General features: G+C 44.5%; 1 protein-coding gene across 1 annotated transcript; it reads left to right on the top strand.

Annotated features, from left to right (window-relative positions):
• Positions 1-23,496: 23,496 nt before the first annotated feature.
• On the top strand, positions 23,497-50,911 carry LOC308467628 (putative helicase senataxin; the record flags this gene model as incomplete). The annotated part of the gene is made up of 6 exons (XM_080989364.1): positions 23,497-23,672; positions 30,057-30,261; positions 33,216-33,325; positions 48,596-48,815; positions 49,693-49,812; positions 50,880-50,911. Exons 2-6 carry the CDS (start codon positions 30,108-30,110, stop codon positions 50,909-50,911), a joined length of 636 nt encoding a protein of 211 aa, XP_080845490.1. The 5' UTR covers positions 23,497-23,672; positions 30,057-30,107.
• Positions 50,912-72,089: the final 21,178 nt, after the last annotated feature.

Below are 72,089 nucleotides of genomic sequence, written 5' to 3'. Positions count from 1 at the left end.
TGTGGACGAAGAGGTTAAATCTGTTATGATTAGTTGGGCTAGAGATTTCAGATATAATATTGAATTTGAGAAATGGACTAAATTATGGAAGGATGGGTTAAAGTTTACAGCTTGTACAACGATTAAGGAAAATGTTATGAAGATGTTATATAGATGGTATATAACACCAGTAAAACTGGGTAAAATGTATAAAGTGTGTAATAAATGTTGGAAGTGTAAGGAGACAGAAGGAACATTTTACCATATGTGGTGGGAATGTAAGAAGGTAAAAAGCTTCTGGGAGATGATCTATAATGAGGTAAAGAAAATGCTGAAATATACTTTTGTTAAAAATCAGAAGCTCTCTTGTTGGGAATACTGGATAATGAAATTAGTAAAAAAGATGTGAAATTAGTTTTGTATGCAGTAACAGCAGCCAGAATTTTGCTGGCACAGAAATGGAAACAGGAAGAGATGCCCACGAAAGAAGAATGGAGGATGAAATTGATGGAATACGCAGAAATGGACAGATTGACGGGGAGAATTAGGAACCAACCTGACCAGAGATTCTCCAAGGACTGGAAGAAATTTACAGAGTATATCAAAAATTTCTGTGATGAGCAAATAACGTTTGTTGGCTTTCAAGAAGCTCTGTGAAATTACTGTTAGAAATATTGTTTAAAAAATATGATGTGATTAAGAGTATTTGAGTGCAATATAATATTGGGAAATGTGAGACGAGGATAAAAAATAAACGGAAAATTATCAGACAAGCTGAGGGAAGTTCTGGAAAAAAGGGTTTAAGTTAAAAATGGATGTATAATTTTGTAAAAATGTTTTTTTAAATGGAAAATCTAATAAAAAATATTTATTAAAAAAAAAATATTGAACAAAGTTACCTTATGTTCGGTTCCTTTGAAGGAAAAGTGATTCGGTTCCTTTGGAGGAAAAGAAGTTTGCGTGTGAGTGAATCCATGTAGGAAGAGTGTGGGGGGGGGGGTGAATAGCAAGTGTGTGTATTGAGAAACTGGGACCTTAATTCATAAAGCAAATAACACCAAGCAAGAGGCCCCACTGCCTGTATGCGTTCGTTTGTGGTTTGTGCCTTTCTTTGTGGTTTCAAATATGGAAGTTATCAGGCACTTCTTATCAGGGCTGCGTGTATGCTGTCATAGCCCCATCTGCTCTATATAGGATTGAATTGAATAGATATGGGGGGGGGGGGACTTGGTGTTAAAGAGTTGAATTGCACTCTGTCTCCTTCTGTGTGTGATATACAGATGCAGAAATGAGTTTATATTTAGTCAGCATGAGTTGCTTATTCCTCCTGTTTAATAGGAATACCCTTTCTGACTGTCGTCATCAGATGTTTTCTTATAAGAAATTTCAGCCATACAGCAGGAAGCATTTAACCTATTGTTGTGCCCTAATTTTAACTGAACCACTGTCCCAAGTCAATTAAGTACGTGAATATGTATATCAAAATTAAATTATTGGCAGATAAATAATAATAGGGGGAAACAGTTTATTTAAAAGGTCAATCAACTTCCAAATGCAGCCCAACAGAACCCCCTTTCACAGTGAATATTCTGCAGAAAGAATTTAAAACAGGAGCATATCTTAAGAGGCAAAGGTAGGATAATCACGGTAATATACTACCTTCCGAGAGGATCTCATTCTTTTGTGATTTGATCTCTGCTAGCAATTTGTGTGTATATGCTGCAATCACATTTAGCCCTGGAGGAGAGCCAGCATCTGGTACATGTTTTTTTTATGTGTTTTTAAGCTTTCTGTTTGTGTGAATGATTTCAGAGGCCAGATCATCACCTGTGTTACCTTGTTAACGTACTTCATCTTTGTGTCAGTGTCACACACAAAAAAGGGGGGGGGGAGAAAGAGAGAGAGAGAGGATGAGAGGGGGGGGAATGATGTTGGGATTGAAGAATTTAGAAAGGACTTAAGAAAAGGAGGTGAAGTGGACAAAAGGACAGTACAAAAGGGTGTTTCTTTTTTTAAAAAAATGATATTTATTAAAGTTTCAGATAAAAAGAGACACATCAATAAAAAAGAATTTAAACGTAAAAAGAAAAATACACAATACAAAATACAAAAAAAAAAAAAACAACAGTTAAAAACAATTCCATCTTTTCATCACTACTTTTGAATTTACTTATTTTCTGGACCTCCTCATACCTCCCTCTTTTGTATTCCAATTCAGTTTATTTGTCCAGCAATTCCTTTCCCTCTTTTTTAATCCCAATCCTTAATCTTAATATAATATAACATTAAATTTTTATCTATTAATAGCCAATTTTCCATTCTTTTAACCTTTTTATTCCTAATCCTTAATCTTAATCTATATATAACTTTAAAGCCTGTGCAGGTAGAAACCACTTAATTTCAATCCATCATCACTCTAACATTATTTAATTTTGCAATGTTTTTGTAGGTAATCTTTAAATTTCTTCCAGTCTTCTTCCACCATCTCTTCTCCCTGGTCACGGATTCTACCAGTCATTTCCGCCAGTTCCATATAGTCCATCAGTTTCATCTGCCATTCCTCCAGTGTGGGGAGCTCTTGTGTCTTCCAATACTTTGCGACGAGTATTTTTGCTGCTGTTGTTGCGTACATAAAGAAAGTTCTATCCTTTTTTAACACCGTTTGGCCGACTATGCCCAGGAGAAAGGCCTCTGGTTTCTTCAAGAAGGTATATTTAAATACCTTTTTTAATTCATTATATATCATTTCCCAGAAAGCCTTAATCTTTGGGCACGTCCACCAAAGGTGAAAAAATGTACCTTCAGTTTCTTTACATTTCCAACATTTATTATTGGGCAAATGATAGATTTTTGCAAGCTTGACTGGGGTTATGTACCACCTGTATATCATTTTCATAATATTCTCTCTTAGGGCATTACATGCCGTAAATTTCATACCTGTGGTCCATAACTGTTCCCAGTCAGCGAACATAATGTTGTGTCCAACGTCTTGTGCCCATTTAATCATAGCAGATTTCACCGTTTCATCCTGAGTGTTCCATTTCAGCAGCAAGTTATACATTCTTGACAAATTCTTAGTTTTGGGTTCTAACAGTTCAGTTTCTAATTTTGATTTTTCCACCTGGAAGCCAATTTTCTTGTCCAATTTAAATGCCTCCATTATCTGAAAATAATGAAGCCAGTCTCGCACTTTGTTTTTTAATTTTTCAAAACTCTGCAATTTCAGTCTATCTCCATCTTGTTCCAAAATTTCCCAATATTTCGGCCATTTGACCTCCATATTGAGCTTTTTCAAGGCTTTCGCTTCCATTGGTGACAGCCACCTTGGAGTTTTGTTTTCTAATAAATCCTTGTATCTTATCCAAACATTAAACAGTGCTTTCCTGACAATGTGGTTTTTAAATGCTTTATGTGCTTTGACCTTATCATACCACAGATATGCATGCCATCCAAATACATTGTTAAAACCTTCTAGGTCCAAAATGTCAGTGTTTTCAAGAAGCAGCCATTCTTTCAACCAGCAAAAAGCTGCTGATCCATAATAAAGTCTGAGGTCTGGCAGGGCAAATCCACCTCTTTCCTTTGCATCCGTTAGTATTTTAAATTTTATTCTGGGCTTCTTGCCCTGCCAGACAAATCTAGAAATATCTTTCTGCCACCTCTTGAAACAATCCATTTTGTCCACAATTTGCAAAGTTTGAAACAAAAACAACATTCTAGGCAATACATTCATTTTTATCGCAGCAATACGGCCCAGCAGTGAAAGCTTCAAATTTGACCAAATTTCTAAATCTTTTTTCACTTCAGCCCAACATTTTTCATAGTTATCTTTAAATAAATTCCCATTTTTTGCTGTCATGTTGATCCCCAGGTATTTAACTTTCTTAACTACTGTTAAACCTGTCACATTCTGAAACCTCTCTCTCTCCATTGGTGTTAGATTTTTCTCTAAAACCTTAGTTTTTAACTTGTTCAATTTAAATCCTGCAACTTGACCAAATTCTTGAATCAGTTCTAAAACCCTTTTAGTACTAGATTCTGGCTCCTGTAGCGTCAATACTAAATCATCTGCAAATGCTCTCAATTTGTACTGTTTAGCTCTGACCTGTATACCTTTAACCAACTGGTCCCTTCTAATCATGTTCAATAAAACCTCTAGGACCGAAATAAAAAGAAGTGGGGAAATTGGGCAACCTTGTCGTGTCCCTTTTTCTATTTTAAGTTCTTCCGTCACCACATTATTTACAATTAATTTAGCTTTTTGTTCTGAATAAATTGCACTTATACCATTCTCAAAGCCTTGGCCTACCCCCATGCCCTGTAGATTCTTCTTCATAAAGTTCCAAGAAATATTGTCAAAAGCTTTCTCCGCATCCACAAATATCAAAACTGCTTTAGTGTTTATATTCACTTCTCGTTTTTCCAGAATATCAATTATATTCCTCAAATTGTCAGACAAATGTCTTCCTGGGAGAAAGCCCGCTTGATCTTTATGAATCTCTTCCATCAACACTTTTTTAAATCTCTTAGCCAAAATGTCAGCAAAAATTTTGTAATCCACATTGAGTAATGATATAGGGCGGTAGTTCTTAAGCTGTGTCTTTTCAGTCTCTGTTTTCGGTACAAGTGTAATATATGCTTCTTTCCACGACCCTGGTGCTCTTTTCCCCTCCATTATTTCATTGCAGACCTCTTTCAAAGGTTGTATTAACCATTCTTTCAAAGATCTGTAATATCTAGAAGTCAATCCATCTGGAGACTTACCCAATTGCATATTTTGGATGGCACCTTCTATCGCCTGTTCAGTTATTTTATAGTTCAACATTAGTTTGTTTTCTTGAGATATTTTTTGTAGTCCATTTGTTTTCAAAAATTGATCTAGATCAGTTTCTTTCAGTGGCCCTTGTGTATATAGTTGTTTAAAGTACCTCTGGAAACAATTTCTAATCTCTGCTGGGTTCTGTATATTCCTTCCTTCCACTTCTAAGTTCGTGACTGTATTTAATTTTTGTCTTTTTTTCATTTGCCATGCCAACAATTTACCACATTTATTAGCCGACTCAAATGTCTTTTGTCTCATTTGTTTAATTTTCCATTCTATTTCCTGATTCATCATTTTCATATATTGTACTTGATGTAACTTTAATTCTCTCAAAATCTCTTGAGATTTTGGATTTGTTCTCAGTCTTTTTTCACTTTCTTTTATTTTCTCCAATATCTTGTCCTTCTTCTCATTTTGAATTCTCTTCTTTGCTGCGTTCTGTTGTATCAGGAACCCTCTCATAACCGCTTTACTTGCGTTCCAGATTACTCTTTTTTCCACATTGGTGCTCAAATTTATCTCAAAATAATCTCTCAAGGTTTTTTGGGCCTTCTTAAGCACTTCTTCATCTCTAAATAAGGTGTCATTCATCTTCCATCTAAAGGAGCCAGTTGGTGTTAGTTTCATTTCCATCTTGACAGCATTATGGTCGGAGCAAGTTTTCGGGCAGATTTCCACCTTTCTTGTCTTTGGTGCCATTCCTCTAGTTATCCATATTTGGTCAATTCTTGTTCATGTCATTTTGGCTTCAGAAAAGAAGGTTCCCTCTTTAGCCATGGGGTTTCTTATTCTCCAGATATCAACTAAGTCCAAGTTGTCTGTCAACTCAAAAAAGGTTTTCGGTAGTCTACCATCCTTAGTGACTACCTGTCTTTGTGCCTTGTCCATATGTGTAGATACCACTCCATTCATGTCTCCCATCAAAATCATGTTGTAATCCAAATAGTCCATCAAAGTCTCATGCAACTTCTTAAAAAATTCAGATTTCCCTTCATTTGGTGCGTAAATTCCTACTATCAAAAATTTTTCTCCTTGTGTTTGAATTTCAATTGCGACAAATCTTCCTTGGTCATCTTTAAAAATAAATTTCGGTGATAGTCTGTCCTTTGCATAAATCACAACCCCTCTTTTTTTAACTTTGTCCGATGAAATAAACTCCTGACCAAGTCTTTTATTTATCAACAATTTCCTGTGTAATCTTGTTATATGTGTTTCTTGTAGACAAATCAAATCCAATTGTTCCTTTTTTAATAAATGAAACACAGATTTCCTTTTCTGAGGGGAATTGAGGCCATGACAATTCCAGCTTAGTAGTTGCAGGGCCATGATGTAATTATTTTAGTTCTCCTCCAACAGCACCTAGTGCCTGTTCCTGTTCCATCGGTGGTATCACGTTTTTCAGGCGGTCTTTTAGTTCCAGAGATAGTCCTGGTATGTCTAATGTTTCTCTTGCAATTGCTCTTAACTCTCCTGTGACTTTCTTTTGTAGGTCTTCTCCGTGGTCTCTCCAGAATTTGTCTTTGTCGTCTTCCGATCTTATTTTCCTCTTCTTTCCTTTGTAACTAAAGGATAGGCCTTGAGGAAATTCCCACCTAAAGTTAATTCTATTACTTCTCAACAAGGTAACCAGGTCTTTGTAGTTAGATCTGAGATCCAGAAGGTGTTTTGGAATGTCCTTAAATATCTCCACTTTTGACTGTTGTATTTCCAGTGTCTTCTGGAAATGCAAACCCAAGATCTTGTCCCTCTCTTCTTTTGTTCGGAGAGTGATCAAACAATCTCTCACCTTCTTTCCTCCTCCTTTCCCAAGTCTAAAAGCATTCACTATTTTAAAGCTGTCTTTTGCCAAGTCTGGATTCCAAAAATCTAAGAATTCCTGTGTAAGAAAATCAACTAAATTGTCTTTCTCCACTTCAGGTACGGCTCTGACCCTTAAGTTCACTTGTTTCTCCTTCAACTCGATCATAGACAAGGTTAACTTATGGTCTTCAAGTTGTTTATGTAGCGGTGGTATCTTCTCTTGAACCTCTGCAACAGTAGCTGTAGCAATTTCTTTAGCCTCTTCGGCAATCTGACGTGTTGAGGCCGATTCCTGTAATAGTTTCTGAATAGTCTCTGTATTAGTGTTTACTTTCTGTCCCAAATTATTAATACTTACTGTATTTTGATTAATACTTGCTGTATTTTGATCAATCTTATCTGATGCCTCTGCTACTTGTTTACTTATTCTATCCAAAGATTCATTAATTTTAGCCAGAACCTGAGCAAAGGCATCGTCACTTGCCATACCTTTAGTTTTAGGTTGTGCCGATGAGGTTGCTATTGGAACCCCAGAGGGGCCAGATGTCGAGGCTCTCCTTTGCAATCCACCGTCTGTTTGAAATAGTCTGCCAGACCTTGTTGCTTGTAACAAGTCTAACTTCTCTTTTCCATCTGCCATACCCTTCTAGATAAAACTCAAGGTCAGTCACACGGTTAGATTCAATGTTGTTTTGAAGTGGAAAGTTCCAGGAAGGCAGTGTGAGAAATTCCTCAGGCCAGCTGCAATTGTAACTAGTTGTAACAAGTTCCAAATTCCACTAGGGGGACACTGTAACAGTCATAAAGTTCTTAAATAATTTACTTCTTTCTTAAGTCCCCCAATTCACCAGAAAGATAACAATCTATCTTAAACAGTTACTTTGAGACCAGGAGGTACCTGTCAGCAATATTGTATCCAAATTGTATTTCAAATGCAGGACTAGCTGTCAAAATATGTTCAAAGACAGTACATTTTCTCCAACTTTTTACTGTCACTGGGAACCCGTTCCAGGGGGTTTGAGCGGTGGTTTTTATCTCCTCTTTCTCACTTCTTCTTAAAAGAATAACATTCAAAGCTTCTCCCCCTCTTCCCTCAAATTGAGGGGGGGGGAAATCCTGGTTAGATGATTGGATTGTAATCCTTTTATGCGTCTTTTAAAGCTTCCGCTTTCAAGTTCAATGCTTTGTTCTGTCTACAAGAGCGGGAGGCAGACTTCCCTTTTATACCTCTCCGCTTCGGCCAAATTCTTTCAAATTTTGTACAGTTCCTTAATTACGTAGTAATCCTACTCACGGATCGTTGTTTTCAAAGCCAAATTTTCAAGGAAGAAAGGCAGCACTCTCCAGCAACAGCTACGCGGCTTCACTCCACAGAAGAAGCAGATGACTCACAGCACAGCGCCACTTCCCCCGTTCCGTTCCGGAGCCCGTTGCCGGGTTCCTTCATGGATTGGGGGGGCGCAAACAGTGCCCGCCGAGTCCCAGGTTCACAGGCTTCACCCGCCTGTGATTTCAGGGGTCCCCGCTGTGCCGAAGCGGTATCCGACCCTATTTCTGTGGAGCGGGTTCCCTCCGAGTTAGAGGGAATCCGCCATTACCGATGGCGCCACCTCCGGAAGTCCCCAAAAGGGTGTTTCAGCATATAAGATCATATAGCGATAAAGTGGGCGTAGTGCCTTTGGTCCTGAGGGCAGCAGAGTACAGGGATGGGAATTGGCTGAAGAAACAGAAGGCATTAATGGGGTAATGGGGCCCTTTGGATGTCCAGCAGTCCTTTGTTAGGCTCAAATTGTCGTTTTTGTGTGTGTGTTGAATATATGCTATATGGTGATTTGTGGACCTAGTAGGTATCTAAAGCCATTTGCACATGGCGAAATATGTTTTTATCAAGGTAATTTTATCAAGGTAATTGTTAGACCCTGATGATGACCAACCCATAGCCTATTTGTCTGAAAAATTAACCACTACGGAACAAGGTTTGCCTCCCTGCATGCGAACAGTAGTGGCGGCTGCCACTCTGACTAAAAGAGAACTGACAGGTTCACCTTTGGACAAGAAACCACGTGTGTCACTCCTCATGCTGTACCAGCATTGGTGAACATGAAAGGAACTTATTTTTCTGTCCCAAGCAGAGATGATGAAGTGCCTAGCAGCTGACTTATACTGCTCATACACCTGCAGTTGCAGCTTGGAGTTACTGAGGCTCTTAACCCGGTTACGCTACCACCTATGGGAGAGGATGGGCTTCCAACACCTGACTGCATATATTCCAGCAGGCCTGATTTGAAGGATGAAGCAAACCCCAGGCAGTATCAGATTGGACTGCTACGATTGATCTACACCAACCCCTTCGACTCACCACATCGGCTCGGCGCCCACCAGATGACCCCTGGAAGCTGGCATCTCTATGCACGGCAAGAGAAAAATCCAGCGTGGACTAAAAGAGGATATTTTCTTTTCTTTCCCTTTGAATATGTAGCTTTGTATATAGCTTTGTGGGAGGTACCCCAGGTATTAGAAGAAGAAGGTATTAGGAAATAGATATATCCCTGTGCCCAAATGATGCAGGTAGGGCTGTGGGGGGACATGGTATTAGCTGGGATGGTAGTCTTCTGATTTCTGGCTATCGCCGCGCCCACACCACTTAAGGTAACCCAGCAGCTAATGAGAGAATGGGGTGCCCGCAACACGCAGAAATGGAAGCCTATTCTGCAAAACCGAACCAATTGCACGGTCTGCACCCGGAACCTCTCGCACTTTGTGACCTACAGATGCTTTAGGAGGAGTACCCCTCCTCCCTGTGCCTTGGAATGAGTCCTCAGTTACGGCCCCGATTTTGGGTTCTGCCGGATTTTGGGCTGCGTTAAATTTGACAGAAGGAGCCTGTGGCTTTAACATCTCTGACCATGGTGTAGCTATTCGACACCTGGCAACAGAAATAGAGAAAGTAGCCCATGTTCCTGTCCCAACTGTTGGAATTGATTTATTGGTTTGGCGTGACCCCCGCTAATTGATTTACGATCCACAATTAGCTCTTTATGCCCGGCGCGCTTCCTCCGAGCTGCGCCACTCAGCTCCGTCTTCAGTAGCTCTCCAGTCACGCCTCAGCAGAGTTGAACACAGCGGTGAAACTGTCACTTAGCTTCCACTTAGCTTCCGACAAACACACAGAGACCAGGTTTGTCTAATATCAGTTCTTTATTCCGACTTTCCCCAGGAATCTCCTGGGCTCACAGCAGCCATGACAAACTGCCACCTTCTCTCACAGAGAACCAGAGAGGAACAGAACGTAACTCCTCCCAGCCTCCTCCCAGCTTCGAAAACTGACGTCAGAATGCTGAGGCATCATGGGAACAACTTAACCTGTTAAGTTCCAAACCCAACACCCCCTCTTGCCGAACCATTCTGACAAGACCTTGTTGAGTTCAACACCTTTCCCTTTGCCTTGTGCCCCTTCCCGGCATCTTTCCCAGGCACCTGTTGAACCCCTTCAACACTCCCAGAATCACACTGTGCGACACTTTTCCACGCACTTGTGACCTGATACCCTACTGACCCATTTTGGGCCAGCAGTTGTGTCTTCTCCGTCAGACTCTTCCCCCTCTGACTTGACACCCTGTTTGTGAGCTTTCTCCATTACGCTAACCGGAGATGAAGCCTCACACCTGGACACTCCTTTCACAACCTTTGGAGATGCCCAGACCTGCCCTGAACCCTGATCTTGGACCTGGTCCCCATCACCGGGTTCTGAACCCTGATCTTGGACCTGGTCCCCATCACCGGGATCAGCCTCTGGCTCCCTTTCCTCCTCAGAATCAGACAGACATTCTGAGAGAAAAACAGAACCATCCCTGAGTCTTGAACCACCCATCCTGTTCACAGAACTCAGCCTGCTTACTGACCAGCAGCTTGGTTTGATCACCCTCTGGGTATGCAAACTTCCACCCATTGGTTGCAGGATCATATCCACAGAAGATCATGTCCTGAACCTTTGGACCACCTGCCTCAAAGAGCTCAAAGGGCTCTTTGGCTACCCTCCCAAACCCGGGAAAACCATGTACCTGTGCACCCTTGCATGCCCTGCACCCTAGGGACCTCCCACATTTCCGGAGTTTGTACCCTTTTGTGCACCTGTGCAGCTTTTGCACATGACTGGGAACCTTAGCACACTGCGCCTGTGCTTTTCCAGCATTCCCACCACCCTCCAGAGGTGACTCCAGAACAAAGAGATTGTTCTGCCCCCTTTTCACGTTGGCCACTTGTTTCCCCCCAACGTAGACCTCTAGCTCCTCCTGTAAAGGAGAAAAAAACATGTTAGCCACAGCAGAAACAGACTTTCTCATTCCGTCTGCTAACATCACAGTTATGTCCTGTTGAAAACAGCCCTGCAGTTCCGCATTTTGCCAGCAGGCTCGCTTAGCAGGTGCTGACCAACAGCAGTATTCAAAACCCAGCGTGTCACCGTGTCCTGGCTGGAGTTGTTCTTCACAGTTGCCATAGAAGCAGTGATAAGAAAACAACCCTCCCCAGCGTCTGAACCACGTCTTTCCCTTGCGTTCCCACGCTGGCCTCCTCTCCGAGACTGATTCCCATGAGAACTCAGCTGGTTGACCTTGGGACCTTCCTGCCCAGCTGTCTCCGCTCTCCATGGGCAGCAACGACGAACTCCAGTGGAAAAACACTGCCCGGGGCTCCTCCCAGCTGGCCTCCTTCTCCTTCTTCCGGAAAAGCACTCCTTGCCAGCTCCGCCCCCTCTGGCCTGGCTCCCACTGCGGCTTTCTGGGAACCTGCTTTGTTGACATTCCACTCCAGCACGCACAGTGGACAAGCCTTTACACTTGCCTTTGGAATCCTTCGCCCCCCCGATCTGCTCACTAGCACTCCTTGAGGCTAAAACATCAGGAACAGGGGCACCAGCCATCTTTAGGCTTTTCTCAATACTTCTCCAGGGCTCTGGCCTCCTGCTGAAGCTTCACAGCACATCCCAGGCAGCCCTTGCTGACTTTACGCCCTTGCCCAACTTCTTAGAGTGAGCTGTTGAAACGCAATGTCCTCCAAGACCTGGCTGCCGGCCATTGTCTTCCGTTCTCCCAAGGGGCCCCAAGCTGTACTCACAGATTACAAGCTCCTCCGGCACCCATCCGTGGGGACACGATTTTCCAGCTGCTCTCAGCTCCCAGCACTCAGCTCTCAGCACAGGCAAACACTTTGCGTCTTTCAGCTGCTCTGAGCTCCGCAGCTCTCCTTTGCCTCTTAACACCAGGCAAAAACTCCTGCCAGCGACTTCAAACGCATTCCGGCAGCCTCCAGTGACAGTTTTTACGATCGGTGATTAAGCTCCCATAACCTGTCGGAATTGATTTATTGGTTTGGCGTGACCCCCGCTAATTGATTTACGATCCACAATTAGCTCTTTATGCCCGGCGCGCTTCCTCCGAGCTGCGCCACTCAGCTCCGTCTTCAGTAGCTCTCCAGTCACGCCTCAGCAGAGTTGAACACAGCGGTGAAACTGTCACTTAGCTTCCACTTAGCTTCCGACAAACACACAGAGACCAGGTTTGTCTAATATCAGTTCTTTATTCCGACTTTCCCCAGGAATCTCCTGGGCTCACAGCAGCCATGACAAACTGCCACCTTCTCTCACAGAGAACCAGAGAGGAACAGAACGTAACTCCTCCCAGCCTCCTCCCAGCTTCGAAAACTGACGTCAGAATGCTGAGGCATCATGGGAACAACTTAACCTGTTAAGTTCCAAACCCGGAACCTCTCGCACTTTGTGACCTACAGATGCTTTAGGAGGAGTACCCCTCCTCCCTGTGCCTTGGAATGAGTCCTCAGTTACGGCCCCGATTTTGGGTTCTGCCGGATTTTGGGCTGCGTTAAATTTGACAGAAGGAGCCTGTGGCTTTAACATCTCTGACCATGGTGTAGCTATTCGACACCTGGCAACAGAAATAGAGAAAGTAGCCCATGTTCCTGTCCCAACCTGGAACGGATGGGACATGTCTTGGTTGACTGAGTGGCTTCCGAACCTTGGGTGGCTTAGAGGACTTGTAATGATGTTAATGGACTAATCTTGCTTCTTTTCTGCTCCAATATACCCTGCTTAATGCAATGCTTGTTTAAAATGATGTCATGAATGATTCGGCCCCAGATTACAGCACTGACATGAGAATACCGGCCAGTACCTCGGGACGAGTCGTAAGGCTGTCCAAAAGAAGAGGAGGGAATGAAGGAATGGGTTTCCCAAAAACTGACTGTGCAGGCAGTTTTAAACTGCACCAAAATCCCTATTTTTCCTTAGCTAAAATGCATAAAGTTGAGCCGTTGAGCAAATCCATAACAAGAACAAAGCTCTCTCCCTTATCAGTCCGTGGCGGCAATGAGTGACCTTGCCAAGTTCCAGTACAGCAGGGATGATGCGTGTGTGCCTTACCTTGAGCGCTGACCACAAAGACGCACAGACCCACATCTGGGAATAACGCCAGAGTGTGTTCTCGGAAATGGTGACCCCTGCGTCCCAGATAAGAGTAGGAAGAGGAAGATCCTTTAATGGTCAGAAGTACAGGAAGGAAGATCCTTTTATGGTTGAGAGTACCAGAGCAGGAACATATGTGATGTCAACCTGCGTACGTAGGCCGAAGTGGTTGGGCTCCTAGGGGAGGAGTGAGAGGGTGCCTGGAGGATATATATACTGCATGAAACCTGTCATTTCTTTGGACTTGCTGTGGACTTGATCACGCAAGTGCCTTCTGCTATCCGGAGAGCAGAATAAACTCTTTCTTTGAACCAACTCGGTGTCATTTGACTTCCTTCCTCCTGTCCCGGAGCAACGCAGACCCAGTCGGTGAACTCCAATAAGGCTACAGTGGACGTGTCCTAAAGTGAAAGACTTCTAGGGAAAGATTTATAATGAGTTGAAAAAAATGTTGAAAAATACATTTATTAAGAAACCAGAAGCCTTTCTACTTGGAATACTAGGATTGGGATTGCCCCAAAAAGATGCTAGACTGTTTTTGTATGCCACTACAGCGGCAAGACTTTTATTAGCCAAAAACTGGAAATCGCAAGAAATACCAACTGTAGAAGAATGGCAGATGAAGATGTTGGACTTTTTGGAGCTGGCTGACCTGAGTGGAAGAATCTGCGACCAGAAAGAAGAGGAGATACAAGAGGATTGGAAGAAATTTAAAGAATATTTAGCTAAATATTGTGATATAAGATAAATAGAAAATTCTTGGAAGTAATAAATGTCGGAATCTGCGTTCGACCGAGCTGATAAAGCTCATCTTCCGGAATCGCCCTCTGACGTGATTAACGTCCTGAGCCTTTGATGGGGCATCAGGCACATTCCCATTCAGCAGAGAATCAAAGCAGCACGCGGAAGTGATGAGATTTATGGCTACATCGCTATGCTTTATTTCTTACTACGCAGACAGAAAACACATCCTCTCTCTGTGAGAACAGAGAGCAACTGGAAAACAAAGGAACAGGAAACCAGTAACTTCACATCCGTCTCCTGTCTTCCGTGAGACTTCCAACAGCCTGGAATGTCTCTGGAATGTAAATTCTTAAATGGTGTTTCATTTGAACATGTTTGTCTCTATTTCTGTGCTGGAAATAGAATTCAGAAGCACACATGTTTCATAAAATTCCAAAATCATGATAGCATAGGAAAGACCTGATTGTGGAGACTACTGCTACCACATGCGTGGATCAAGCCAATGCCTATTTAAAAAAATTTAGATACTGCTTAAATAAAAACAGTACCAGCAAATAAAAACAGTACCAGCAACCAGTACTCTAAGCTGTTTACATCAAACATCATAAAATTTTCATTTAAAAAATGCAGATAAAACTAAACGTTAAAAACAACCTGACATAAAATTTAAAACATATATATTTTATTTATTTGATGCCTATCCAATTCCCTGCTCTGAGTTAAATTGAGAACCACCAGACTAAACTAAATGAATGTTTTGAAACCTGTCTATTTGTATTCTCAGCGTTTATCCCTGTCTTACTGGGCCAATGACTGCTACCCTATGTTTTACACATACAGTGGGCCTGCCCCTTATGAGGGGGTTCAGTTCTGGGGATTCATGGGCAAACGCAAGATCATGCAAAGTCAGGAACCCCCCAGAACTGCCCCCCTGTGTGGTATTGGAGTGCTACTAACTGGGGTCTGGGAAGCTTGTGTTTGTAACTTGAGGTGTTTGTAACCCGAGGTACCATGGTATATATTCCCCACACACTCCCAGTGTAAAGTTGTGAACGTGCAAATAAATCGAGCGCAAGTTGTGGGCTTACTGTATGTGTTTTATGTTTATATTGTAATGGCCATTGGCTGCAATCAATAAAAATTAGAATCACAGAATTGTAGAGCTGGATGGGGCCCCTGAGGGTCATCTAAGTCCAACCCCCTGCAATGCAGGAATTCTGCCCTCAGACATCCCTGGATGGGCTTAAACCACCAGCCTTCCGGTTAACAGCCTTTGAAAAATTAAAAAAATCCAGTTGTTGCAGTTTCACAATTCAGCCATGCAGGGTAACAATTCTATAGGCTGACCCTGGAACTGCCCATCACCTGTCCTTGAGCAGATACTGTCAATATATAGTTGACTCATACATGCATTCATTCCACACACCTATTCACAGAGGTTAATGACAGGAATACATCTTCATACATTACAATACTTATGTGCCCTTGTACTGGAGGAAAACGATACTTTAGGACTGCAAACCTTACAGAGAGACAACCTGGATGCAAAACCAGGCCAGGATCGTAAGGGGTCCAGGGTGGCTTGTGGTGGCAGCCCCTCTACTTTGAAATTCCTGTCACATTGAGACCTGGCCCAATCTCAAGGCGAGGTGTATTCTGGAAGCAGTGTGAAAATTCTTCATTTAAACTGGGTTTTGGTGGACAGGATTAGAGTCAGTGGGTTTTAACGAATATACATACACTGAAATAGAAATAACAAACAAACAATTGTTACCAATCCCAGGTTATTGGGTTGGGAAACAATTATTGATGACGATGTTACCTGGTTCTTTTTCTTTATTTTTAAAGCTATATTCACAGTCTGCTCCCAAGCTCTTGGGATGGGAAGGGAAACAATAATTAATAAATTATGTTATTACAAAAAAAATGAAAAATAAAGGCGTTCACAAAGATTCTATGATGTACTGTTGGGTTTCCTCCTCAAACAAAACACCCGCCCACAATAATGGTTATATTTAAATGCATCATTTTTTCTATATACAGTGGTACCTCGGGTTAAGTACTTAATTCATTCTGGAGGTCCGTTCTTAACCTGAAACTGTTCTTAACCTGAAGCACCACTTTACCTAATGGGGCCTCCTGCTGTCACTGCGCCACCGGAGCCCAATTTCTGTTCTTATCCTGAAGCAAAGTTATTAACCTGAAGCACTATTTCTGGGTTAGCAGAGTGTGTAACCTGAAGCGTATGTAACCCGAGGTACCACTGTAACCCGATGCTTAGTCCTCTGTTGTTGAGAAAGATGTAAGAAGCTTATTCTCATTCGTGTAAAGCATGTCTGGACTTGTGTTTTTTTTAAAAAATAATTTTTTATTAATTTCCCAACAAAATTATACAATTATACAATTTTATCCAAATTTTAACAAATTAAATCTTTTTTGGACTTCCTTCAGCTTCTCTGGTAATCATCCATAGTTATTCTTCAGTACGCATTCCCTTCATTGTATTGCCATTTGGCATCCCTCCCCCTTCTATTTCTTTTTGACAATACATCTTAACTTTTGCAGTGCTTCTTGAAACCCCACTAGCGTTGTTTGCACATCACACACATTTTTCAGATACTCTACAAACTTTCCCCAGTCTTCGATGAACTTTTGTTCTCGCAGATCTCTAATTTTCCCAGTTAGTTTGTCCAGTTCCGCATAGTCTGTCAATTTCATTCTCCATTCTTGTATCGTCAGTATTTCCTCTTGTTTCCATTTCTGGGCCAATAAAGTTCTTGCTGCTGTAACTGCATACTGAAATAGTTTACAATCCTTTCTTCTTATTTCTTTTCCTCTAATCCCTAAAAGAAAAGCTTCTGGTTTCTTTACAAAGGTATATTTTAACATCTTTTTCAATTCATTATATATCGCTTCCCAGAAACTCTTCACTTTCTTACATTCCCACTACATATGATAAAACGCTCCTTCTTTTTCTTTACATTTCCAACACTTATTACATGTCTTATACATTTTTGCTAATTTTACCGGTGTGATGTACCATCTATAAAACATTTTCATAACATTTTCCTTCAACGTCATGCATGCAGTGAATTTTAAATTTTCTTTCCACAACTTTTCGCAGTCATCAAATTGAATATTATACCCAATATTATATTATACCCAAAGTCTTTGGCCCATTGTATCATTACTGATTTGACCTCTTCATCTATCGTATACCATTCCAATAATATCTTATACATTTTTGACAGAATTTTGCATTCATTATTTATAATGTCTGTTTGAAACTTTGATTCTTTTTCTCCATAACTGTCAGGGAACTGACATCGGAGCGGGAGGCGAAGGGGAGGCTCCTAGATGATGCTGGAGAAGGACCCAGCAGCAGGGGGAGAAGCAGCTCAGTGGAGGGGGAAGCATTTAAGCGCAACACCAGGAATAAAGGGGGGCAGATGGGGGAATCGGAGAGAGGGCTCCAGGACTCCTGTGTATCATGAAAGTATGAATTTGACTATTAACAATGTCTATTTGGTTCCTGATTTGAAGTTCAATCTGCTGAGTGTTTCGCAGATCACAAAGAAAGGACTGGTCTTGTCCTATGATAGAGAAAGCTGCAAAATCTTCAAAGATGGAGAGCTGTATCTTTCTGCCAGAGAGAAAGATTGACTGTATTTGTTGACTTTTGATCAAAGTGATTGCATAAATTGTAATGCATCTGAGTCTAACATGATTTCTCTTGCAGGTGTGAAGAAAAACGTCCAGAAGACGACGAAAGTAACCAAAGCTTTTCAGCGAGTGTATGCTGATGTGATTGGTCCTCTAGCACCATCTAGAGGCAGTGCAAGATATTATCTTGTGTGTGTAGATTATTTCTCTCATTATGTGTGGATATACATATTGCACAAACTACAAGAAGCCTTAGAAAGGTTTAAAGAGTTTTGTGACAAGGTTAAGAATGTTCATGATGCTAACATTGATTGTCTTTTCACAGATGAAAAGCCAGTTTTTCTTTTACAGGATTTTCAGGATTTCCTGGATAAGCGAGGCATAAGGCACAAGACTGCTGTTTCTGCAGGAGCATGGAACAAGAGTGTCTGTGTGCAAGTGAACAAAGAATTGCAAAATGGGATGAAGGCGCAATTGCTGAGTTCACATTTGCCACATGAGTATTGGGCTGAATCTTTATTGTATTTTTGTTACACTTGGTTGAGAAAGGTTTCAAAAGGTTTGGGAAGTTCTCCTTTTGAAAAGCTATTTCATAGAAAACCTTCTGTTGCCTATTTTAAGGTTTTTGGGTCTCATGTGAAATCTGATGCTCCAGGTGGAGTAAAGAATGCTAGAGGCATTTTTGTGGGTAATGAAAAGGTTCTCCACAGAGTAATTTTGTCCGAATCTGGTCAGGTGATTCTCACAAAATTTCTAGAGAGTGCTCCTGAACAGGAGAGAGTAATTGTTCACACATTTCCCACTGAGGACAATTCAGATGATGATGATGATTTTACTGATTACAGTGGTACTGAGAGTAACAGTGATAGCTCGAAGAGCTCAGTTGACCTTCACAGGTGAAGGATGAACCACTGTTTACTATCGGAACTGGTTCTCCAAAGAATCCTGAGACTAAACCAGTGAGCAGAGAGGATCAGCACCTTATACGCAGGTCTGAGAGAGTTACAAAGGGCGTACCACCCAAGAGGTATTCAAAAGAGTTTGCTAACTCAGCTGTAGCATGTGTTACTATTGTTGACAACTCAAGACAGGTTAAAGGTGTGTCTAAGTCAGAGACAAAGACACAACAGGGAGTTGCTAAGCGTAAGACTACATTCCCTAGCCAAGGAAATGAAGATGAACTCATTCCTTGGAAGTCAGACAACCAGAGAGGTACACTGGGGAAACCAGTGGCGGGTAGTTCCAAGGGTGGAACTGAAACAACAGGGGATTGTTATATGTATAATAACTGTTTGTTTTCTTCTCTGGATCAAGCTTTGCTCGCAGCGCACATTGATTCACATGGGGGAGTATGTTACGATATAGAAGCAATGCAGCTGCGAGCTGCTAGCTTGAAAACATCACATGATGTTGGGACTGTCCGTGGGAAACAGAGGGACAGTTAATTCACAGTGCGAAGCACCGGAATTAGCTCAGAGTGTAATATGAGCTGTACAGGAAGTACAGGAGGTGTTTGTCTCTCGACTGCTGGAGTTTGAAGAGAGCAGTCATGTTTTTTGTAACACTGCAAAGACAGAAATAAAGGCATGTAAATACTTTTTTGTCTATCTCTTTCCCCTGCCGGGGGGGGGGGAACAAAGAGGGGGTGTGTTCTTCTCACGCTGAGAAGGATCGCCTATCGCGACCTCTGCCTGGATCTTGCTGAGGAATGCAGACAGGGAGGTCAACAGGAGATCAAGCCAGGTGCCTGGAGAGTTGCCAGTTACTACTTATATAGGCTTGAATCCCGACAGTTTTATGGTCTAACTGCGCCTTTAAATTGTTTTATTGGCTTTTACCTCTAATTAGGAAGGTCTGCTGCTTCTGCTGACGGATCGTAGCTTCAGCAGGAGGTTGCGTTGTTGCCTGGAGCGTTCTCAAGCCTCTTCCCCTTTCCTCCCGTGTGCTAAACAGCAGCCGGGGGTGCTCGGGGGGGGGGAGAATTCTTGCTCTGCAGGAACCCTTGGGTCCCCACACGCCTGTGGGGTTCTTTGGGGGGGGTGCGCTGAGCTCTGGCGCTGCCCTCAAAGCCTCTCCGCCGGCTCCGTGTCACAGACGACACTCAGCACACTGACATTTTCCTCTGCAGCAGCCGGAACTGAAGTCTGTTTTCATATAATTTAGTTTATTGGATTTTTTACTTTGGTTTATTTTTGTTTAGTTAGAAATTATAAGAAAAGAGTATGTACAAATACAAGTTTAAATCAATATTTAATGGTATAACTATTTAAGGCTGTACATATACCTAAGATCGTGTATGGATATAAATTAATTAAAAAAAGAGAGAGATCGGCCCTTGGGGAGGATTGCGGCACCAGCAAACTATTAAAATACAATAGTCTTTCAGATATTAAAAGCTTCCCTAAACAGGGCTGCCTTCAGATGTCTTCTAAAAGTCTGGTAGTTGTTTTTCTCTTTGACATCTGATGGGAGGGCATTCCACAGGGCGGGCACCACTACCGAGAAGGCCCTCTGCCTGGTTCCCTGTAACTTGGCTTCTTGCAGTGAGGGAACCACCAGAAGGCCCTCTGGGCTGGACCTCAGTGTCTGGGCTGAACAATGGCTTTGACAGGGGCGCCAGTCATATCAGCCGAAAAATCCCCCAGACCTGTTTGGAATCCCACTGGATCCATCAGCCTTTGAGGGCAGACCTTTCTAATAGATCCCCCTCTGCGGAGGGGGAAAGGTGCTGACATCCTAAATCTCAACAGGAAGTGATCTGACCACGACAAGGGACTGATGTCAATGTCCGCCACCTTCAAATCACCCTCTTCCTGTCCAGTCCAGAAAACAAGGTCCAGAGTGTTGGCCTGCCTTGTGTGTTGGGCCGGTGACATGTTGGAACAGCCCCATGGTTGTTATGGCAGCCATGAAGTCCTGAGCCGCCCCAGAGCCAGCTGTCTCAACATGGATGTTGAAGTCTCCCAGAACCAGTAGTCTGGGAGTCCCCAACACTGCCTCCAAGACCAACTCTGTCATCTCAGGCAGGGAGACTGCTGGGCAGTGAGGCGGGTGGTAAACTAGCAGAATCCCTAATCTGTCCTGATTGCCCAACGCCAGGAACAAACACTCTAGGTCCCCCCCCCCCACTGGACAGAGAGCCTGGAGATAGAGAATCTCTATGTTGTTGTTTAGTCGTTTAGTCGTGTCCGACTCTTCGTGACCCCATGGACCAGAGCACACCAGGCACTCCTGTCTTCCACTGCCTCCCACAGTTTGGTCAGACTCATGTTTGTAGCTTCGAGAACACTGTCCAACCATCTTGTCCTCTGTCATCCCCTTCTCCTTGTGCCCTCCATCTTTCCCAACATCAGGGTCTTTTCCAGGGAGTCTTCTCTTCTCATGAGGTGGCCAAAGTGTTGGAGCCTCAGCTTCAGGATCTGTCCTTCCAGTGAGCACTCAGGGCTGATTTCCTTCAGAATGAAGAATAGGTTTGATCTTCTTGCAGTCCATGGGACTCTCAAGAGTCTCCTCCAGCACCATAATTCAAAAGCATCAATTCTGTGGTGATCAGCCTTCTTTATGGTCCAGCTCTCACTTCCATACATCACTACTGGGAAAACCATGGCTTTAACTATACGGACCTTTGTTGGCAAGGTGATGTCTCTGCTTTTTAAGATGCTGTCTAGGTTTGCCATCGCCTTTCTCCCAAGGAGCAGGCGTCTTTTAATTTTGTGGCTGCTGTCACCATCTGCAGTGATCATGGAGCCCAAGAAAGTGAAATCTCTCACTGCCTCCATTTCTTCCCCTTCTATTTGCCAGGAGGTGATGGGCCCAGTCGCCATGATCTTCGTTTTTTTGATGTTGAGCTTCAGACCATATTTTGTGCTCTCCTCTTTCACCCTCATTAAAAGGTTCTTTAATTCCTCCTCACTTTCTGCCATCAAGGTTGTGTCATCTGCATATCTGAGGTTGCTGGGAAAAAAAACAATTTAAAAGGCTATCGAAACAGTTTAAAAACAGTTTTGTTTTTTTAAAAAAAGAGGTCCTCTCTGCTGAGCAGCAGTCCTCATGGGCCTGTCAGGCCCCGCTCTAGGCCAGGTGGAGAGAGGCAGGAATGGGACCCTCAGGGACTCAGCAGAGGAGTCCTCTGGTTGAAACCCAGATATCGCCCAGTCCTACTATTGCATATCTCTGTCCAGGTGCTAAGTACTTTTATGCTGCTTTACAAATGTGTCCACCACCTAGTTGATTTGTGCAGTATATTTGCCTGTAAAATAAATATAAAGAAAGTAGTGGGGGTTATTGGGAATGTTTGATGTTTTATTGTGTTCTTTATCTGCAGGAAGCTGCCTAGAGTGGCTGGGGAAACCGAGTCAGATGGGCAGAGTACAAATAATAAAATTATGATTACTATTATTTGGTTACAAAGAACAGGAAGTAAGTGACACAGGATGGCGTCACTAGAAAGTTATCTGTGATTAAGCCAAGAGTAAATGCAAACATGGGAAAAGTGAAAGTGAAAATTTCGCTAGCCTTTATCTGCTTTAATGTGTATTTGAGGTAAATATTTATATTTTATTAGAGAGAAATTTTGAATTGTCTTAAAACAAGCCTATCCAAGAAGCAGAGAACAGTTTGCGTATTAAGGATCCATAGCTAAAGCTGAAGTTTGCGCATCCCATTTCTTGTGATCTTGTGGAATTTATTTATCACTTCAAATTTCTAAACTGCTTCTCCTTTCCAAAAGGAAACTGGGGAGCTAACAACCATCAAACTGCTACATGTAAAAAACTGGAAGACATCAACTGAACCACAGGAAGCTATAGCTTTTAATGCATTCACTCTAAAACTTCCCTAAACTGCATTTCAAAGGCCTTGAGAAATAATAATAAAAAGTGTTAACAATCTTCCTGGGTGCAACTATAGTATGAGACTGCCCAATTTCCCCTGGGAACATAGGAGGGTTGTGCATATATTCTCTTCAAGCATTGGCAGATTCCTTGTTCATTTTCTCGGTAGTGGTACCTGCCCTGTGGAACTCCCTCCCACAAGATGTTAACAAAAAAAAACAACTACCAGACTTTTAGAAGATCTGAAGGCAGCCCTCTTTAGGGAAGCTTTTGATGTTTAACAGACCACTGTATTTTAATACTTTGTTGGAAGCCGCCCAGAGTGGCTGGGGAAACCCAGCCAGATGGGCGGGGTATAAATAATAAATTATTATTATTATTATTATTATTATTATTATTATTATTATTGCAACCACTTTGGATTACAACCATTTTGGATTACAACCACGTCAAACCCGGAACCTGTTTTGGTTTACAACCAGACCTCCAGAACGGATTATGGTTGTAAACCAAGGTACCACTGTATTGGTAGTTCTTGTATGTACAAGTATGGGTTTGTGTATGGGAGCTTCTCCCTGAGATAACTTGGGAAGGGCTGTAGCTCAGTGGTGGACCATCTGCTTTGAATTTAAACAGTCCCAGAGTCAGTTCTCACTATCTCCAGGTAGGGCTGGGTGTTGTCCTCTGTAGGAAACCCTGGAGAGCTGGTGCCAGTCAGTGCAGACAATATTGTGTTAGATGGAACACAACGATCCAACAGGAGGCAATGATGGCCACCAAATCAGATGGCTTTAAAAGAGGTTTGGGCAAATTCAAGGAGCATAATGCCGTCAATGACTACTACCTATGACAGCTATGCTCTGCCTCCATGGTTGGAGGCAATAATACTTCTGAATGCCAGTTTCTGGAAACAGCAGGAGGGGAGAGTGCAGTTGTGCTTGGGTGTTGCTTGCCAGTCTCCCACAGGCATCTGGTTGGCAACTGAGAACACGGTGCTGGACTAGATGGGTGATTGGCCTGATATGTCAGGCTCATCTGTGTTCTTTTGTGTGGCTCGATATAAAGCAGCTTTCTATGTTGTTGAACTTTACTCAGAACATTTCTGTGTTCGTGTTTTCAAATAATTACAAATAATTATTTCTCTTTCTCTTTTTTTATTTTTGTGTTTATCTGCAGAATGGGTGCATGTCGTTGGTGCACCTCTGATGATTCAGTCGTCAACCTGCTAAAAAGTTATGCTTCCTCTACATTGCCTGCAAATGAATTTGCTTCAGCCAATAATGACCTCTGTTACTGCATAGAGTGTGTGGATGAGTACCATAAAGCAAAGGATGAGTTGCCATCCTTCCATGAGGTAATTTGCTTTGATTGATAGCCCACTATATCCTGGCTGTGTTGGGGCTGGCTGATGACAGAGACAGTCATAGCAGATTTGGGCAGGCAGAAGGCCAGTAGTTATTTGATAGCTTCAGGGGTGGGTAGCTTGATTCAGCTGGTGGTAGAGGTTGGTGGGGTTGCTCACCTGAAGTCGCAGTGATGTCATCAGGTGACTCATTCCCCCCTCCCCTATGTGATGTGCAGCACTTTGAAGCCGCAACAACAACAAAATATTGGGGGTGCCAAACAAATCTCTTCCTTACCTTCCTCCCGCCTGCTGAAATCTGCTTTGGGCTGTAAAGTGGGTGGTAGCCACCCTGGTGTATGATCCTAAGAACTGGCTTAAAACAAGATCTCCAATTAAAAAAAGACAGCCCACATGACTGCCCCCTGGAGAGCTGATGGTCAAGCAGAGCAGGCAATACGTGGATAAATGGGCCAGTGATACAAAGCTGGTTTATATGTAAGAAATAGGATCTGTAAAGGTGCCCTTAGGAATGTAAGCACTGCGCAGTTCCAGCTCACTTAGAATAATAATAATAATTTATTATTTATACCCCGCCCATCTGGCTGGGTTTCCCCAGCCACTTGGGGCAGCTCCCAATCGGATATTAAAAACACAATACAGCATTAAACATTAAAAACTTCCCTAAACAGGGCTGCCTTCAGATGTCTTTTCCTTGACCTCTGATGGGAGGGCGTTCCACAGGGCAGGCACCTCTACTGAGAAGGCCCTCTGCCTGGTTCCCTGTAACCTCACTTCTTGCAGTGAGGGAACCGCCAGAAGGCCCTTGGCGTTGGATCTCAGTGTCCAGGCTGAACGATGGGGTTGGAGACGCTCCTTCTGGACACAGAATTGACCTGCGCCTCCATGGACAGCTGTGAGTCCAAAATGACTCCCAGGCTGCACACCTGGTCCTTCAGGGGCACAGTTAACCCATTCAGGACCAGGGAGTCCCCCCCCGCCCGCCCCCCCAACAGTACTTCTGTCTTGTCAGGATTCAACCTCAATCTGTTAGCCGCCATCCATCCTCCAACCGCCTCCAGACACTCTCACAGGACCTTCACCGCCTTCACTGGTTCTGATTTAAGAGAGAGGTAAAGCTGGGTATCATCTGCATCCTGCATACACCCAGCCCAACCCCCCTGATGATCTCCCAGCGGCTTCATATAGATATAAAAAAGCACGGGGGAGAGGACGGAACCCTGAGGCACCCCACAAGTGAGAGCCCAAGGGTCTGAACATTCATGTTCATCTCCACTTTCTGGACACAGCCCAGGAGAAAGGAGCAGAACCACTGTATGACAGTGCCCCCAGCTCCCAGCCCCTCTAGACAGTCCAGAAGGATGTTATGGTCGATGGTAACAAAGGCGGCTGAGAGATCCAGCAGAACTAGGAAACAGCTCTCACCTTTGTCCCTAGCCCGCCGGAGATCATCGACCAGTGCGATCAAGGCAGTTTCAGTCCCCTGATGAGGCCTGAATCCCGATTGGAAGGGATCCAAATGGTTCGCATCCTCCAGGCGTGCTTGGAGTTGTTCAGCAACCACTTGCTCAATCACCTTGCCCAAGAATGGAAGATTTGAGACTGGGCGATAGTTGGCCATATTGACTGGGCCTAGAGATGTTTTTTTAAGAAGCAGTTTAATGACCGCCTCTTTCAGTGGGTCTGGGAAGGCTCCCTCACAGAGAGAAGCATTCACCACCCCGCAGAGCCCATCGCCCAGCCCTTCCCGGCTCGGTTTTATTAGCCAGGATGGGCAAGGATCAAGGAGTCAGGTGGTTGGTTTCACTCGTCCAAGCAGCCTGTCCACATTCTCGGAGGTAACAGATTGGAATTGATCCCATATAACATGACTAGACAGGACTCCAGCACTCTCCCGCCCTGGCCTTCTCCCACGGTGGAGTCTACCTCCTTCCGAATCTGAGCGACTTCATCTGCAAAAAACTTTGCAAAAGCATTGCAGGAGACCTTGGGGTCCCTACCAGGCCCCGGTGACGAAGGTGGTTTCAATAGATTGCCAACCACCTGAAAGAGTCTCCTGCTGCTGTTTTCTGCAGATGCAGTAGAGGTAGTGAAGAAGGTCCTTTTCGCCGTCGCCACTTTGCAGGCTTGACGTTGAGCTCTAACCTGTGTCCGATCCGATTCAGAATGAGTTTTCCGCCACCGGCGCTCTAGCCATCTCAATGATTGTTTCACTGCCCTCAGATCCGGGGAAAACCACAGGGCTGTCTGGGCTCCATGCAATCGGAGAGGGCGCTTTGGAGCCAGGCAGTCAATAGCCCTGGTTAACTCCGGATTCCAACGGGAATCAGCTGAAAGGCCATCAAAAAAAGTTGAAAAGAAATTGCTGGACAAACAATTTGGATTGGAATACAAAAGAGGGAGTTATGAGGAAGTCCAGAAAATAAGTAAACTAAAAAAACGGAAATGGAAAAGAGATATTGTTTTTAATTGTTATGCTTTTTGTTTTTTACTGTTGAATTGTGTTTTTTTTTGTGTGTGTGTGTTTTTGTAATCATTTTTTTTTTCTTTTTCTTGAGATATGTATTGTGTATGTTTTTCTTCTTCTTTCTTCGTTGTTTAAAACTTAAATAAAAATTATTTAAAAAAAAATAAAAATAGAAGTGACACCAAAGAAGGATGTTCTTCTCATTATAGGGGATTGGAATGCTAAAGTAGGGAATCAAGAGATAAAAGGAACAACTGGCAAGTTTGGCCTTGGAGATCAAAACGAAGCAGGGCAAAGGCTAATAGAGTTCTGTCAAGAGAACAAGCTGGTCATCACAAACACGCTTTTCCAACAACACAATAGACGACTCTACACATGGACATCACCAGATGGGCAGCATCAAAACCAGATTGATTATATTCTCTGCAGCCAAAGATGGAGAAGCTCTATACAGTCAGCAAAAACAAGACCTGGAGCTGACTGTGGCTCAGATCATCAGCTTCTTATAGCAAAATTCAAGCTTAAACTGAAGAAAGTAGGAAAAAACACTGGGCCGGTAAGATACAATCTAAGTCAAATCCCTTATGAATACACAGTGGAAGTGAGGAACAGGTTTAAAGATTTAGATTTGGTGGACAGAGTGCCTGAAGAACTATGGATGGAGGCTCGTAACATTATACAGGAGGCCGCAAGGAAAACCATCCCAATGAAAAGGAAATGCAAGAAAGCAAAGTGGCTGTCCAACAAGGCCTTACAAATAGAGGGAGAGAGAAGGCAAGCAAAATGCGAGGGAGATAGTGAAAGATACAGGAAATTGAATGCAGATTTCCAAAAAATAGCAAGGAGAGACAAGAGGGCCTTCTTAAACGAGCAATGCAAAGAAATAGAGGAAAGCAATAGAATGGGAAGAAGCAGAGATCTGTTCAAGAAAATTGGAGATATGAAAGGAACATTTCGTACAAAGATTACCATAATAAAAGACAAAAGTGGAAAGGACCTAACAGAAGCAGAAGACATCAAGAAGAGGTGGCAAGAATACACAGAGGAATTATACCAGAAAGATGTGGATGTCTCGTACACCCCAGGTAGTGTGGTTGCTGACCTTGAGCCAGACAGCCTATGGCAAGTTCTTAAAGAACTGGGAGTGCCTCATCTGTCTCCTGAGAAATCTCTATGTGGGACAAGAAGCTACAGTTAGAACTGGATATGGAACAACTGATTGGTTCAAAATTGGGAAAGGAGTACGACAAGGCTGTACATGGTCTCCCTGCTTATTTAACTTATATGCAGAATTCATCATGCGAAAGGCTGGGCTGGATGAGATTGCCGGAAGAAATATCAACAACCTCAGATGTCAGGTTACATACGCTTCAGGTTACTGACTCCGCTAACCCAGAAATAGTGCTTCAGGTTAAGAACTTTGCTTCAGGATGAGAACAGAAATTGTGCTTCGGCAGTGCGGCGGCAGCAGGAGGCCCCATTAGCTAAAGTGGTGCTTCAGGTTAAGACCAGTTTCAGGTTAAGAACGGACCTCTGGAACGAATTAAGTACTTAACCCGAGGTACCACTGTACAAGGCTAAGATGCTTCCTTTCTCCCAACAGCTTCACGGGCCCAGAGTGTTCCTGATAAGCATCACCAGTCTCCTCCTCAAAATACCCAAACAGAGAGACAGTCTTTAGACAGTCAGGGATTTGAGGTTAGAGTAGGAAAAGGTTTTTGGTTGCTGCACTTCTGCATTGTTACTTGATTTAACTTTTGGCCCAGTATTTAGTTCTAGTTTTTTGGTATACTGCTGCATTATTTCCTCTTTCTAGTCCCAGCTTTTGCCTTCTCTTTGAGAGAAGATAGAATTTAATGATTTCAAACACCCATCCCTTCATTATTTTGTTGCTCAGTCTAACTTTTGAGCTGCCATCCTGTGTTGGGGATTGGCTTAGGAACAGTTGTATTTCATTTTTTTTTTTTTCCAGTCTCTCTTTTCTCATTACAGAAGTCAGGTTAATTTTGTTTTTTGATTTCATATTGTTTCCTTTGTTCTCTGGTGATGCTCAGACAAAACTATTTTCACTTTTAAAGCTATTTTTTACTCTAATGTATTAACTGGATTAATTTTCCCTGGGCTTCCTTTGCTGGGTTGATTTAAACTTCTGCTTTGAATAGTTAGCTGTTTTTCTTTTTCTCCCTTTGGAAACCTAATATACTTTTAGGGGGGGGGGGTGGAGGAGGAAGGCCAGGAGCAGAATTGTCTCAGCAATAACTAATTTTGCCTGCTCTAATCAATGCATGTCACCATATGCTTTAATACAGTTTTATTTCACATTTAATTCACAGGCTAATTATTGTACTCTTCTTTTCTGTGAAGATGCTGTTCCTTAATTTTTCTTACCCCTAAATTTCATTGGGCAGTAGCCAATGTTAGTCCCACTCAGAGTAAACCCATTGAACTTTATGAACATGACTGGTGTACATTAATTTAAATGTGTCTACTCTGAGTAGAGTGAAGTCAAGTGGCCCTTAGAAAGCACTGCAAATAACAAGGCCAGTGGAAGTGATGGTATTCCAGCTGAACTATTTAAATTTTTAAATGATGATGCTGTTAAGGTGCTACACTCAATATGCCAGCAAGTTTGGAAAACTCATCAGTGACCAGAGGATTGGAGAAGATCAGTCTACATCCAAATCCCCAAGAAGGGCAGTGTCAAAGAATGCTCTAACTACCGCACAATTGCACTCATTTCACACGCTAGCAAGGTTATGCTTAAAATTCTACAAGGTAGGCTCAAGCAGTATGTGGACCGAGAACTCCCAGAAGTGCAAGCTGGATTTCGAAGGGGCAGAGGAACCAGAGACCAAATTGCAAACCTGCGCTGGATTATGGAGAAAGCTAGAGAGTTCCAGAAAGACATCTACTTCTGCTTCATTGACTATGCAAAAGCCTTTGACTGTGTTGACCACAGCAAACTATGGCAAGTTCTTAAAGAAATGGGAGTGCCTGATCACCTCATCTGTCTGCTGAGAAATCTCTATGTGGGACAAGAAGCTACAGTTAGAACTGGATATGGAACAACTGATTGGTTCAAAATTGGGAAAGGAGTACGGCAAGGCTGTATATTGTCTCCCTGCTTATTTAACTTATATGCAGAATTCATCATGCGAAAGGCTGGGCTGGATGAGATTGCCGGAAGAAATATCAACAACCTCAGATATGCAGATGACACAACCTTGATGGCAGAAAGTGAGGAGGAATTAAAGAACCTTTTATTGAGGGTAAAAGAGGAGAGCGCAAAATATGGTCTGAAACTCAACATCCAAAAAACGAAGATCATGGCCACTGGTCCCATCACCTCCTGGCAAATAGAAGGGGAAGAAATGGAGGCAGTGAGAGATTTTACTTTCTTGGGCTCCATCACTGCAGATGGTGACAGCAGCCACAAAATTAAAAGATGCCTGGATACAACCTAATTATGCATAATGTACTTTTGCTTGCTTTTATCCTATATAATTCCTTGTGAGTTATACTTCTATAGCCAAGAAGCTTGAATGCAGTCATTTTTTATCTGTTGTGGTGTATATATATATATATATATATATGAAATAAATGATTCTGATTTATTCCTTCTTAAAACTGACGTGTTCTCTCTGGTTGTTGCCACTTGACCATTTAAGGCTTTTAAACAGAGATCTTCCTCAGTCTGCATCTCTATTGGAATAGCTTTTAGATCTTTTAATTATTTTATCACTTGTGTGTTTGGTGCCCTGGGTTCCTTTTGGGAGGAAGAGGGGGATATAAATTTAATAAATAACAATCTACAGATTCTGTTGTTTTCAGCTGGTGTCTTAGGACAGCAGAGTCAGTTGCTCTCTCTGTTCTAGAATTTTATAGGGTTCCCCCCCCCCCCATTGCAGATCCTGTGCAAGCTTGAAATCACTCGCCTTATTACCCACTTTGAGAAATCAATGCAGGAGGAAGATGACAGTGACCTCTTCATTGTAGACAAAGATGGGGAAACGCAACTGTGCCATTATACGGATTCCAACTTTGAGGAGAACCTCAGAGTGCCATTGTTGGAAATGCTGAAGTACCCCTACCTGTTACTTCATGAACGTCTCAGTGAGTATCTGGTGGCACCTGAACATGATCCAGTTCTCCCCCTGCATTAGTGGTTCAATAAAAGCAGCTATGGAAAGTCTTCTCAGAATACAGCTGAAGGTGATACGTTGACTGGGATTTGTTTTTTTGTTTTACTATCCCCCCCCCCCCAAAAAAACCTATTACAAAAGGAGTATTATTTTTATTTATAGAATATATATTCTGCTGCTCATCTAGGGTTGTCACCTTTGGTTGGGCAAAATATGGGACCGGGGGGGGGGGGGGGCTAAAATTACTTTACCTGATACAGAATGAAATGACTTCAAAGCAATCAATCAATGTTATTACGGCAAACAGCCAGCATACTAAACCAGAATTTCTGCATAATTCTCTACATAAGCAATAAAAATGATAAATATGGGGTTTAACAATCAATATACTAATTGAATGTACTTAAAATGTGTGTTTAGAGGAATAAAATACCATAAAAGTTTAAAAGAATAGGAGTTTTAACTAAGAACTGTAGCGGTTTATAACATTTTATGCAGCTGTGTAATCTTTTGCTTTCTTTGACTTATGGCTATTGCATAAAATCTAGCTACATTTCCAATGCTGGTCATACTCATAGGGAAGACCCAATGAAATTTATAGAGCTAAGTTAGCAATACACATTAATTTCAATGACTCATATCCTCCACACATGCTGAATTTCTGCCTGTCAGATGAATGGTAAATGTAGAACCCCAGCCAAAGAAAGAAAGAGAGCAACAAATTCTGTTTCTCTTCCTAACAGAGCTTTGCCTCCAACGTCCCTTTCTATATAGCTGCTAATGCCAATTCATTCACACACACACACACACACACATGCCTCATAGTCAGACAAGTTCATCCAACCACTAGGGTTACATCTTTTCTTGTCACATATTTGTTAAAAAGCTTTCATGTGTTATCTATAGGCATTCATAGAATCATAGAAATGTAGAGTTGGAAGGGACCCTGAGCGTCATTTAGTGCTATACCACTGTTCTTCCTCAGCTAGCAAAATGTACAGTGGTACCTCGGGTTAAGAACTTAATTCGTTCCGGAGGTCTCTTCTTAACCTGAAACTGTTCTTAACCTGAAGCACTACTTTAGCTACTTTACTGCCGCTGCGCCGCCGGCATGCGATTTCTGTTCTTATCCTGAAGTAAAGTTCTTAACCCGAGGTACTAATAATATAATAATAATAACTTATTATTTATACCCCGCCCATCTGGATGAGTTTCCCCAGCCACTCTGGGCGGCTTCCAATCAAGTGTTAAAAACAATACAGCATTAACTATTAAAAACTTCCCTAAACAGGGCTGCCTTCAGATCTCTTTTAAAGAGAAGATAGCTGCTTATTTCCTTCACATCTGAAGGGAGGGCGTTCCACAGGGCGGGCGCCAATACCGAAAAGGCCCTCTATTTGGTTCCCTGTAACCTCACTTCTCGCAATGAGGGAACCGCCAGAAGGCCCTCGGCGCTGGATCTCAGTGTCCGGGCTGAACGATGGGGGTGGAGACGCTCCTTCAGGTATACTGGACCAAGGCCGTTTAAGGCTTTAAAGGTCAGCAACAACTCTTTGAATTGTGCTTGGAAGCGTACTGGGAGCCAATGCAGATCTCTCAGGACCGGTGTTATGTGGTCCCGGCGGCCACTCCCAGTCACCAGTCTAGCTGCTGCATTCTGGATTAATTGCAGTTTCCGGGTCACCTTCAAAGGTAGCCCCACGTAGAGCGCATTGCAGTAGTCCAAGCGGGAGATAACCAGAGCATGCACCACTCTGGCGAGACAGTCCGCGGGCAGGTAGGGTCTCAGCCTGCATACCAGGTGGAGCTGGTAGACAGCCGCCCTGGACACAGAATTAACCTGCACCTCCATGGACAGCTGTGAGTCCAAAATGACTCCCAGGCTGCGCCCCTGGTCCTTCAGGGGCACAGTTACCCCATTCAGGACCAGGGAGTCGTCCCCCCACCCGCCCCCCCAAACAGTACTTCTGTCTTGTCAGGATTCAACCTCAATCTGTTAGCTGCCATCCATCCTCCAACCGCCTCCAGGCACTCACACAGGACCTTCACCGCCTTCACTGGTTCTGATTTAAAAGAGAGGTAGAGCTCGGTATTAGTAGAGCTGGGTACTATTTCTGGGTTAGCGGAGTCTGTAACCTGAAGCGTCTGTAACCTGAAGCGTCTGTAACCTGAAGCTTCTGTAACCCGAGGTACCACTGTATTGGGCAAACCAAGTCCTGCCTATTTAAACAGACAGGAATAGCTTCCCTAAGCAGGTCACCATTTGGAGTTTCACCATTTGTCTAGAGGAAAGTAACTCAGTTCTAGCGATTCTGCCAGTCTCTGCTTCCTCTTCCTCCATTTGTAATCTAAGGGGTAGCAAGGTTGGTCTGCAATACAGGGGTATAAGAAGTGTTGAAAAAAATGATGACTTTTTAAAAATCCCACAACCAGTTCTAACAACTGTAGGTGACATGTGCCATCATAAAATATGCATTTAGTTCTGTATGTGAGAAGGGCGGGGGGAAGCATCTTTCAAAAACAATTAATTGGCAGGATTAATAGAGGATACCAGGATTAACAGAAGACATCAGTGATCACTTGTATTCACACAGACCAGAGCTGCTGCTTTTGGGACAAAACACTAATAATAAAAAGGTAGTGGATCAAAACCAAGAAAGCCCCCTTCCCCAAATGCCTGACCATGTGATTCATTTTGCAAACAAAACAAAGCTAAGCTAAACACACTCCTTTCTGAACTTCATGAAACGGCGAGTCAGGTATCTCCCTTAAGACGCTTTATAGGATAAAACCATCTGCATAGTGACTGTTCCTGTTCTATGATTCTTTGAGGATGACTTTCATCTTATGCAGGGATCATTTGCCTTCATATTATGGTGGTTCCAACAGCCCTAACATTTGGCGTTCTCTTTTTTAAATTGTTAGGTGAGCTGTGTGTGGAGGCTCTTTGTAAAATGGAGGAAATCAACTGCTCCTACCAGGTGGCTGGGAAGCACCCTGGGATCTATCTGCTCATGGTACATCCTAATGAAGTGGTGAGCTGCTTTAATTTCCTTTTTCCGGTTATTCTTTTCTTCCTTTTCAGTTTTGCTACGTAGGATTAAGCTGTCCTAAACAGATGACAGATGAAATAGATCCTCCTTGACACAGTGCACAGTTAAACTATGGAACTTGCTCCCACACACTGGCATGTGGTCAATGGACATGGGGGACTAGGCTAGTCCCCTAAATCAGAGGTTTTCAACATGTGTGCCTTCATAGTCTGAAGCAATAATGCTTCTGATTGCCAGTTGCTGGAAACCACAGGAACGTGGATGCTCTTGTGCTTGGGTCCTGCTTGTGGGTTTCCCACTGGGGCATCTGGCTGGACACTCTGAGAAGAGGTTATAACAACAACAACAACAACAACAACAACAACAACAACAACAACTATTATTTATTTATTTATTTATTTATTTATTTATTTATTCATTCATTCCCCACCCATCTGGCTGGGTTTCCCCAGCCACTCGGGACGGGTCCCAACAGAATATTGAAAACACGATAAAACATCAAACATTAAAAACTTCCCTAAACAGGGGTGCCTTCAGATGTCTTCTAAAAGTCAGATAGTTGTTTATTTCCTTGACATTTGATGGGAGGGCATTCCACAGGGTGGGCACCACCCCTGAGAAGGCCCTCTGCCTGGTTCCCTGTAACCTCACTTCTCGCAAGGAGGGAACTGCCAGAAGGCCCTCGGAGCTGGACCTCAGTGTCCGGGCTGAAAGATGGGGGTGGAGACGCTCCTTCAGGTATACTGGACCAAGGCCGTTTAGGGCTTTAAAGGTCAGCAACAACTCTTCGAATTGTGCTCGGGAACATTCTGGGAGCCAATGTAGGTCTTTCAGGACCAGTGTTATTTGGTCTCGGCGGCCACTCCCAGTCACCAGTCTAGCTGCTGCATTCTGGATTTGTTGTAGTTTCCGGGTCACCATCAAAGGTAGCCCCACATAGAGCATATTGCAGTAGTCCAAGCAGGAGATAACTAGAGCATGCATCACTCTTGCAAGACAGTCCACGGGCAGGTAGGGTCTCAGCCTGCATACCAGATGGAGCTGGTAGGCAGCTGCCCTGGACACAGAAATGACCTGCGCCTCCATGGACAGTTGTGAGTCCAAAATGACTCCCAGGCTGTGCCCCTGGTCCTGCAGGGGCACAGTTGCCCCATTCAGGACCAGGGAGTCCTCCACACCCACCCACCCCCTGTCCCCACAAAACAGTATTTCTGTCTTGTCAGGATTCAACCTCAATCTTTTAGCCGCCACCCATCCTGCAACCGCCTCCAGACACTCACACAGGACCTTCACTGCCTTCACTGGTTCTGATTTGAGAGAGGTAGAGCTAGGTAACATTTGCATACTGATGAACACATAGCCCAAACCCCCTGATGATCTCTCCCAGAGGCGTCATATAGATGTTAAAAAACATGGGGGAGAGGACAGAGCCCTGAGGCACCCCACAAGTGAGAGCCCAGGTTTCTGAACACTCATCCCCCAACACCACTTTCTGGACACGGGCCAGGAGGAAGGAGCAGAACCACTGTATAACAGTGCTCCCAGCTCCCAGCCCCTCTAGATGGCCCAGAAGAATGTCTTGGTTGATGGTATCAAAGTTTGCCCTGCGCCTTTGGGGGAAGCAGCCAGTGCCTGCCCGCCCACCCTGAACCCATCTCAGGGTGGTAGATTACTGCCAGTTTTTTATATTGGATCGTAGATCACAGCCTACTTGAAGATAGACATGCCTGCCCTAGGATAACCAAACTAGGTGTCTCCAGGAGAACATCTGCTATGACTTGAAGCAGCTTGGGCAGGGAATCCTTGGTGCAGCGGGGAAGTCGGTACACCAAAAGAAATCCTGTACTGCCCCTATTGCCCAACTTCCAGAACATGCACTCAGTAAACTGGGTCTTCCCAATAGGACGCCCGGTGTACACTAATGACTTCCTAAAAATCACTGCAACCCCCCCCTCCCCACCCATATGACCTGGGTTGCTGTGGGTAAGAGAAACCTGGTGGACAAGCAGCGAGAAGGACAGGCCCATCTGCTTCATCCAACCAAGTCAGGTTACACATGCCAGGTCAAGTCCTCCATACTGGAGTAGATAGATGGGCCTGTTAGAACACGCTTCCTGCAAAAGGATGGTTGCTTCAAGATTGCATTGCTACAATGCACTCTATGTGTGACATTCCTTGCGCTTGATCCAGAAGCTGCAGTTAGTGCAGAATGGTGCATCATGGTTGCTGACAGGAATGAGACCGTGTCAGCATATAACACCTATGCTCACATACCTGCACTGGTTGCCCATTTGGTATATAAAACACTGAACAGCTTGCAACCAGTTTACTTGAGAGATGGCCTTACCCCATATATGCCCATTTGACTGCTTCAGTCTGCAGAACTGACACCGATATAGGTGTCACATAATACTCGTTCTGCCGTTGAAGGAAATCAATCTTTTAGCATGGCAGCACCTACACTTTGGGGCTCCCTGCCTACTAACATTACTGTACTCTTTTCAGCACCTGCTAAAAGCCAAGAAGAACACCATTCCAAAAATGAGTTTGACGATTCCCTTGCCTTTGATGAAAAGAGACACTTAAACTCTTTTTTAGCCCTCCCTTACCAGTCACAGGAAGAAATCATTAGCAGAATGACTTCCTTACAATACACCCTTATTCACTTTCGGCCTCCAGAGAAAGCTAATACAATCACGGATCAAATTATGGAAATAATGTCTAACCAACACAGAGGTAAACAAAGGGAAGAGGTGGAGAACCCCCCCCCCCCCATAAACAAAGATAATCAAATTGATAAGGAACACCCTGCTATCAGAGAGTATAACTATGCTGTCCCTTCAAGTTATTCTATAACCTCTGTTGAATGGCTCCAAAGAAGATTTCTTAATCTGGAAGAATTAGCTCTCCCTGACCTGAAATCAACCACCCAAATTCTAACTACTAAAAAGGAGTTATCTAACCCTTTGATAGGAGGCAGGTCTGTGTTTGTGGACAAAGTTGGGGAATCAAATCAAATTGTAGAACTGGATTGATATAATGATTCTTGTAATGAACAGTTCAATAGAGTTTTCAGCACCCAGTGCCACACAAACCTGGGGGGGGGGGGACACACACACACATGAAGTTCAAGCCTTGTCTGACTATGAAGTTATAACTCCAATAAGGAATTCAGCAGGCCAGCCGCACAATCAACCTGTCCTCAACAATACATGCAAGGTCTTATCATGGAATGTGGCAGGATGGTCCCCCAAGTTAGAAGATATGAATTTTAAAGAATTCTGCATAAATTTTGATATTCTCTGCCTACAAGAAACTTAATAAAAACATTCCTTCCAGTAGCACCTTAGAGACTAACTAAGTTAGTTATTGGTATGAGCTTTCGTGTGCATGCACACTTCTTCAGAACATTATCTGTTGCTGGAATTCAGAAGCTGACAAAGACTTGACCAGCAATGAACTTTTTATTGCTTCACACACAGAGATAGCCAGACACACTCCACATTAGTAAGTTGCAGGATTGAGTTTCCGACTTCTCCTTCCCTCATTTAAGCCTCCCTCCCGGCAGCCTTCTGTGACTCAGCTCTAAATTGCTTTGCCCTTTTCTCTGCTGTACCCTCTCAAGCTCTGAAGGGAAGAGGGAAAGGGGCTGGAACAGAACTGTCTTGCAGAGCAGGAGACGTAGCCCTGTCAGAGTCTGTGCCCACACTGAGCCAATGTCAGGAACTGGCTAGATAAGTAGTGGTGGCAGCCAGTTAACCAGGAGGGACCAGGGAGTGACACTGGGGAAGAAGAGGATTTTGAGCCTGGTTCAGACTGGTGGGACATGGAAGAGCAATCCACGGAGGGAACTAGCAAGGAAGCATCAGAGCTGGAGAGTTTTGGGGAGGGGAGTCCTCTGATTTCCAGCAACAGACGGCGGCCAACGCCTTCGCCAAAGACAATTTGGCTGCGCCGAGGGAGTGAAGCACCAGGATGGAGCTTTTTTCAGAGAAAGATGGCCAAGTTCTACGTCAGTGCCACGACAGCTCGCTGGCGGGCCGCTTCGGACAGCATAAAACCTTGTATCACTTGATGCGGCAGGTTTTGGTTTTTTAAAAATCCTTTTTATTGGTTTTCCAATAAAAACAGCCAATCAACATATCCGGATCATAATCCAATTAAAAATAATAAACTAACATTTTTAAAAATGACTGATTATAGTCCAAATTGTAATTATTACCGTATTTTTCGCTCTATAAGACGCACCAGACCACAAGACGCACCTAGTTTTTGGAGGAGGAAAACAAGAAAAAAAATATTCTGAATCTCGGAAGCCAGAACAGCAAGAGGGATCACTGTGCAGTGAAAGCAGCAATCCCTCTTGCTGTTCTGGCTCCTGGGATAGCTGTGCATCCTGCATTCGCTCCATAAGACGCACACACATTTCCCCTTACTTTTTAGGAGGGAAAAAGTGAGTCTTATAGAGCAAAAAATACGGTAATTTTCCCGGGCTCTCCATAGTCTGGACCTTTGAAGCATATCTCCAAATCTTTGTTCCTGCCTCTTCTCGTTGTTTTCATATTTTCTGCCTTCTGATCTTAACGCTTTAAAGTTCTCTGTCCCTGGCTCTGCGATTCTCAGTCATGTCAGAATTCATATATCCTTTCATCTGTCGGATACAGCTTTATTTGTGTATATATATATTTTCCCCCTTCATGGATCACTGCCTTGCCGTGGTGAAGGGGTTTGAATAACTCAGAGAAGCTATAAGCTATGCCGTGCAAGGCCACCCAAGATGAACAGGTCATAGTGGACAGGTTTGACCAAACGTGATCCACCTGGAGCAGGAACCGGCAAGCCACTCCAGTACCCCTGCCAAGAAAACTTCGTGGACAAAGACAACAGGCACATAAAAGTTATGATGCTGGAAGATGAGCCCCTCAGGTCAGAAGGCGTCCAACATGCTACTGAGGAAGAGCGGAGGACAAGTACAAGTAGATTCAGAGCTGATGAAGCAGCTGGGCCAAAGCCGAAAGGACGCTCAGTTGCGGATATGCCTGGAAGCGAAAGGAAAGTCCAACGCTGTAAAGAAAAATATTGTATAGGAACCTGGAATGTAAGAACCATGAACCTGGGTAAGTTGGATGTGGTCAAAAATGAGATGGCAAGATATTGACATCCTGGGCATCAGTGAACTAAAAAGGACGGGAATGGGCGAATTCAGTTTGGATGACCATCATATCTACTACTGTGGGCAAGAATCCCGTAAAAGAAATGGAGTGGCCCTCATAGTCAACAAAAGAGTGGCAAAAGCTGTACTGGGATGCAATCTCAAAAATGATAGAATGATCTCGATACGAATCCAAGGCAGACCTTTTAACATCACAGTAATCCAAGTTTATGCACCAACTACTGGTGCTGAAGAAACTGAAATTGAGCAATTTTATGAAGACTTACAACACCTTATAGAAGTGACACCAAAGAAGGATGTTCTTCTCATTATAGGGGATTGGAATGCTAAAGTAGGGAATCAAGAGATAAAAGGAACAACTGGCAAGTTTGGCCTTGGAGATCAAAACGAAGCAGGGCAAAGGCTAATAGAGTTCTGCCAAGAGAACAAGCTGGTCACCACAAACACGCTTTTCCAACAACACAAGAGACGACTCTACATGTGGACATCACCAGATGGGCAGCATCAAAACCAGATTGATTATATTCTCTGCAGCCAAAGATAGAGAAGCTCTATACAGTCAGCAAAAACAAGACCTGGAGCTGACTGTGGCTCAGATCATCAGCTTCTTATAGCAAAATTCAAGCTTAAACTGAAGAAAGTAGGAAAAACCACTGGGCCAGTAAGATACAATCTAAGTCAAATCCCTTATAAATACACAGTGGAAGTGAACAGGTTTAAGGATTTAGATTTGGTGGACAGAGTTCCTGAAGAACTATGGATGGAGGCTCGTAACATTATACAGGAGGCCGCAAGGAAAACCATCCCAATGAAAAGGAAATGCAAGAAAGCAAAGTGGCTGTCCAACGAGGCCTTACAAATAGCGGGGGAGAGAAGGCAAGCAAAATGCGAGGGAGATAGTGAAAGATACAGGAAATTGAATGCAGATTTCCAAAAAATAGCAAGGAGAGACAAGAACGCCTTCTTAAACGAGCAATGCAAAGAAATAGAGCAAAGCAATAGAATGGGAAAAACCAGAGATCTGTTTAAGAAAATTGGAGATATGAAAGGAACATTTCGTACAAAGATTACCATAATACAGTGGTGCCCCGCAAGACGAATGCCTCGCAAGACGGAAAACCCGCTAGACGAAAGGGTTTTCCGTTTTTGAGTTGCTTCGCAGGACGAATTTCCCTATGGGCTTGCTTCGCAAGACGAAAATGTCTTGCGAGTCTTGAGATTTTTTTTCGCTTTCCCCCCCTTTTTCTAAGCCGCTAAGCCGCTAATAGCCTTTTAGCAGCTATTCCGCTAAGCCGATAAGCCTTTAATAGCCGCTAAACCGCTAATAGCGCTAATCCGCTAAGCCGCTAATAGGGTTGCTTCGCAAGACGAAAAAACCGCTAGACGAAGACACTCGCGGAACGGATTAATTTCGTCTTGCGAGGCACCACTGTAAAAGACAAAAGTGGAAAGGACCTAACAGAAGCAGAAGACATCAAGAAGAGGTGGCAAGAATACACAGAGGAATTATACCAGAAAGATTTGGATGTCTTGTACACCCCAGGTAGTGTGGTTGCTGACCTTGAGCCAGACATCCTGGAGAGTGGAGTCAAATGGGCCTTAGAAAGCACTGCTAATAACAAGGCCAGTGGAAGTGATGATATTCCAGCTGAACTATTTAAAATTTTAAACGATGATGCTGTTAAGGTGCTACACTCAATATGCCAGCAAATCTGGAAAACTCAGCAGTGGCCAGAGGATTGGAGAAGATCAGTCTGCATCCCAATCCCAAAGAAGGGCAGTGTCAAAGAATGCTCCAACTACCGCACAATTGCACTCATTTCACACGCTAGCAAGGTTATGCTTAAAATTCTACAAGTCAGGCTTAAGCAGTATGTGGACCGAGAACTCCCAGAAGTGCAAGCTGGATTTCGAAGGGGCAGAGGAACCAGAGACCAAATTGCAAACCTGCGCTGGATTATGGAGAAAGCTAGAGAGTTCCAGAAAGACATCTACTTCTGCTTCATTGACTATGCAAAAGCCTTTGACTGTGTTGACCACAGCAAACTATGGCAAGTTCTTAAAGAAATGGGAGTGCCTGATCACCTCATCTGTCTGCTGAGAAATCTCTATGTGGGACAAGAAGCTACAGTTAGAACTGGATATGGAACAACTGATTGGTTCAAAATTGGGAAAGGAGTACGACAAGGCTGTATATTGTCTCCCTGGGCCACTGGGCCTATCACCACCTGGCAAATAGAAGGGGAAGAAATGGAGGCAGTGAGAGATTTTACTTTCTTGGGCTCCATGATCACTGCAGATGGTGACAGCAGTCACGAAATTAAAAGACGCCTGCTCCTTGGGAGAAAGGCGATGGCAAACCTAGACAGCATCTTAAAAAGCAGAGACATCACCTTGCCAACAAAGGTCCATATAGTTAAAGCCATGGTTTTCCCAGTAGTGATGTATGGAAGTGAGTGCTGGACCATAAAGAAGGCTGATCGCCGAAGAATGGATGCTTTTGAATTATGGTGCTGGAGGAGACTCTTGAGAGTCCCATGGACTGCAAGAAGATCAAACACATCAATTCTTAAGGAAATTAGCCCTGAGTGCTCACTGGAAGGACAGATCGTGAAGCTGAGGCTCCAATACTTTGGCCACCTCATGAGAAGAGAAGACTCCCTGGAAAAGACCCTGATGTTGGGAAAGATGGAGGCACAAGGAGAAGGGGACGACAGAGAACGAGATGGTTGGACAGTGTTCTCGAAGCTACTAACATGAGTTTGACAAAACTGCGGGAGGCAGTGGAAGACAGGAGTGCCTGGCGTGCTCTGGTCCATGGGGTCACGAAGAGTCGGACACGACTAAACGACTAAACAACAACAACATATATTTTTTCAACTGTCTATTTGCTAGCACAGCTTTCCCTGACTCTGTTCCAATCTTCCAATCCGGGCTGTTGTCCAAGCTTTTCGTTTGAGATTTATTAACATAGTAGTTTCCACATTGTTATGTTATTACTGTAAATTGTTAAGCATACTGTTTGCAATAATGCAATGTAAATGAGCTGTATTCCACAGATATAAGTCATTTGGCTATTGATCAGCCTCTCAGAGACCACACAATCCCCCCCTCTGGGCCCTAGAAGGGGGGCTGCTAGACATCCATCAGCCTTCTCTCTCGCTCATAATGAAAAACTTCTGCAAACAGCTGCACTATATGTAGTCCCAAATTGTTATCTCCAGTCATTACAAAGTCAGCCAGCAAATATCTCCCGCTTCTCTCAAAAAGGGGGGAATTCTCATTTTTCCGTTCTGCGTCATATTAACAAGTGCTGTCTTGTTTCTTCTTTCATCTTTATCAGAGAATCATAGAATCATAGAGTTGGAAGAGACCACAAGGGCCATCGAGTCCAACCCCCTGCCAAGCAGGAAACACCATCAGAGCACTCCTGACATATGGTTGTCAAGCCTCTGCTTAAAGACCTCCAAAGAAGGAGACTCCACCACACTCCTTGGCAGCAAATTCCACTGTCGAACAGCTCTTACTGTCAGGAAGTTCTTCCTAATGTTTAGGTGGAATCTTCTTTCTTGTAGTTTGGATCCATTGCTCCGTGTCCGCTTCTCTGGAGCAGCAGAAAACAACCTTTCTCCCTCCTCTATGTGACATCTTTTTATATATTTGAACATGGCTATCATATCACCCCTTAACCTCCTCTTCTCCAGGCTAAACATGCCCAGCTCCCTTAGCCGTTCCTCGTAAGGCATCGTTTCCAGGCCTTTGACCATTTTGGTTGCCCTCCTCTGGACACGTTCCAGTTTGTCAGTGTCCTTCTTGAACTGTGGTGCCCAGAACTGGACACAGTACTCCAGGTGAGGTCTGACCAGAGCAGAATACAGTGGCACTATTACTTCCCTTGATCTAGATGCTATACTCCTATTGATGAGGCCCAGAATTGCATTGGCTTTTTTAGCTGCCGCGTCACACTGTTGGCTCATGTCAAGTTTGTGGTCAACCAAGACTCCTAGATCCTTTTCACATGTACTGCTCTCAAGCCAGGTATCCCCCATCTTGTATTTGTGCCTCTCATTTTTTTTGCCCAAGTGCAATACTTTACATTTCTCCCTGTTAAAATTCATCTTGTTTGTTTTGGCCCAGTTCTCTAATCTGTCAAGGTCGTTTTGAAGTGTGATCCTATCCTCTGGGGTGTTAGCCACCCCTCCCAGTTTGGTGTCATCTGCAAATTTGATCAGGATGCCCTTGAGTCCATCATCCAAGTCGTTGATAAAGATGTTGAATAAGACCGGGCCCAAGACAGAACCCTGTGGCACCCCACTAGTCACTCTTCTCCAGGATGAAGAGGAACCATTGATGAGCACCCTTTGGGTTCGGTCAGTCAGCCAGTTACAAATCCACTGAGTGGTAGCATAGTCAAGACCGCATTTTACCAGCTTCTTTACAAGAATATCATGGGGCACCTTGTCAAATGCCTTGCTGAAATCAAGGTAGGCTACATCCACTGCGTTCCCTTCATCTACCAGGCTTGTAATTCTGTCAAAAAACGAGATCAGGTTAGTCTGACATGACTTATTTTTCAGAAATCCATGCTGACTATTGGTGATCACAGCATTCCTTTCTAGGTGCTCACAGACTGTTTGCTTAATGATCTGCTCCAGAATCTTCCCTGGTATTGATGTCAGACTGACTGGGTGGTAATTATTTGGGTCCTCTCTTTCCCCCTTTTTGAAAATAGGGACAACATCTGCCCTCCTCCAGTCTGCCGGGACTTCGCCTGTTCTCCAGGAATTCTCAAAGATGACTGCCAGTGCTTCTGAGATCACATCTGCCAGTTCTTTTAATACTCTTGGATGCAGTTCATCTGGCCCTGGAGACTTGAATACATCTAAACTAGCCAAGCATTCTTGTACTATCTCCTTAGTTGTTCTGGGCTGTGTTTCCTCTGCCGAATCATTTGCTTCAAATTCTTCAGGTCGGGCATTGTTTTCTTTATCGGAAAAGACTGAGGCAAAGAAGGCATTGAGGAGTTCAGCCCTTTCTGTGTCCCCTGTTTGCATTTCACCATCTTCTCCTCTGAGTGACCCCACTGTTTCTTTGTTCTTCCTTTTGCTACGAACATACCCATAAAAGCCTTTTTGTTGCTTTTAACCTCTCTAGCAAGCCTGAGTTCATTCTGTGCTTTAGCTTTTCTGACTTTGTGTCTACACGTGCTGGCTATTTGTTTGAATTCCTCTTTGGTGGTTTCCCCCCTTTTCCATTTTTTGTACACATCCTTTTTTAATCTTAACTCAGTTAAAAGTTCTTTAGATAGCCACCCTGGCTTCTTTAGGCACCTTCCATGTTTCCGTCTCATTGGTATTGCCTGAAGTTGTGCTTTTACTATCTCCCTCTTAACAAACTGCCAGCCATCATGAACTCCCTTTCCTTTTAGTATTACTGTCCATGGGATCTCACCCAGCATTTCCCTAAGTTTTATGAAGTCGGCTTTCTTAAAGTCAAGAAATTGAGTCCTAGTATGCTTGGCTGCTCCTTTCCGCTGTATAGTAAACTTCAGAAGAGCATGATCACTTGCGCCCAATGATCCTTCCACTTCTACCCCACTAACCAGGTCATCAACATTGGTTAGGACCAGATTTAAAATGGCTGTTCCTCTTGTTGCTTCTCCCACTTTCTGGACAACGAAGTTGTCTGCAAGGCCAGTGAGGAATCTGTTTGACCTTATGCTCTTGGCTGAGTTTGACATCCAACAAATATCCGGGTAATTGAAGTCCCCCATTACTACTATCTCCCTTCCTTTTGCATGCTTGGCCATCTGTTCCAGGAAGGCATCGTCTATGTACTCCGTTTGGCTTGGGGATCTATAGTAAACTCCCACAATGAGGTCACTGTTATTCTTCTCTCCCTTAATTTTGAGCCAAATGCTCTCACTTTGGCTTTGAGGTTCTAAATCTTGGATCTCTTCACAGGTATACACATCCCTGACATATAACGCCACTCCTCCTCCTTTCTTGTCTGGTCTGTTTCTCTGAAATAGATTGTATCCCTCCATTATTACATTCCAATCGTGGGACTTATCCCACCAGGTTTCAGTGATGCCTATTATGTCATATTTAGTTTGCTGTACCAAGAGCTCAAGCTCATCTTGTTTATTTCCCATGCTTTGCGCATTAGTCTACAGACATTGAAGTCCATTAATCATTCCCCCGTGTCTCTTATTTAAGGATGTTTTCCTCCCACCACTAGGTCTGCGTGCTGTTTGCTCCATTTGGTCTATGACATTTGGATGATCATCTTCATCAATTGATAGACTCCTACCTTCAGGAGCACTGTCTCCCTCCCCCACATTAGTCAGTTTAAAGCCCTCCTGATGAGGTTTCTGAGATTTTTGGCAAAAACATTCCTCCCAACCGTTGTGAGGTGCAGCCCATCGCTTGCCAGAAGTCCATCTTCAAGAAACTGCAGTCCGTGATCTAAGAATCCAAACCGTTCCTGTTTACACCATTTGCGAAGCCAGCTGTTCACTTCCACTATTTTTCCCTCTCTCCCTGGGCCATGTCGTTCAACTGGGAGGACAGATGAGATGACAATTTGTGCATTTAATTGCTTCAATTTCCTGCCCAGAGCCTCGTAGTCTCTTTTGATCTTCTGGAGGCTATTGCTTGCAGTGTCATTGGTTCCCACATGAACCAAGAGGAAGGGGTATTTGTCAGTGGGTTTTATGATTCCTTGCAGTCGTTCAGTTACATCTTGGATCTTAGCCCCGGGGAGATCGCACACTTCCCGAGACCTCTTGTCAGGCCCACAGGTCACTGCTTCTGTTCCCCTCAGTAGGTAATCCCCTATCACCACTACACGCCTCCTCTTAGGTCTGGTCGGGGTTCTTCCGTGAGCTGTCCGTTTCAAGGTCGCCTGCACATTCCCTGAGGACTGACTTTGCTGCTCGTCTTCATATACCTGATCGACTGTAATGAGGGAGAAATCCTCAAATGGAGTCTGCTCTTCGTCTTCCATGCTAGGGGAGAGGACCTCAAAGCGATTGTGTATTTCTAAACAATCAGAGCGAACCCTGGGCCTCCTACTTCTTTGAGTCCCGTTTCTCCATATATCTGGCTCCTGTGTTGGTGAACTAGCCTCTTTCTCAGGGGAGTCCCCTGTCTCCTCCTTGGTGGAGACGGTGTGCTCTGTTGCTTCCAAGAAGAGCTCCAGCTCTCTAATTCTTTGGAGCGTAGCTACATGTTCCTCCAGTTGCTGGACTTTGTCTTCTAAGAGGGCAATCAACATGCAATTGCTGCAGGTAAAGCTGCCTGCAACCTTTGGCAAGATGGCAAACATTGCACAGGAACTGCAGGCGACTGCAGCTGTGCCCTCCCCCTCCATCTGGAGAACGTGTCGTTGGGGGTGGCTACAGATGTCCTCCATCATAAAAAGCGTGAAGACAGGACAAATAACTCCCCCCCCAAAAAAACCTAGGTCTCCCCCAACAAACGTTTGAGACTAGCTCCCCTAAATCTAAAAGATGGATCAAACCCTTTTTGCTCCTTCTTCAGCTGCTGCCCTGCAAGCTCTGATAAGCTCCTCCCACAGCTAATCACCTGCCTCAACAGAAACCCTGCCCCCTCTGACCTTTGCACAGGGAGAGCAGCTAATGAGCCACAAGTCTTTCAAGTCTAAGTAAAGCTGTGCAATTAAATACTTAATTATAAATAGAAGTCCGTCTGTACTCTTTTTTTTTTTAAGTTTCTTAATGAGGCTTGGCATTGAAAACCAAATGTAGATGTTAAGAAGAGAAAAAAGACACACCAAACACCTCCGTAATCCACACGCCATGATGAGAATCTCTTTGAAGAATCTCTTAAACACCAGGAACTGTACAGTTCTGCAGATTTTTCTTTAGTCTTCTTCGGTCCAGGCTATGTCTGTTTATTGTCCAATTCCAATCATTTTATCGAACAGATATTTCCGGCTATGAGAATGACATCGGAGAGTGCCAGCCGGGTCGTGCTCTGGGACCCAGTGTCCTGCCGCTTGCACCTTGATGCAAGCTGACAATCTCAGATGCGGCAGTTTTGGTGGCCGTGGGTGCCTGAGGACGTCAAGGAGTAGGTTCACGCCTGCAAAACCTGTCAGTGTGCCAAGTGGCCACAAGAAGCCCTGATGGGGCCACTGCAACCCCTGCCTACATCGCAGGGGCCCTGGGAGACCATAGCCATGGACTTCATTACTGAACTGCCGTCCTCGTGACAGCAGACTGTGATCTGGGTGGTGGTGGACCTGTTTACCAAGATGGCACATTTTGTGTCTTGCAAGGGGCTTCCAACAGCCTAAGAGACAGCCCAGTTCTTCGTAGATCATGTCTTCAAGCTGCACAGTCTGCCACAGCGAATTGTGTCTGAAAGAGGAGCCCAATTCACCTCCCAGTTCTGTAAGAAGGTCATGCAACTTCTGGACATGGAACTGCGCCTCTCTTCAGCTCATCATCCGGAGACCAACAGAGAGGCAGAGAGAACCAACAACACACTGCAGCAGTACCTGTGTTGTTACGTCAGTTACCAGCAGGATGACTGGGTGGCCTTGCTCCTCTTGGCCGAGTTTGCGTATAAAGAAGTCTGACCCATCTTCTTTAACTTTCCATATGCTGGTGGAATCCCACCACTCCAAATGGTTGGCTCGCATTGAAAGCAGAATCAGAACATGTGGCCTATCACTCGAGTCGCTGCTTATGCTCCCATAATTGGAAGCATTCCGGACAATCAAGTGCAGAATCCTAGAGATTGAATTCCAAGCCCTTAGCAGTACAGCCAATAAAACCTGTTCCCTATTGGGGTTGGGAATTCTACCCTCATTTGGCCAGGGCCCTCCATATTTACATTACCTTTATGCTCCCCACCTAAGCAGAGCTATTTCCCTCTCAAGATTTCACATCTTGCCATCTAGTAAGATGTTAGATTCTTGAAAATCCCTTATTCTGAAAGGCACTGCCCTTGTGGCACAAAACAGGCTGTATCTATCACACACGTTTTATTTCATTGCCCAGTTTATGCAAAAATAAATGATTAGTATTTGGCCCCCTTATTGAAGGAGGGGATCTTCCAGGGTGACCTATCTGTTGAATAACTGTAGGAATGACTTGGAGAATGCGGCAAGATTTTGGAGTGACGCCATGAAATTACGTCGCCATAGGTCCTAAGAGCCACCTTTGTATCTCACAACGTCTGGACAGTTTTATCCTAAAGTGCCTCCTACTATGTTTTGTTACCTGTGTTGTTTTCCAATCCATGTATACGACATACTCTTACTATGCCAATAAAGGAGATTGATTGAGAACTAACTTATACTTAAGAGTACACCCATTGAAGTTAACAAACCTAAGTTGATCGTGCCTGTCAGGGGACTGCCATCAAAAGGGGGGAGGGAGGCAGGAACGATAGGGAAACAGACATGCAGCTTCCGTCACCTAGTTTTCGCAAGGGAATCAAACATAAGGAAAAGAGGAGGAGATTGGGGGTGTCCAGGTTCTTATGGTGGGGGGGGGGGCGGAAGAACCCACTCTTGGAATCTGCTACTGACTGAGGCAGACATGAACTTTGGACTTCTGCACTGTACATAGTTTGCACCAAATAAAACCTATAAAATGGCAGGTCGGAGTCCTGGCTGTTTACTCGTGAGCAACCATACGCATCCTTGACAGCGCCCATCAATTTCAGTGGGCCTGCTCTGCATAGGACTGACACAGGATACAACCCAAAGTAACATCCAAACTGTTCTACATTGTCATTAACACAGTTCTATTTTTAGTAATTCTGCCCAGAATCTTTTTTTTAAAAGGTTGTTGTTAAAAGGTGGTCTCTTGTCCCTCAGTGTCTAGGGTGGTTGGGAAGTGAGGAGGCTAGGAAGTTCACAACCTTCAAATAAGCATTTCTAGAAATAGATATCTAGGCTGTCTGGTTTGGAATTTGAACCTTTATTTTACACTTTATAATAGTTGCTTTTCATGCCAACTTGCTTCCTGCCCCAATTTGTCTTAACAATTACTGTTGTGATTCCTTACTGTAGTAATTCCTAGTGTCCCTCCAAACCCACAGATTCGCCAGTGGGCCATCCTGAAAGCCAGGAGCCTGGGGAAGGTGGACAGGGACGACTATTACAACATCCAGGAAGTGTTGACGTGCTTGTTCAGAGTCATAGAGCTGGACCACTTTGAAAACTCTGATACTTATGACCTTGCAATAGTTGAGAAGGGGAATCTTATCTTGTTGCCTCGCCACCTGTATGATACCACCAGTTACAAAAACTACTGGCTAGGTGAGTAGAAGCAAGCTGAGATGTTAGGCATGAACCATTCTATAGAGAGTGGTAGCATTGTAGTACAGCAGAGATGGCTAAACCTTTTTGTCTTTTGGCGCAGGGGCAACATTGGCTCATAACAAAACCTCTGAGGGCTTCATGCCAGCACTGTGTGTGCCCCCAAAATGGGCATGGGGTGAGCATGGGTACAACCACCCCACACTCAGTCTGTGTGTCTTCCCCTCCAGTGCATGCATGCGCACACACACACACACACACACACACACACACACAGACACACACACACACACGGAAAGCTACCTTACACTGAATTTGACCATTGGTCCATATAGCTAAAAGCTTACTAACCTGTGGTCTTAGATGTTGCTGGAATATGTTTCTCATAATCTTGGACTATTAGCTTGCCAGTTGGGGCTGATGGGAATTGTAGTCTAATAGAATTTAGAGGGCTGCAGGCTTGCGCCCTGAGGCTCCTTTTCTCCTGTTCCTTGTAGAATGAAAACTTTCCTTCCTTTACCTGTATCAGACATTTTTTTGTGGCATTTAACTGTTGCATATATCATTTTTAAAAATTACACCATCTCAACTATGTTTGTGCAACCTGTTCAAAGAAATGTGTAATGAAAGCTAACATGATGCCCTCCAGATGTTGTTGGACTCCCAACTCCCATCAGCCCTAGTCAGTATGGTCTGCTGCCAGGGATGATGGGAGTTGTATTCCCAAGCTCTAGAGGGCTCCAGAGATTAAAAGTTTGAGTGGCATGCTAGCAGGTGCAATGACAAAAGTAGGTTTTGTTTTGGTTGTGGATTAAGATCGGGAGTTAAGCCAACACCCAGTGATAGCTTCTGAACTTCCTCATTTTCATTGTTGTAGGTATCTGTATGTTGTTGATGGTGCTGGAAGAACAAGCCATGGATTTGTTGTTGTTTGGCCCAGACAAGCAGATTGACTTCATGCCGTGCATAATGAAGGCCATGAAGAAACCAACGGAGGGTAAGTAACTAATAATCATTGGGGGCAGTGATACAAGCAAATTAAAAACAGTCTGAGTGTCCACTCTCTTAAGGTAAAATCATTCCTTTCACAGAACTTGTACGCCAAGTAACTTACTTAATGTGGAAATGTTATGGTATAGTATATGATGGCTGACAGCTAGTTTCTTTTTTTAAAAAAACTTTTTTATTTATTCAAAATGAAAAAGTAAAAGAAAAATCATCATTCCATTTTGCATATCATACTTTGGAAAAAAACAAAACAAAATCCATATACACAAAAATAAAGAAATACTAAAACTTTCACCCGTGTAGCTTCCCTCCACCACAACTTGACATCCTTTATACTATAAATAGTTTAACATTGTGTCTTGTATTATCCAATATATATCCATTATTAATTTTACCTTAGTTTGATTCATCTTTACATACTTATTCTACGCATAGCAATATATTATTCTTAGAGCAGTGTTTTTTCATATAGTCCTCAAAACATTGCCATTCCTTCCTTAGATTTTGGTTGGACTGATTTCTTATGGCTGCCGTTAATTTGGCCAATCTTATAAATTCACATAATTTAATTATCCAATCTTCTTTAGTGGGAATGATGTCTCCTTTCCAATTTCTAGCAGGTAGCAATCTGGCTGTGACTGTGGCATATAAAAACATCCTTTTCTTATCCTGTGGGATGTCATTTCCTAAAATACCCAATAGGAACGCCTCCAGTTTCTTCTCTCTAGAAATTTCAAACTTTTTTTTCTTTAATTCTTCATGGATACATCCCCAGAAGTTCTTAACTTTCTCACATCCCCACCATACATGGAACATTGTCCCCTCAATTTTATTACATTTCCAACACAGGTTGGATTTTAGTTTATATACCTTGACTAATTTAGAGGGTGTCATATACCACCTATATAACATTTTTACCAGATTTTCCATAATGGTGTAACAGGCGGTAAATCTGATGTCTGGTCTCCAAAGTTTTTCCCACTGCTCCATCTGCATTGTGTGGTGGATGTCCTGGGCCCATTTTACCATAACATCTTTTACTTGCTCATTTTTCAGGTCCCATTCAAGTAATAGATCTTAAATTTTAGATAATAATTTCTTATTGTTCTTTAATAATATAATTTGTAATTTGGATTCTTCTTTTCCGAAACCTATTTTTTTATCTGATACATTATTTAACTGGTGGTATTGTAGCCAATCGGTGAGATAATGCCTTATCTCTTCAAATGATTTCAATTTCATTTGCCCTTGATCTTCTTTTAGTAGTTGGCTGTAAGTTCCCCAATTGCTATTCATATTTATATTTTTAACTGCGAAGGCCTCTAATGGGGACAGCCACCATGGCGTTTGAGGTTCAAGTAATGGTTGGTATCAGTCCACACCTTATAGAGGGCATTCCTAACTATATGATTAGTAAACCCACTGTGGACTTTGACTTTATTGTAGCCAAGGTAGGCATGCACACTGACAACTGGGAAATGCTGGCCTGTGAGCGCTCCAGTTGGAGAACAGCCTTTACCAAAGGTGTCCTGGGCTTTGAAGACACTCAAACTCAGGATGCAAGGGAGAAACGTGCTAAGAGGAAGGCACGCTTGGCAAATCCACACCGTGATCAACTCCTGCCCGGAAATCAATGTCCCCACTGTGAAAGGACGTGTGGGTCCAGAATTGGCCTCCACAGTCACTTAGGGACTCATTGTTAAAACCGTGTCTATGGAAGACAATCTTACTTGGCTACGAGTGATCGCCAAAGAAGAAAAAGAAGAAGCCACCCATATCTGTTGTTGTAACTCTCCAAGTCCAGTAAATCTGTCTTCTCTAACAAGATCCAATCCTTAATCCACGTCAGGAACGCTGCCACGTAGTACTTTCTTAAATTTAGAAGTGCAAAGCCCCCTCTCTCTTTCTTACCCATCAGTAATTTGTTATTTATACGGGATTTCTTACTCAGCCAGATAAACATTGTCAAATCTTTTCTCCACCTATCTAAACATTCAATTTTCCCTATAATCGGGATCATTTGAAAAAAGGAAGATCATTTCGGGGAGCACATTCATTTTTATTACCAAGATTTTCCCCCAAAAAAATTAAATTAAAAAATTAAAAAAATTAAAAAATTCTTTCCAAAATTTATTATAATTATCATCAAAAAAGGTTAATATTTTACATTGTTATTTCAATTCTGAGATATTTTGCTTCTTTCACTATCATCAAACCCGTTTTATCCTGTAGCTCCTTTTTCTCCTAACCCCTTAAATTTTTAATCATTAGTGTCAGGGGTTCAGGAGCAGAGGCAAGGGCTAGGGAGGAAACAGAGAGCGAGGGGGAGGAGGCAGAAGAAAAGATGAGTGATGACGACGACCCGAGATCTCCGAGTCTTTCCAGTGAATCAGAAGATTCACAGAAAGGAGCACCAGTGGCCAGGGCAAGGGGGGAGCCTAGGGGGACACCCCAGGAAGATAGAGCCAGAGGGGACTCAGAGGGGAGCAGTTGGAAATCGGGACCAGCGTCACCGCCAGAGAGCAGGGAAGAGGAAGGGCGCCAGGGGTCAAGCGCTGGCAGCTCACAACAGGGGGGAGGGCACGAGTCAGGAGTGGCCACACCTCCATCGGGGAGCGAAGAAACGGTCAGACGGAAGGTGGAAGGTTGGGCGCGCGCACCAAGTTCAAATGCACAGGAAGGTGGCGCAGTAGGCAGCCCGGAAAGGGAGCCAGGTCCTAAAGCCCGCCGAAAGGAGGGAGAAGAGTCAGGGGGGTCAGCGTCAGCGTCAGAGGAATCCCGGAAGGAAGAGACCCCGGGGGGCAGAGGGACCCAGAGAAGAACAGTCAGGCGGAAAAGGTGGAGCAAGGCTAGGATATTAAGTTGGTGTACAAAGGGCGGAGACTCAGATGGAGCTTCGCCGATCTAACCATGAGACGTAGAGTTGCACGCAGCAGCTTGAGAATGGAAACTGTAACTCAATAAAGACTTTTATTTAATGATCGCTGGCTGGCGTGATCCTCTGTGAGCTAGGATCTGGAAGCAGCTCTGACAGTAAGCTCCATCCCTAGATTGTGGGCATCTACGTCCTCGCGGAGAGGAGAGAAAGCGGGTGCCTACTAGCGAGCTCACGAACGGCAGACAACATGACGGCCGAACAGCAGATAGTGGAACTCAGAGAAGCAGTGACACGACTGAATGCCGAGGCTCTTGCATCCAGGAAGAGAGAGGAGGACGCAGCTGCCGCCTACAGGGATCTCCAGGTCAGGTTGGAAGTGCTTACGAAGCAAGGGCAACTGACACCCAAACCGGAGGGGATTGGGTTGGGGAGACGAACAGGCGGTCTGGTCTCTCACTTCGATGGGAATTTGCAACAGTACCCCAACTTTAGAGCAGATGTAATGTGTGCACTGCAACTGCTGAACAAAGACTTTAGAGATGAGCAAGAGAAAGTGGGATTCATCATGTCCCATTTGCATGGAGATGCTAAAGCATGGCTGCGCAATTTGTGGAGAGATAAGGATCCGGCGCTCCAAAATGCGGATGCCTTTATTAAAGCGATGGATGGGTGCTTTTTATCAAGCATTGACGTGGATCTTGCTCGGCAGGAGATACATGGACTGAAGCAAGGGAGGGCCAGCGTAAGGCAGTACCATGCCCGCTTTTTCGCTTTGGTCAGTGCCCTGGAATGGGACAGAGATTCGGCTCCTGTAAGAGACCTGTTTTGGGAGGGATTGCACGGCTCGGTTAAAGATGAAATTGCGAGGGGGGAGAGACCCCGGACCACGCAGGAGATCGTTCAGAGGGCGCTGGCGGTGGGGGTGCGGCTGGAAGGACGTCCGTGGAGCAGGGACGAAGGGCGTGGAGGGCGCGAACCAGCCAGGGGCTCCTCCTTCCTTCCCAGAGAAGCAGCGCGTGCGCAATCCACGCCTCCGCCAGGAGGAGGAGCGGAACCTATGGAGGTTGGAGGTGCAAGGGCTCAGTCAGCAGCCAGAGCCCTAGCACCGGCAGCAGTGAAAGCGAAGCCTCCTAGAGGGAACAGGAAGTGTTACATCTGCGATGATCCACAGCATATGGCGAAAGAGTGTCCCCAGAGGCTCCACAAGCACACTGCAGCCTCAGCAATGGTAACTGCAGCAACGCAGCAAGGACAACCACAGCAGGGAAACGAAGGAGTCTGGTTGGAAGAAGAGGCACTGGGGCCCAGCCAGACGTGTCAGTGAAGCAGTCCCCAGAGATTTTACAGCCCATGGACCCCCTCCCGCCCAAACCGGTAGTGAAGCTCACCGCGTCGCTCCAGCTGCCCAATGGAATCACCATGGACGTGCCAATCACCATTGACTCCGGAAGCAATGCGGACTTTATAGGGCAGGACTTTGTCGACCGGCACGCTATACAGTTGCTGCCTGCCACGCTGCCCCTGCAGGTTGTCACGGTGGATGGCAGGGAGCTGCTAGGGGGGCAAGTGGTGAAGCAGACGCCACCAATGGTGATGCGACTTGGGAATCACAGGGAAATCATCAGCTTCAATGTCACTCAACTATCGGACACGCCCATTGTATTGGGCATGAGTTGGCTGGACAAGCACAGCCCGACGCTGGCTTGGTACCAGAGGCAGCTGACCTTCGGCTCTTCCTTTTGCGCTGAACACTGCATCGTGCCCAGGCAGGAAGGAGGGGAAGAGGAGTCACAGCTGCAGCTAGGCACGCTGCAAGCGGTTCCCCACAAGTACGCAGAATTTTTGGAGGTTTTCTGCGAGAAGGAGGCAGACAGGCTACCCCCCCACAGACCATATGACTGCAAAATTGACCTGCTGCCGGGGGCGGCGCTGCCCAAAGGGAAGCTGTATTCCATGTCTGAGGACGAACTGCAGGAACTCAAAGAGTTCATAGATCATAATTTGGAGCGCGGTTTCATCCGAGAGTCCAAGGCAGCGGGGGGCAGTCCGGTATTCTTTGTTAAGAAGCGGGACACGCCCCAAAAAAGACTTGTAGTGGACTTTCGCATCTTGAACAGTGTGACCAAGCCATCGGACTTCCCCATGCCCCGAATCGACGACCTCCTCGCAAAGGTACGGAAGGGCAGAGTGTTCACCAAGTTGGACCTGCGAGGGGCATACAACCTCATTCGCATGCGGGAAGGAGATGAGTGGAAGACAGCCATGTTCACGCCCCTGGGCACCTACGAATATAGAGTTATGCCTTTTGGATTGCAAAATGGCTCCCACGTTTTTCAAGCTTTCATGCATCACGTGTTGGCGGGGCTCCTCTACAAGACGTGCGTCTGTTTCTTGGATGACATCCTGATCTTTTCGGAATCGCAGCAGGAGCATGACAGACACGTCAAGGAAGTGCTGAGCAGGCTACAGCAACATAGGCTTTACGCCAAGCTGGAGAAGTGCCAATTCGACGTGACGGAGGTGGATTTCCTGGGCTACAAGTTGTCTGATAAAGGGCTCGCCATGGACAGCGCCAAGGTCCGAGCAGTGTTGGATTGGAAAAGCCCACGCAACCGGAAGGAGGTCCAACGGTTTGTCGGCTTCGCGAACTTCTATCGCAAGTTTATCAAAGGCTTTGCGATGCAGACAGCGGCCATCACGGATACGCTCAGCTCCAAGAAAAAGAAGTTCATCTGGACAGAGCAGGCGGAGCAGTCCTTTCAGGCACTCAAGCGTCTCTTCGCGTCGGAAGAGCAGCTGCTTCATGTCAACCCCAGCAGGCCGATGAGGGTGGAGACAGACGCTTCAGACAGAGCCGTGGGAGCAGTCCTGCTGCAGAAAGACCCGCAGGGGGTTTGGAGGCCGGGAGCGTTTTATTCAAGGAAGCTCAGCAAGTCCGAACAGAACTACACCATCTGGGACAGGGAGTTGCTGGCCATTCATGCAGCGTTCAAAGCGTGGAGGCACTTCCTGATCGGCGCCAAGCACACGGTGCAGGTCTGCACGGACCACAAGAATCTAGAGCACTGGCGCACGGCACAGTTCCTGAACCAGAGGCAGATACGTTGGGCTGAGTTCTTTGCGAATTTCGACTTCCGAATAGAATATGTCCCGGGGGACACCAACATCATGGCGGATGCTCTCTCCCGTAAGCCACAGTATCTGGAGGAGGCAACGCCAGCGGCCGCCATGCACATCTTCGCACCGACAGTGTGGGCGTGCGCGGCGGCAACAGTTGACCTGGATGCGGTGCGACGAGCGTTGCAGGATGACTCCTTCGCGCAAGCAAAGATGGCAGAGGTGCACAGGGGCACGGCAGCGACCGACGACTTCCAGCTGCGAGATGGTTTGCTCATCCGTAAAGGGGCCATCTACGTGCCGGGAGACGAACTTCGCGCCAAGGTACTGCAGCAGCTGCACGACGCGCCCACTGCCGGGCACTTTGGCAAGGAGAAGACGGTGGAATTAGTAGCCAGAGACTTCTGGTGGCCCGGAATGAGAGGGGAAGTCGCGGACTACGTGGCGAGGTGTGACACCTGCCAGAGGGCCAAACCAGTGCACAGACCGCCGGCCGGACTGCTGGAACCGCTGCAAACTCCGTTCGAACCATGGGAGAGAGTGGCCCTGGACTTTGTCACGGATCTGCCCAGCTCGAGGGGCAAGACGGCTGTGCTGGTGGTGGTGGACTTGTTCTCCAAGATGGCACATTTCATTCCGTGTGCGAAGGTGGCCACGGCGGAACAAACCGCCAAACTGTTCATAGACCACGTGTTCAAGGTTCACGGTCTGCCGCGGTCTATTCTGTCCGACCGAGGGCGACAGTTCATCTCGAACTTCTGGCAGAGGCTGATGGGCTTCCTGAACGTCAAGATCAACCTGGCGTCGGCTAGACACCCGCAGACCAACGGGCAAGCGGAGCGGGTCAATGCCATCATGCAGCAGTACCTGAGATGTTATGCGAATCAACAGCCTGCGACGTGGGTGGATTACCTGCCTCTCGCCGAGTTCGCCTACAACAACACGAAGCACGTGTCCACGGGGGTCACGCCGTTCTTCGCCAACAACGGGAGGCACCCCAGAACCTTCCCGGGACTGGAAAGAATGGGGGAGGGGGAGCCGCAGACAGCAGATGCGTTCGCGTCGGAGTTGCAGGAGGTCCACGATCAGCTGCGGCGGCACCTGGAGCTGGCTAAACACGCATACAAGGTACAAGCGGACAAACACAGAAGGGTTGGCGAAGAGATCCATGTGGGAGACTGGGTCTGGTTAGCAGCCCACGCAGTGCCGGCCAGGTCGTTGGCGAAGAAGAAACTAGGGCATAAACAACTGGGGCCCTACCAAGTCGAAGAACAGGTCAACCCGGTGGCTTTCAGGCTGGCTCTTCCGGAGGGTTCCAGAATGCATCCGGTGTTCCACAGATCGGTGCTCACTCCCTACAAGGCACCTCACAGGTTTCAGGAACCAGGAACGGCACCGGGTCCGCTCCGAGAGAGAACCGGGCAAGGGGGAGTGGCACAGGAGGAGCGCATCAACGAAGTCACGGAGATTTTGGACTCCAGATGGGGGGAAGAGGGGGTAGAATACCTTCTCGCCAAGGAGGGCACCCCGGCCAGTGCCAACAGCTGGGTGCCGGGCTACGCTTTAGACGAACCTCTGCTCAAAGAAGAGTTTCATGCCCTCTTCCCACATAGGCCAATGCCAGCAGACTTTTTCGACGACTGGCTTTTCACGCCCACGCTTTCAGCCAGCACGTTCCGGGGGTTCGACTCGGACGAGGAACCGACACGAGACGCCCGTTCCCCGGAGGGGTCACCCTCGGGATCTGCTTCAGAACCCTCGTATTGGTGGGATGATCGACCAGAGGAGCAGTTCCGCAGAAGGTGGCTGGAGGGTCCAGGACGAGCAACGTCTCCAGAAGGCAACGAGGGAGAGACGGACATGGACGTTTTCGGGGACGACCCGGGTTTCGAGCACGGCGGCACAGAGATGGAAGCGGAGGTGACCGTCGTCAACGAGAGCAGGGAGGAAGAACCGGAAGACTTCGGATGGCGGCCCGACACGGGAAGCGAACTGTATCCGACATTCGTCCCCCTGACACAGCAGCACCCAGATCCCGCACCGGAAGGAGGGGAGGGGGGAAGAGGGGGCTTCGAGGGGGGGATGGATGTCAGGGGTTCAGGAGCAGAGGCAAGGGCTAGGGAGGAAACAGAGAGCGAGGGGGAGGAGGCAGAAGAAAAGATGAGTGATGACGACGACCCGAGATCTCCGAGTCTTTCCAGTGAATCAGAAGATTCACAGAAAGGAGCACCAGTGGCCAGGGCAAGGGGGGAGCCTAGGGGGACACCCCAGGAAGATAGAGCCAGAGGGGACTCAGAGGGGAGCAGTTGGAAATCGGGACCAGCGTCACCGCCAGAGAGCAGGGAAGAGGAAGGGCGCCAGGGGTCAAGCGCTGGCAGCTCACAACAGGGGGGAGGGCACGAGTCAGGAGTGGCCACACCTCCATCGGGGAGCGAAGAAACGGTCAGACGGAAGGTGGAAGGTTGGGCGCGCGCACCAAGTTCAAATGCACAGGAAGGTGGCGCAGTAGGCAGCCCGGAAAGGGAGCCAGGTCCTAAAGCCCGCCGAAAGGAGGGAGAAGAGTCAGGGGGGTCAGCGTCAGCGTCAGAGGAATCCCGGAAGGAAGAGACCCCGGGGGGCAGAGGGACCCAGAGAAGAACAGTCAGGCGGAAAAGGTGGAGCAAGGCTAGGATATTAAGTTGGTGTACAAAGGGCGGAGACTCAGATGGAGCTTCGCCGATCTAACCATGAGACGTAGAGTTGCACGCAGCAGCTTGAGAATGGAAACTGTAACTCAATAAAGACTTTTATTTAATGATCGCTGGCTGGCGTGATCCTCTGTGAGCTAGGATCTGGAAGCAGCTCTGACAATTAGTTTTGTTTTTGATCTGTTGAGTTTAAATCTAGTACAATCCAGAAACCTCACCATATGCTGATATTTTTTCCAACGCTTTAGGTATACTCGATTCTGGGTCTTCTACTGTAATGATTAAATCATCTGCAAAGGCTTTCACTTTGAAAGCCTTTTGGCCCAGGGTAATTCCTTTAATTTCTTTTTCATTCCTCAATACCAAGTTTAGTATTTCCAAAGTCAATATGAATAATAAAGGAGAGAGTGGCATAGCTGTCAACTTTTCCCTTTTCTTGCAAGGAATCCTATTCGGAATAAGGGAATTTCCCTTAAAAAAAAGGGAAATGTTGACAGCTATGGAGAGTGGGCCTTTTTCTATTGATATATATTCTGTTTCTGCATTATTGATTATTAGGTTGGCTTTTTGTTTTTCATAAATAGCTTTTATGCCTTTGGTAAATTGTTCTCCCATTATAGCTAGGTCATTAGCTTTCTTTAAAAATTTCCATGATAAATTATCGAAAGCCTTCTTGGCATCCACTAACATGAAAGCAACTTTCTTATTTGGCTTTAGGTCTAAATACTCAATTAAATCTATCACTACTCTCACGTTAGTTTTCATGTGATGGTCTGGGAGGAATCCGGCCTGATCTTGATTAATTACATCCTTTAGTACCGATTTCGGTCTGTTGGCCAGAATTCCTGCGTACAGTTTGTAATCGTCATTTAAAAGTGAGATAGGCCGATAATTGGTAACAGATTCACAAGGCGATCCTTGTTTATGGATTAGAATTATGTTCGCTTCTTGCCATGAATCTGGGATTTTACCATCTTAGATTATTTTGTTCATAAGTGATTTCATTGGTATGGCTAATGTCTCTTCCAATTTCTTATAATGGATTGCTGGTAGCCCATCTGGATCAGGTGATTTGCCCAACTTTGAATGCGAAATAATCTGGTGCATCTCCATCATGGTAATTGGCGAATTTAGTTGGTCAATCTTCTCTTCTGGTATTTTGGGAATTTCTTTCCCTTGGAAATACTTTATTATGTCCTGTTCTTCCGCTATTCCTGCCTTATATAAATTTCAAAAGTATCCTAAAAAAGAATTGGTTATTCCTTCTTGGTTGTCAAGGTAAGTGTGGATAAGCCCCAAGGAGCAGAAATCAATTTGGTTGCACCTTCTTCAGATTGCTATTCTATGAATTAATTTCTGCAACTCTCATTCATTTATCCATAGTACATTTGTTGTAGCTGCTTCATGAGAAAAGCATCCAGTTCAGCAACATTAACCCCCCCCCCCCATTATAACATTGCCTCATATATATTTACTTCTGCTTAAAATCTTCTGTCAGCACAGTTAATTCTTAAAATCATTAGGTTTTCAGACTTTCTTCATTTCTTACTGTTTGTTAAGCAGTGCTGTTGTATTGCATTCACCACTTGGGAGCACCATAACCATTCAAATGCAGTCATATCAGTGAAAAATTTCCTATTATCTGTTACTTTGTCAGTTTGCCAGCTCTGTGGAAGGAGGCCGTTACATATTAAAACACAGGGATAAGGAAGCCAGCCAAGCAAAGGCAAGACATATAGCAACATCCAGTTAAGGAGAGTGTTAAAATTGATTGATTGATTATATTTCTATCCTGCTTTTCACTCGAATGAATCCCAAAGCGGCTTACAAACAATAAATAATAACAACATGATAGAACATAAAAGTGTTGGGATTCAAGCCTTTATCAGGAGAAACTGGCCACTCTCCAGGCACCCGGCTTGATCTCCTGTTGACCTTCCTGTCTGCATTCCCCAGCAGGATACAGGCTAGGTCGCAATAGGCGATCCTTCTCAGCGTGAGAAGAACACGCCCCCTCTTTCCTGCCCCCCCTGGGCAGGGGAGAGAGATAGACAGAAACGTATTTACATGCCTTTATTTCTGTCTTTGCAGCGTTACAAAAATAATGTCTGCTCTCTTCAAGCTTCAGCAGTCGAGAGACAGATAGGTAGCCGTGTTGGTCTGCCATAGTCAAAATAAAAAAAATCCTTCCAGTAGCACCTTTAAGACCAACTAAGTTAGTTCTTGGTATGAGCTTTCGTGTGCAAGCACACTTCTTCAGATACACAGTCGAGAGAGAAACTCCTCCTGTACTTCCTGTACAGCTCATATTACACTCTGAGCTAATTCCGGTGCCCTCTGCACTGTGAATTGACTGTCCCTCTGTTTCCCACGGAACAGTCCCAACATTCCCATTATGTTTTGCTTTCAAGCTACCAGCTCGCGGCCGCATTGCTTCTATATCGTAACATACTCCCCCATATGAATCAATGTGCGCTGCGAGCAAAGTGTGATCCAGAGAAGAAAACAAACAGTTGTTATACATATAACACTCGCCTGTTGTTTCAGTTCCACCCTTGGAACTACCCGCCACTGGTTTCCCCAGTGTACCTCTCTGGTTGTCTGTCTTCCAAGGAATGAGTGCATCTGCATTACCTTGGCTACGGAATGTAGTGTTACGCTTAGCAACTCTCTGTTGTGTCTTTGTCTCTGACTTAGACACAGCTTCAATCTGTCTTGAGTTGTCAACAATAGTAACACATGCTACAGCTGAGTTAGCAAACTCTTTTGAATACCTCTTGGGTGGTACACCCTTTGTAACTCTCTCAGACCTGCGTATGAGGTGCTGATCCTCTCTGCTCACTGGTTCAGTCTCAGGACTCTTTGGAGAACCAGTTCCAATAGTAAACAGTGGTTCATCCTTCACCTGTGAAGGTCTATCCATTGTGTGAGATTTCCTCTCAATGACTGTGTCAACTGAGCTCTTTGAGCTATCACTGTCACTCTCAGTACCACTGTAATCAGTAAAATCATCATCATCATCATCTGAATTGTCCTCAGTGGGAAATGTGTGAACAATTACTCTCTCCTGTTCAGGAGCACTCTCTAGAAATTTTGTGAGAATCACTTGACCAGATTCAGACAAAATTACTCTGTAGAGACCCTTTTCATAACCCACAAAAATGCCTCTAGCATTCTTTACTCCACCTGGAGCTTCAGTCTTCACATGAGACCCAAAAACCTTAAAATGGGCAACAGAAGGTTTTCTGTGGAATAGCTTTTCAAAAGGAGAACTTCCTAAACCTTTTGAAAACTTTCTCACCCAACTGTAACAAAAACACACTAACAATTCCGCCCAGTACTCATGTGGCAAATGTGAACTCAGCAATTGCGCCTTCATGCCATTTTGCAATTCTTTGTTCACTTGCACACAGACACTTCTGTTCCATGCTTCTGCAGAAACAGCAGTCTTGTGCCTTATCCCTTTCTTATCCAGGAAATCCTGAAAATCCTGCAAAAGAAAAACTGGCTTTTCATCTGTGAAAAGACAATCAATGTTAGCATTATGAACATTCTTAACCTTGTCACAAAACTCTTTAAACCTTTCTAAGGCTTCTTGTGGTTTCTGCAATATATATACCCACACATAATGAGAGAAATAATCCACACACACAAGATAATATCTTGCATTGCCTCTAGACGGTGCTAGAGGACCAATCACATCAGCATACACTCGCTGAAAAGCTTTGGTTACTTTCGTCGTCTTCTGGACGTTTTTCGACACACCTGCGAGAGAAAGCATGTTAGAATCAGATGCAGTACAATTTATGCAATCACTTTGCTCAAAAGTCAACAAATACAGTCCATCTTTCTCTCTGGCAGAAAGATACAGCTCTCCATCTTTGAAGATTTTGCAGCTTTCTCTATCATAGGACAAAGTCAGTCCTTTCTTTGTGATCTGCGAAACACTCAGCAGATTGAACTTTAAATCAGGAACCAAATACACATTGTTAATAGTCAAGTTCAGACTCTCAAGATACACAGTTCCAAACCCGGTCGCTTCCAGCTCCTGACCATTGGCTTGTTTCACAGTGAAGCTTTGCTTCTTAAACGTTGAAAACAGATCTTGCCGCGACGTCATGTGTTGCGTCGCTCCAGTGTCCAAAATAAAAGCGTTCTCCATTGAAAATGCGGCTTTTGTTGACAGCAATGCCTTCGCAGGTTTCATCTGGGACTTGGTACGACTTTTGCCTGATGCCTCAGGCTTTGCAGAGCTCCCCTTAGCTCCTTTCTGTTGACGTGGCTTCTTACAATTCCGCTGAAGATGCCCAGTCTGTCCACAATTGAAACAACGGACAACGTTCAAAGCAACAGCCTGTTCTTCACTAGCAATAGCAGTGGGGGTGTCAGAACTCCGAGCTTCTCTCCCCCTGTCTTTGACATCTATTGCAGCAAGTCTGTCTTTCTCATTGAGAATCACGGCACAAATTCTCTCCGTCGAAAGATCTGCGGCAGGTAGAGAACCAAGCTGACTTGCAACCGTTTTATAAGTCCGATTAAGGCTGTTAATAATCATGAAGCAGAATATCTCTTCCTGTAGAGGGAAATTGCGTTCCGCCATCTGCTGGCGTAAGAATTTCATCTCTGTCAGATGCGCTTGTACATCTCCATCAGGCGCTAGCCTTCGATTGGTTAGCTTTTCAAAATGCAGCAACGCTGAAGAACCAGCATCTCTTTGATGTATTCTACGCAGCGTTTGCCAAATCTCACGCGCGTATTCCAAATCCTGAATATGCACGAGCTGATCATCTGAGATACACAGAATTATGGCCGTCCTGGCTCTCACATTCTGTGAATTCCAACCTGGCGTTGGTGCAGCAGGGATGGGGTTATCAATCACCCCAAAAATCCTCTGATTCTGAAGCAGGGCTTTCATCTTTACAGACCATGAGGAATAATTTTCATTAGTCAGTGGAGGTGGGTAAGGTAAGCCTCCCCCCTTCTTGGTATCCATTTTGAATCCAAGCCTCAGCTCTCACTCTCGAGCCTGTAAACTCCAAAAGTCTATTGGCTGTTTACTGCCTCACACTTGGCAGCTAAACGCAGGCTGTTTTGAAAATCCCTCCAAGAGCAGTGAGATATACAGACAAAACAAACGCTGTTTTCTCAGTGTTTTTCCAGCCTCTCACAGTGCTCAGCCTTACTTCCGTGTTGGCCAGTAACTTTCCACTTTACTGAGGTTTTGTTGCTTAGCAACTGGACATTCCAGGCTTGAGCAGCAAACCTTATCAATCTCAGGAATGCGAAATATGCAGGCTATTTCTCTCAGTGCTGGTTTCATCCAAAAGCAGACACCCAGTGAACCGAAGAATGCTTCAATTCGCGTTCACTCTCACAGCCATAAAATCACCATACCTTGAGGGAATCCGTTGCTCAGCAAAAAACACCTCCTCCGGTGCTCAGCCGTCCTTGTAGCTTCCATCCGCCCGCTACCACATTCTTTCTTTATCTCCTTGCAGAGGATGAAGTACGATCCATCAACCTCTCTTGTTGCTTTCATGGATCAAAACCATCGGCTCCTTGCTACCATATGTTGGGATTCAAGCCTTTATCAGGAGAAACTGGCCACTCTCCAGGCACCCGGCTTGATCTCCTGTTGACCTTCCTGTCTGCATTCCCCAGCAGGATACAGGCTAGGTCGCAATAGGCGATCCTTCTCAGCGTGAGAAGAACACGCCCCTTCTTTCCTGCCCCCCCTGGGCAGGGGAGAGAGATAGACAGAAACGTATTTACATGCCTTTATTTCTGTCTTTGCAGCGTTACAAAAATAATGTCTGCTCTCTTCAAGCTTCAGCAGTCGAGAGAGAAACTCCTCCTGTACTTCCTGTACAGCTCATATTACACTCTGAGCTAATTCCGGTGCCCTCTGCACTGTGAATTGACTGTCCCTCTGTTTCCCACGGAACAGTCCCAACATTCCCATTATGTTTTGCTTTCAAGCTACCAGCTCGCGGCCGCATTGCTTCTATATCGTAACAAAAAGAACATCACAGATGCCGGATAAATCATACAGAATAATTAACAAATTGTCAGTGAAACATCACAATTAAAGCAAAAGTCATATTATATGCTTAACAAATCAATGCAGCATTTATAATAAAAAACACTATTAACAATAAAAATATCGCAATCAAAAGATAAACTAAGCAAATTTTTGCAGTCAGGCAACAGCTTGATCACCTGCAGTAGGCAGCATGGAAGACTTGCAGGGGTTACAAGTTGCCCATGAATTCAGCATCAAGTCAGTTCTCCACCCCATTATATGTATTTGTCAGAGCTGGCTCCAGGTCCCAGCTCACAGAGGACCAACGCTAGCCGGCAGTAATGTACAAAAGTCTTTATTGAAGTACAGTTTCCATTTTCAAGCCGCAGCGCCCCAGCTCTACGTCTAGGGGTTAGATCGGCGAAGCTCCATCTGAGTCTCCGCCCCCTGTACACCAGTTTAAGATTCTAGCCTTACTCCACCTCTTACGTCTCTCCTTTCTCCTCTGGGTCCTGCTACCCCCCGGGGTCCCTTCCTTCCTGGATTCTTCTGACGCTGACGTTGACCCCCCTGACTCCTCCCCCTCTTTTCAGCGGGCTTTGGGACCTGGCTCCCTATCCGGGCTGCCAACTGCGCCGCCCTCCTGTACATTTGAACTTGGCGCGCGCGCCCAGCCTTCAACCTTCCTCTCGACCGTTTCCTCGCTCCCCGATGGAGGCGTGGCCAATCCTGACTCATGTCCTCCCATTGGCAGTGCGCCGCCTGATCCCGATGCCTGGGACTCCTCCCCCCTACTGCACTCTGGTGTGGACGCTGGTCCTGATTTCCAACTGCTGCTCTCTGAGTCCCCTCTGGCCCCTTCTTCCTGGGGTGTCCCCCTCGGCACCCCCCTTGCTCTGACCATGGGAGCCCCTTTCTGTGAATCTTCCGATTCGCTGGAAAGACTCAGAGACCTCGGACCGCTGTCATCGCTAACATTTCCTTCGGACTCCTCCCCCTCGCTCTCTATTTCCTCCCTTTCCTGTGCCTCTGCTCCTGAACCCCTGACAGTATTATAATTATATTATACATTATATGGAAAGGAAATATTTATTACAATTTATCCATCCAATCTCCTGTGTGTGGGTTAAGCAGAGTATTAAAACCCCGTATTTGGCAGCAAAATGTAGAAGCTTTGGAACTAGGCTGCAAAACCTTATCTCTTCTGAGCAATTCCAGCTTATAAACTGTCTTCCCTTTGGTTTCCCTCTTAAAAAAAGAATAGGGTAACAACTTATAATCTTATAAAGTAAACTTAAAATATAGTGTCTACTTACTTAACAGTCTTGCATTGGATCACAGGAATGAGTGAGTCTTTTTGTTGTTGTTTTTGCTGACTGTATAGAGCTTCTCCATCTTTGGCTGCAGAGAATATAATCAATCTGGTTTTGATGCTGCCCATCTGGTGATGTCCACGTGTAGAGTCATCTCTTGTGTTGTTGGAAAAGAGTGTTTGTGATGACCAGCTTGTTCTCTTGGCAGAACTCTATTAGCCTTTGCCCTGCTTCGTTTTGATCTCCAAGGCCAAACTTGCCAGTTGTTCCTTTTATCTCTTGATTCCCTACTTTAGCATTCCAATCCCCTATAATGAGAAGAACATCCTTCTTTGGTGTCACTTCTATAAGGTGTTGTAAGTCTTCATAGAATTGCTCAATTTCAGTTTCTTCAGCACCAGTGGTTGGTGCATAAACTTGGATTACTGTGATGTTAAAAGGTCTGCCTTGGATTCGTATCGAGATCATTCTATCATTTTTGAGATTGCATCCCAGTACAGCTTTTGCCACTCTTTTGTTGACTATGAGGGCCACTCCATTTCTTTTACGGGATTCTTGCCCACAGTAGTAGATATGATGGTCATCCGAACTGAATTCGCCCATTCCCGTCCATTTTAGTTCACTGATGCCCAGGATGTCAATATTTATTCTTGCCATCTCATTTTTGACCACATCCAACTTACCCAGGTTCATGGTTCTTACATTCCAGGTTCCTATGCAATACTTTTCTTTACAGTATTGGACTTTCCTTTCACTTCCAGGCATATCCGCAACTGAGCGTCCTTTCGGCTTTGGCCCAGCCACTTCATCAGCTCTGAATCTACTTGTACTTGTCCTCCGCTCTTCCTCAGTAGCATGTTGGACGCCTTCCGACTTGAGGGGCTCATCTTCCAGCGTCATAGCTTTTATGTGCCTGTTGTCTTTGTCCACGAAGTTTTCTTGGCAGGGATACTGGAGTGGCTTGCCGGTTCCTGCTCCAGGTGGATCACGTTTGGTCAAACCTGTCCACTATGACCTGTTCATCTTGGGTGCCCTGCTCGGCATAGTTCATAGCTTCTCTGAGTTATTCAAGCCCCTTCGCCACGGCAAGGCAGTGATCCATGAAGGGGGAGTCTTTTTAGATGAGTCTAAAAAGCCTAGGACACAAATTTTCATGGCCTTCTAATGGCTATGGTGGCTGATTTACCAGAAGTAATGTATTTAGAAGTAATGTATTTAGAATTCACCTCTATACCACCTCTGTTTGTAACCCAGGTGAGGGACCACCTTTTAAATAAACCACTGGCACTTGGTAAGTGTGGATAAGCCCCAAGGAGCAGAAATCAATTTGGTTGCACCTTCTTCAGATTGATTTAATTAATTTCTGCAACTCTCATCTTGCTTTATTGGCCGAGGAAGCCGGCGTACAGCTTCCGGGTCATGTGGCCAGCATGACTAAGCCGCTTCTGGCGAACCAGAGCAGCGCACGGAAACGCCGTTTACCTTCCCGCCGGAGCGGTACCTATTTATCTACTTGCACTTTGACGTGCTTTCAAACTGCTAGGTGGGCAGGAGCAGGGACCGAGCAACGGGAGCTCACCCTGTCGCGGGGATTTAAGAATATTGAGGTATAAGATCATAAAAATAAGACAAAAATTAAGCAGAAGTAATAAATATTTAAAGAACCGGAAGGGGAAGTTGAGGGAAGTCATGAGGAAGGTTTTTTTGTGTGTGTTTTTTATATGACAAATGTTACATTGTGTTATTTGGTTGAATAAAAAATTGTAAAATCCAATAAAATTTATTTTAAAAAACCAGCATCATTGACCATATTACATGTATGGGAAACAAAACAGCTTTGACCATATCATTGCAAAAGTGTTTTACACAATAAAATGAACAAGGGCTCTGAGACGTATTTTGTTTTTATTAAATAATCAATAAAACTTAATTTTTTAAATGCATCAGATGACATTGTAACATCAGAGGGTACAATTTTAACTATTCTCACGAATGTGTGAGTTATTTCAGGCTCAAAGAGACCTTAAACCTGTCCAAAAAAGTAATATTTATTTTTTTTTGTAAAAAAAAACTTCAAAATCAATTTATTTTATAACCACAAAAAACACCCTCCTTATTTTTACAGCATAATAAGTACATGGTTAGCCCATTCTACAACAAAAGTATGATACACGTGTTAGTTGTGGTTTGTGCGCTATGGCTTATTGAACATACCGGGAATAAAATGACAAAAATTCACTTTGAATGGTTGGTGACCTTTTTCTGTGGCACCTAATACCATTTTTATACCTTATTTTGAAAGAGACCACAATTAGCTTTATTTTGATACCAAAATAAGCCCAATCGGTTGAAAAATAAGCGAAACAGGAGGTTTTTTCTAAACTGACACAGAAATTGCATTAGCCTAAATTGCACAAAAATTGAAATTTTCAAAAAATTCTCCTGTGCCCAATTTTGGACCAAAAAATCTTTAAAAATTTATTTGAGGTTATCTCATAGTGGTGATGGCTTGTGAATGCTCTTCGCAATAAGTACCTCTGATCACTCAGAGATCAGATCACTCTGATCACTCAATCGCCACTTCCTGCCCACCTCCCTCTGCCTGTTCCTGCTCCTCCCTGGCATTCTCCGGCAGTACCATGACACATAAAAAAAACCTGAAGAAAATCTGAGTCGTGAGAGCACGGTCAAATATTAAAATCAGGTGATTTGTGATTTGGCGTGGAATGATCCTCGGTTGAAATTCAATCTGATGGAGCCTTCCAAAGAACTTGTTCACTTATTTTTTGGAAGTTTTGGTTGGTCTGGATAAAAGGTGTTGCCTGATACTGGATTTTTACATTTTTTCTCTTGTACCCAACAAGTTTTTCTTTACTGTTTTTAAATTTACATGTTTTTATTGTCTTCTAAGTGCTATTTCCCATCTAAGCATGTTTTGATTTGTGTTTTTTTTTTGTTTTTTTAGATGAAAGCATCAATCCTTTCTGGCCTGCGCTCCACTGTTTCATGGTGATCCTGGATAAGCTTGGGTCTAAAGTATGGGGACAGGTCATTGATCCAATCCAGGCATTTCAAACTATTGTCAACAATGCGAGCTATCAGAAAGCAAGAGAGACTATTCGCCAAAGTTGCATCAGGTTGGTCCTTTATCCTTTTATTATTATTTTTAAAATACAGCAGTTTGCACATTCTCTTTTCACAGAGGTAAATAATTCAGGTAAAATCCCAGTTAGCTGGAAGTATACAATTGTGGTCCCAATTTACAAGAAAGGACAACCTATAGATCTTGGCAACTATAGGCCAATTAGTTTGCTTTCCATAATGGGGAAATTATATGTCCATTTCATTTGCTTTAAATTAGCAACATTTCTTGAGGATAATAACATAACCTCTGAAGCCAAGGCTGCTTTCCATACGAAGTACTCAACATCTGACCACTGTCTTGTGCTGTCACACCTAGCAGAGAAATATACTAGGACCACTCCAAGGCCATTTATATATGGCCTTTATGGACCTAAAATCTGCCTTTGACTCCATCCCTAGATCCAAATTATGGTCAAAGTTGTATTCAGTGATGGAGGACAAGAGACTCCTATACCTTATAAAAGCCTTATATAGTGATAGCAACATGTAGGTTGCTGGGGCAACTCTCTAACAAAATCACGATGTTAAGAGGGGTCAGATAGGATTGTATTCTGCCCCCCCCCATTGTTTAATCTTTTTAGAAATGACTTAGAGGAAGTCTTAATGGGGCCAGAAGGACACTGTCCAAAGATGGGGGCAAGAAGCACCCCACTTCTGTTTGATTTGTATCTGAATAGAATGTGAAGTCTTTTTCAGTTGGATTTCTCACTCTCCATAAGTCTGACAGGTCAAAAAAAAACTTTGGTAATCTGCCAGCATTCATTACTTTCTGTGTCTGTGTTTTATCCATAAGCGTTGATGCAACTCCATTCAGGTCCCCCATCAAAATCAATTTATAATCCAAATAGTCCAGAAGTCTTGTTTCCAAGTTCTTAAAAAATTCTGCTTTGCCATCATTTGGTGCATAAATTCCCAACAGCAAATATTTTTCGCCTTGTGCATTGATTTCTACTGCAATATATCTTCCCTCATCTTTGAACATCATTTTGGGATTCCATTTTTCTTTCATGTAAACGACCACTCCTCTTTTCTTCACTTTGTCAGATGAAATGAATTCTTGACCAAGTCTCTTATTCTGAAGGACTTTTCTGTGTAATCTAGTAACATGAGTTTCTTGCAAACAAATTATGTCCAAATTCTGTTTTGCTAACACATGGTATACTTGGTTCCTTTTTGGTCGTGAGTTCAAACCATTAACATTCCATGAATATATTCTCAATACCATCTTAAACTATTCAGGAGATCCTGCGCCTGCCCCTGGCGTCTGCTCACTTTCCAATCCCAGATCCTTGGCATTTTCTTCCAGGAACCTTGTTTTTTCTTCGACGGTCCTAATTCTTTGTTTCCTTCCTTGAAATTTAAAGGAGAGGCCTTCTGGAAATTCCCACCTAAAAAAGATGTTCTTCCTTCTCAGAGTTCCAGCCAAGTCTGGGTAGTTATTCCTTAGGTTCAAAAAATGCTTTGGAATCTCCTTAAACAAAACAATTGGCTTATCTTTAATCTTCAAGCTTTTTTTGTAATGTAGACCCAATGTCAATCCTTAAGATTATCTTGTTCCAATTGGGGTGCGCCTCTTACTCTCAGCTGATTCTCCCGTTCCTTCATCTGTAAAAAAAGCAATTGCATTGAGGGCATCCTGTTGAATCTTCTCCACGTCAGGCACTCTCGCTGTTTCCAGTTCCTTCAGTCTTGTTTCGTGGGCAGCAACTTCCTCCCTGACCTCTTGAATGCCTTTTTTCACATCTACAAATTCTTGTTTCAACTCCTGTACAGTCTGCTGAGTTCCTCTCACACCTGCTCTTATGTCTGTTAACATTTGCATCACCGACTCTTCAAAAGTTGGTGCTTTAGAAGGTCTTCTATCTTTACTTTTACTTTTCTCAGACTTATCTACCCCATTAGCCATATCTATTCCAAAGTTTCAAGGTCAGCTCACCCAGTCAGAGTCCACCAGGTTTTTAGTGCGCAGGCAGCAGCAGGCAGCCCAACAGCTTCCCTCTTTCAAAGTCTTATTCTCTTTCCTTATTTTATTTTATTTTATTGGAACCACAAAATTAGTTCAAACAGTTCAAGGAGGGTAAAAGAAACTCTGTGTGCTATTTTAACAATCTCAGATAGCAGCAGTTACTTTGTAATCCCCAAAGAGGAAAACGAAAGTTGAATGTATCTGCTCCCTTTGTGACATAATAATGGAGTCTAGCCTTCCCCTGCCGGGAGAACCGCTTCTAAAAAGAAAGAGTCTAATCCACTGTCAAGTCTATCTCAAGCAGGGTCTCAAATCAATCAAATTCTCCCCCCTTCCCCCTGCAGAAAGAGGGGTTTGACATATTTCCTTGGAAGTTTTGACAGGTCTTTTAAAGTTACGGCTTTGGTCAGCGGTAGCTGCTTTCACTTTTACTTCAGCGGAAAGGGATCGACCTCCGTAATTTAAATCCCTTTCGTTCCAATTAACTGTCCAAATTAAAATCTTTTTTACTCACAATTGTCCAATCCTTGATAATTTGGTCGGAGAAATTGGTCGCTCACAATTGCCGGACTTGGAGCTTCGCGCTATGAAGAAAGTGAGTAAATTCCACAGTACCCGCGTCTCCAACCCCGCTCGCTCTCGGGGCTCTTATTAGAGCTTACCGGGGAGCAGAGGAGTCACTAAGGGTACCTGCCAGAACACCAGGTCCTCAGAAAGCCCGATCTGAGGTTTTTGGGGGGCTCCGCGACACTCTCGCGGTCGCCCCAATCTTCAAAACGCTGGGGCTCTTTCTTCCGAAAGAGCTCCCGTCCACCATTAATCGCGCGGCCAACCAGAAGCCTTTTCTTTTTTTTCCTTATTATTTACTGAAATTTTATTGATGTTAGCTGCCCTGAGCCCGGCTCTGGCCGGGGAGGGCAGGGTATAAATAAAATTTATTACTATTATTATATCATTTGCTATCTGTACTCCTAGCTCTTTACTCCATTTTTGTCTTTCATATTCTAAATCGTATTTCCTCCTGTTAAGTAAAGTTTTATATAGGGCAAGTGTAGGATTTTTTGTTTTTGTTGCAGAGATTAAATCTTGTAACAGCATGGGTGTTTCCGATGCTGCTATAGCATGAGGGCCAAACTGCT

Source organism: Podarcis pityusensis (assembly GCF_964106645.2).
Source record: "Podarcis pityusensis genome assembly, chromosome: W".
Classification (NCBI taxonomy): domain Eukaryota; kingdom Metazoa; phylum Chordata; class Lepidosauria; order Squamata; family Lacertidae; genus Podarcis; species Podarcis pityusensis.
The sequence above is the reverse complement of the archived record's forward strand: the minus strand, read 5'-3'. Positions and strand labels throughout refer to the sequence as shown.